General features: G+C 32.1%; 7 protein-coding genes and 1 non-coding gene across 23 annotated transcripts; 4 read left to right on the plus strand and 4 right to left on the minus strand.

Annotated features, from left to right (window-relative positions):
- Window positions 1-4995: 4995 nt before the first annotated feature.
- Window positions 4996-6925, minus strand: LOC121174956 (cyprosin-like). The gene is made up of 3 exons (XM_041015942.1): window positions 6734-6925; window positions 6544-6605; window positions 4996-6433 (listed from the first exon to the last, which is right to left on the minus strand). Exons 1-3 carry the CDS (start codon window positions 6767-6769, stop codon window positions 6277-6279), a joined length of 255 nt encoding a protein of 84 aa, XP_040871876.1. The 5' UTR covers window positions 6770-6925; the 3' UTR covers window positions 4996-6276.
- Window positions 6926-9594: 2669 nt separating this feature from the next.
- Window positions 9595-10573, minus strand: LOC106798709 (uncharacterized). Of its 3 annotated transcripts, none has more exons than XR_005891756.1 (3): window positions 10449-10573; window positions 10138-10330; window positions 9595-10028 (listed from the first exon to the last, which is right to left on the minus strand). XR_005891756.1 is itself a non-coding variant. In XM_026128670.2 (3 exons), the coding sequence occupies exons 1-3, from the start codon at window positions 10548-10550 to the stop codon at window positions 9924-9926; spliced, it is 336 nt and encodes a 111-aa protein (XP_025984455.2). In that variant the 5' UTR covers window positions 10551-10567; the 3' UTR covers window positions 9595-9923. The 3 variants fall into 3 exon arrangements, 2 of the variants coding, with proteins under 2 accessions (XP_025984455.2, XP_025984454.2); XM_026128670.2 differs by having other exon boundaries at window positions 10202-10330; window positions 10449-10567; XM_026128669.2 differs by having other exon boundaries at window positions 10193-10330; window positions 10449-10567.
- Window positions 10574-25651: 15078 nt separating this feature from the next.
- On the minus strand, window positions 25652-27990 carry LOC100787606 (expansin-like B1). The gene is made up of 4 exons (XM_003525536.2): window positions 27879-27990; window positions 27356-27465; window positions 26561-26872; window positions 25652-25843 (listed from the first exon to the last, which is right to left on the minus strand). Exons 1-4 carry the CDS (start codon window positions 27988-27990, stop codon window positions 25652-25654), a joined length of 726 nt encoding a protein of 241 aa, XP_003525584.1.
- Window positions 27991-30495: 2505 nt separating this feature from the next.
- On the plus strand, window positions 30496-32438 carry LOC100813628 (DPBB_1 domain-containing protein). Its single transcript, NM_001255185.3, has 4 exons — window positions 30496-30753; window positions 30890-31002; window positions 31396-31707; window positions 32017-32438. The coding sequence occupies exons 1-4, from the start codon at window positions 30618-30620 to the stop codon at window positions 32188-32190; spliced, it is 735 nt and encodes a 244-aa protein (NP_001242114.2). The 5' UTR covers window positions 30496-30617; the 3' UTR covers window positions 32191-32438.
- Window positions 32439-35170: 2732 nt separating this feature from the next.
- LOC100788137 (uncharacterized) lies at window positions 35171-42522 on the plus strand. The gene is made up of 13 exons (XR_005891664.1): window positions 35171-35311; window positions 35389-35531; window positions 35964-36091; window positions 36168-36258; window positions 36358-36519; window positions 36747-36815; window positions 36887-37007; window positions 37109-37274; window positions 40336-40777; window positions 40871-41232; window positions 41286-41449; window positions 41485-41771; window positions 41950-42522. It is a non-coding gene; the product is annotated as an uncharacterized protein (transcript).
- Window positions 42523-42859: 337 nt separating this feature from the next.
- On the plus strand, window positions 42860-45267 carry LOC113001699 (ATP-dependent DNA helicase pif1). Its single transcript, XM_041015809.1, is given in 8 exon segments — window positions 42860-43071; window positions 43787-43881; window positions 43936-44322; window positions 44325-44543; window positions 44546-44617; window positions 44698-44859; window positions 44862-44966; window positions 44969-45267. Coding segments are annotated over 8 exon segments (1551 nt in total).
- A 5868-nt stretch (window positions 45268-51135) lies between these two features.
- LOC106798710 (fumarate hydratase 1, mitochondrial) lies at window positions 51136-58715 on the plus strand. Of its 14 annotated transcripts, XM_041015944.1 has the most exons (8): window positions 51138-51992; window positions 52290-52761; window positions 52920-53015; window positions 53614-53712; window positions 53809-53838; window positions 53937-53984; window positions 54280-57689; window positions 58025-58715. In XM_041015944.1, the coding sequence occupies exons 2-7, from the start codon at window positions 52666-52668 to the stop codon at window positions 54367-54369; spliced, it is 459 nt and encodes a 152-aa protein (XP_040871878.1). In that variant the 5' UTR covers window positions 51138-51992; window positions 52290-52665; the 3' UTR covers window positions 54370-57689; window positions 58025-58715. The 14 variants fall into 14 exon arrangements, 2 of the variants coding, with proteins under 2 accessions (XP_040871877.1, XP_040871878.1); XM_041015943.1 differs by having other exon boundaries at window positions 51136-52761; XR_005891760.1 differs by having other exon boundaries at window positions 51141-52761; window positions 53272-53712.
- Window positions 58716-60345: 1630 nt separating this feature from the next.
- LOC100777265 (expansin-like B1) lies at window positions 60346-63137 on the minus strand. The gene is made up of 4 exons (XM_003524109.4): window positions 62872-63137; window positions 62064-62176; window positions 61353-61664; window positions 60346-60722 (listed from the first exon to the last, which is right to left on the minus strand). The coding sequence occupies exons 1-4, from the start codon at window positions 63002-63004 to the stop codon at window positions 60537-60539; spliced, it is 744 nt and encodes a 247-aa protein (XP_003524157.1). The 5' UTR covers window positions 63005-63137; the 3' UTR covers window positions 60346-60536.
- Between the last annotated feature and the right edge of the window lie 8213 nt (window positions 63138-71350).

Genomic DNA, 71350 nt, shown 5'->3' on the forward strand with positions numbered 1-71350 from the left:
CCAAAACAATTTCTATCAATTCCATTGCATAAACAACATCAAAAATTTTTACAAATAAGAAATTTTCATCAATATTCATCAAATGATTAAAAATCTCAATTTCAAAACTAAAAAGCTCAAACTTCCACTTTAAACAACATGATTCATTTTCAAGCAACCTTGAAACCAATCCACAACAACCTAAGCATAGAAGAAGGATAAAGCTTTGCCTACCTATTCAAACTTAAAAGATGACTTTGTGAAGAGGAAGAAGAAAAGAACGAAACTTTGGGTCAAAGATGAAAGTTTTCTCCCACTTACACAGTAGTTCCACACCATCCATACTGTCCAAACCCCAAAATCAATAGAAATCACATCAAAACCATGAAAATGAACACTTTTATAAACTCCTAAAAGTGCTCATGGAGGGAAAACTAAAATAGAAGACAAAAGGGGAAGGAGAAAAACTCCTTACCACTAAACTAGCCTCGAAACTCGAAAAGAGCCCTGCTATAAGGTCCCTTGAGTCAAGGAAATTCAAGGTCTCACACTCTCTAATGGTGAGTTGTCTTGAAGAGGAAGAAGAAAGTGAAACGATAGAGTTTGTATTTCGGTTCAGATTTACAAAGGATTTGTGAGGAGTTTATGACTCTTTCACTTCTTTCTCTTTATACCTCACATCTCACTAAACTCACTCACCCCTCTCTCTTGACCCAAGGCCAATCCACTTAGGTCCAAACACTTTAAAACTCATCATAACATACATACAACATGAACTATACATAATATAGACATATATATAACAACCCAACATCTCATAACTAATTAATTAATTATCGACATTTAAATTAAATTTAATTGCTCTTGCAATCTAATTAAAACACTTAATTAAGCATTATAGAAATTACAGTGTTACACATTCTTTTTATTTTATCAAATAAAGAGAAACATCGTGAAAAATCGAAACGTGAAGCATGAATTATTCTCTGTAAGTAAGTAAAGACGTTACTTTTCTTTTTTGATGCTTAACCCTACGAAATCATAAAAAACTTCACTTGCCAACCATGCGTTTAAGAACCTACTTCAAATAAACTCACTATATTTGTTGCAACTAGTGTACTGTATGATAATAACTATTGAGATTACAAGATATTGCAAGAGATGGTGATATCAAATTTCATAAATTGAAAGAATTAAACAAGATTAACGACAATGGTAAACCCATATGACGCCCATAAATGCAACCTCGGAACCCCTTTGTGGGACCTTCAATTTGGGGGAATTAGACACACTATGACAAGGAAACCCAAAAATGCCCTTAATTGCAACATATAAACCTTATTGTGCCTTCAGTTTGGGGGAGTTATAGGTACCATGAAAATTGTTAACTCGTTGGCAAGTGCACCAATTTTGTCGCAAGTAGTAAAATTTACTCAGAAGTTCGAGTGTCGAATCCACGGTACTTTGTTTGTACTTGAGTTGATGTATACCCAATTTGTAAGCAAGAGATAAGGAGTTATAATGGAAAGAATAAAAAAAGACTTAGAAAATAAAGGACAAGAAAAATAAACAGGATTAAATGCAAATGATAACTTCAGAATTTAAATATGTTGGAGCCTAACATGCCTAACTACCCTTGATGCAATGTTAATGTATTTCTTTATTTAATGTTCTTCAAATTTCCTCCCACATCTACTAAGATACTCAACCCTGATCCCTCACGACGAAGAGCCTAATTTATCGATTCTCTCTCCCAAATCCCTTTGCAGAGATAAATCAATAAATTATATGAAGTTTGGAGATGTATGTATAGGCAAAACAAGATCACTCTATCCTTAGCAATGATTTATTTAGATGCTCTTTCCCAATTTTGTAGAAATTACCATTTCTCAATGCCTAATCCCTAAACAAATACATGGATGATCAAACCATAATATACAATGAAGAGTAGAAAAGAGACAATAGAAACAAAAATTGCATTTAATAGATAGTAAAAGAAATTACATTACAAGGGTGTTGGCCGCTAGGCTCCCAATAGAGGGATTTAGCCTCTCATTGCCATGGGAGGCTTTACACTTTAGGGGCTAATGTGGATGGAAGAAGAAGATGGATAGATAGAGGAAGAGAATGGGAGAATGGTTATAGAAAGAGAGTTTCCCCTATTAGAGATGTTTAGGCTTTGGATGTACTCATTAGAAAGCTCTGAGTCTCAGTGTGTCTTTCTCCTTTGTTTCCTACACTTTTTATAGGCCTAAGGTAGCTTAAAATTTACGTGACCTTGCATTAAGCGTGCCCTTATGGGATTTTGCGCTAAGCGTGCCTTTGGACTTCTTCGTGGGCCTTCTTCGCGCTAAGCTTAAGCTTGGCCGCTAAGCGAGGATGTGCGTTGAGCCTACTTGTGCGCTATGCGAGTTGTCCTCATTTTTAATTTTTTCTTCAAGTTTTTGCATCAATTTTCCTTCAAAGCATTTGTAATTTTTTTCTTTTGAATCCTGTTGGTTAAAACTTAACATGATATTAAATTCCTCATTATTTCATTAAAAGAAATATTAAAGTAAAGAAATTCTAATTATTCTTAGTCAAAATTGACTATCAATGAAATCCAAATTTCGTAGTTATCAATAATGAAACCAAAAAGATAACTTCCATCCCTATCGTAAGCCTTTGTTCTGTGGGAAGATATACACTCTTTCATACTTAAGTGAAGGTTAATTTTAGATTTCTTGAAAGTTGTTGATGAACTTTTCTGTAATTGGACTTTAAACGTTAAGATTGACTTAACACTGTTATATTAGGGGTGCCGAAGAAATATCTTCAAATGAAGGGAGTTTAAGTGTAATTAGAACAAACTATAAAAGTTGTTGATACAATTTGCTATTTTTAACTTGTCATTTTAGTCTACTCAAGTGATTTTAAATTGGAACTTGATTATAATAAATATTTCAAAACTTAGTTAAAATAAAAAAATGATAATAATTATAATTAATTACTAATATAATTTTTAAGAAAAAATTTATATACTTTTTGAATAATATTTAATATTTATCCATGCATGACACGAGCCAATATATTTTAGTAATTGTACCAAACAAAATAAGGGGAGATACTAAAGCAAATCAAGGAAAATCAAACAAATGGACTTTTGTCCCTACCCAATCAACCAAACAAATTATCATCCAAATATTGAACCAAAATCCCATTTATCTTATCATAATTCCTAAAAAACTCGTGGGTAAATCTTTTTTAAACAGTGCATCCAAAATAATCTTAATTAAGCATAAAATCCTAATAAAATACTCTTATGAAAAATAAAATCTTGAAAAAGGAAAAGATTTTTCATTAAGAATAAAATCTCCCATGATAAAAAAAAGAAGATATGAATATCCTTAATAACATAATTGTAACGGTAACAACTCAATTCAAATGATCCTAATCTATTGTGCACAATTTTTGCATCGCCAAAAGGTGAATGCCTTGAAAATTAAGCTATCGCATTGTCTTCTCTGTGTTTTCCAAAGGTCCCTCTAAACCCTTGCTGATTGTGAGACCCATCTCTTACACCATTCAGAGGAAAGATTTGATCAGCTACTGATGGAATACGGATATTGCACTTTTGTTGCTCCTCAGCCTATTCAAAGAAAGCGCAAACTTTACGTATTCGTGATTTCCCAGAAGGATGTGGTCGTTTTGCCATAAGGATTGATGATCCCAAGTCCAATCAATCCAAAATACTCCTCCAATGTGTCAAAGCGGGTTACCTAACTTAGAGCTCGAGAATTACTAAATATAGGACTATTGGAATAAATTCCATTTTTAAAAAAGAAGATTTTTTTTTTGGGAAAAATGAAAAAAAAATCTTCTTTTTTAGTTGAATGTCAAGGAGTTAAATAATTTAAGATAAAATACCAAATTAAAGTTGATTAATTTTTTTTATTCCTAAGAAGCGCATATTTTACCAGAATCTTCTTCTATAATGACATGAAACAATAATATCATTGAAGTAGATACACTAATTACTTTAGATATAAGAAGTCGAGTAAGGGGATTGGCCAGGTTGTCTGTGATGGTTCATGTGCTCGTTTGAAGATGGCTAAAACTAGAAGCAATTTCCTAAATGAAGAATTGTTCAATTTGTTACACTTTCTTGACGATATGCTTATCCACAACATAACATGTATGTAGATTGCAAGCCATCGAAAATGATACCGATGCAACAGAAGTGGGTACTAATGTTAAAGTTGATCCTGAAGAGAATGTTTCAACAAAAATATGTTAGAAATGTTATAAATCATTGGTGATTACAATAGCATATGGAATTTTTCCTCTTTTGTCAATGTTTTCCTTGACTATGTCTATCATCCGCTTTAACACTTCACTATTTTAATCTCTAGTTCTTTTCATTGGTGTTATCTATTTTCTTTCTTTCTCATCTCACACTTTTTCAATGAGTTTTATGTATCTAAAATAGTGTCACACAATTTTTTTTTTCCAATAATTATGAATAAAAAAATATTTTTCCAATAATTAATTTTACCCAAAGAAAGATAATGAATACTTAGGCCATAATTGGGTATTGATGTTACATAGCAATGGTTACCAAAAAAAAATGTTACACATTCTTTGTTTTTTCTTTGTTTCTTCTTATCAATACTCGTCAAAATTTTAGAATTGAACGAATCAATGGATTGACTTTGCTGAATCAGCATTCAATTGAGGCTTAGTAGTATAGTAATTTGCAGATTGCCATGTAAGACATGAATCTAATTTTTAGCAAACATAAGGGAATTGTATTGTATTCATATCCCATGTAATTTTAGACGGAAATTAGAGTATACGAACTTCCCATTATTCTCGTTCCTTTAACAATAACCAATAACAGATTGACATCGATAGCAAACAAATTAATGGAATAATTAGTACAAGTACTTAATTATTATTTGTCACAAAGATATGCAATCGGGATAAAGAGAGCGTAAAAAGCTCATAAGAATGATCAACAGAGGCGTGAAGTTATTATTGCAGAAAATGAAGTATATATACAATGTCAACTAAGGGAATAATAGAAAATACAGCTCAACAAAACAGAAAGTATAACAGAAAAACTAATTACTGTTAAGAGCCCCCCTCAAGCTGGGAATTGATATTGAGCATTCCTAGCTTGGAACGAAATCCATGAAAAATAGTAGGAGTCATGACTTTTGTATAGATATCTGCAAGTTGGAGAGAAGAAGCAACAAGTAAAAGCTTGAGAAAACCAGCATACACCTTGTCACGAACGATATGGCAATCGATTTCAATATGCTTTGTTCGTTCGTGGAAAACTTGGTTAGATGCAATTTGCAAAGCCGACTGATTATTGCAATATAAAAGAGCAAGACGAACAAAAGGAACGCCCAGGTCCTCCAAAAGATAAGTAATCCATTGGAGTTCACAAGTCGTAGATGCTAAAGCCCTATATTCTGCTTCAGAAGAGCTCCTAGAAACTGTAGTATGTTTCTTGGAACGCCAAGAAATCAAAGAGGAACCAAGATAGACGGAAAAACTAGTGATGGATCGGCGAGAATCAACACAGCTAGCCTAATCGGAATCACTAAAAGCTTTGATTTATAAAGAGCTATCAGCTGACCAGAAAACACCTAAACCTGGAGTGCCTTTCAAATATCGAAGAACGCAAAAAGCTGCTTAATGATGAGCTGTAGTAGGACTTGAAACAAATTGACGTGTTGAACCACAAAGGCAACACTACTACAGCAAACGCATTTTACATCGGTTAAATTAACCATTCTACATAGATTATGGACCGATGTTGTAGAAGACGACGTAAAAAGGGGGTTGATGTTCTACGACGATCACAAAGACCGATATAGAATGACGTTAATTCTACAACGGTCGCTTGGTTGGACCGATGTAGATCGGTTTCTATTCTACTACGGTCCCTTGACATGGACCGATGTAGAATTTCATAATTTAACATCGGTTGTCTAATTATCCGATGTAGAATGTCAGTCATTCTACATCGGTTTTCCAGCTAACTGATGTAGTATATTCATAATTCAACATTGATCATCCTAATAACCGATGTTGAATCATTATTTTTTTTCGTATTTCTTCATCAACGACAATAAAAATATTATACCTGTAGTCCCAAAACTAACAACTGTATCTTAGACATTCAAAAAGTCTAGAAATAAAAAAGGGAAGTACTTATTATAAAAAAAATACAATCACACCATTATTCTTGCACTTCTATTCAAATTTAAAATGGAAAGAAGAAACATCAATAAACATAGAAATGAATTAATGAAGTTCTTGTGTGTACCACACTGGTGTGACTTTTCCAATTGAAGTATCATGGAATCCAAGTCCAAGTATGCCATCAAATGGAAGTGCTGCAAGTGCCAAAGATCCTTCCCTTGTAATCTCTGCAAATTCCTTGAGGATGGGAAGCAACAAGCTAACAGTGAAACCAAAGAAGCATATAAAATTCAATCACAATTCTGACTGAAAAATAATAGAGGGCAAAATAGACACTTGATCTTTGATGATGATATCCCCAACATGTACATTATCTTGGCTGAAGAATCCAAAAATTGATCCTTGGCCATAAGGGATTTTGCAATGTATTCCTGCATATTTTCCCAAACTCAACTTTATGTACATTGAAACAAATAAGCACAAATGGCAAAGCTAACCAGAAAGAAACAAAAAGATAGAATCTTCAAGACACTGATTAGTTTTAGAAACTCTCTCTCACTTGCTTTGGACTTTTTGTTGGACCAGTGATGTCCATGCCATGGCTTCCTGCATAGTATAGTTCTGCCAATTTTACAAAATTATATACTTGAAAAAAATAAATCAAAAAGAACTCCAATTAAATCTCTCAAGAGAAGAAAAATAAAAAATCATTTAATCACTTCCATGTCACTTTTTGTACTTATTTTTCTTTGAAGAAAATGTACCTTGTCTCTGCACCTTCCGGTCACGATTGCTGTGGGTCTATTTCATCTACTACAAATGAGAGAAATTGAGGTGAAAAAGAAGTTAAGACTTAAAACAATGAACTCCTTTGAATTGGAGTGAGAGAAAAAAAAAAGAGTACCTTTTAAGAGGTATCCGGGTGAAGAAGCAGTGCTAGAAATTATTTTGTGTCTTCTCTAAAGCTTCTCATGTTATAGTTTGACTTTTTTTTTTTAATATTTGGTTAGCCTATACTATATATATATATATATATATATATGGCTTTAGAGTTAATAACAAAAGGAAGATTTATAAAGCTTCTCATGTTTATCTTCGTTTATCTTAGATAAAAATAATTAAAAAAAAAAGTGCATCATTGAACCCAAAGGAAGATTTATAAAACCAAAATTCAAAACGGTGGTGGCAGCATTATCGTGATTTACTTTCCTATTTCCAACTATGTTTTTGCTATGATTGTGTCAACAACTTTTTGGCAATAATTAGTTAGTAACTTCTTTTATTTTCTTCCATCATCTTCGCTTTATAATGTTCGGTAAAAATTAATGTTCAAGTAAACTTTAGAATTTGCATAGTTTTTAAAAATAAATTGAAATTTATTTTTAATAACTTTTACTATCAAATTTATGGTATATTAGTACTTAAATTTCCATGATCAATTTTTTTTATCTAAGTCCATTCTTAATGCAGATATGTATTTAATTTAATTAAAAGCAAGGTGTAGTGTTATGTTATATGCAGATTTGCATCTACCTTTGTGTGCCTAATAATAATTCATTAACAATTTTCATGCTGATTTTACATAGGTTTTTTTATTAATTTATTAAAAAAAATTATATTTATGATTTTAAAACATCAAATATATTTTTTTAACTTGTTATTGAACATTTTTAATAAAACAACAAGAATAATTTATTTAGTATTGTAATTGTATTAAAACTATTTATTACACTTTCATATATTTTACATAAGGAATGGTTTCTTTTTTTGTCACTTGCGAGTTTCAAATAATTGTTTCCAAGACAAGATTCAAATACTTAAATTTGATACCGAAGTTAACATTTTCTTATAATTATAATAAAAATCGCTATTAATTGTGCAAAAATTCTAAACCTAACAGTGTGACGCTTCCAAAGTAACTAAATCTAACTTTAAGGAGATTTTCCTTCCGGTGTTATTTTAAGAAACTCTGTGATTTCCTCCTAACATTGTTTCCCTGGTCTCTTCCATTGGGATCAATATATTGAAAATTGGACAATGTCCGTTGATGTGACATTGACAATATTATCAAGTTGCATTCTAATTTTTAGATCATTTCAATAATATTAGGAACTAGCATGATAAATACTTAACAGTTTTTGGATGCATGTGCAATATCCACAAGAAGTGTAATTTGTGATACAAGCAAAGTAGGAGAAAATTAAAAGTAACATACTTCTACAAACATTTTAGCAGAATTTAAGGAGTTAGAATAAAAGATACCTCTTGTTGGTATTGCTGACTCCAGGGAGGCTTCGCAGTGGCCATCTCAATCACAGTACAACCCACACTTCATATGTCAACAGAGCTGAAAAAGCATAAATATATGAAAACATCTTTATTATATGAATCTCCCAATATAATTTCAAAGGTAGAACCCTTGACCTTGAATTCATACATGTCATTCATCTAAAACATAACAATCTCTACTAGAGAATGCATCTAAGATGCAAGCAACAATCACTCTGCTTCAAATTGCTTAGGACCTGAAACTTTATAAGCATAGTTAACGTATGTGTCTTGCTGAAAATTCCAGCCACTAACTTCTTCGATATACCAAGCAAAGATTTATATTTTCTAATAGAAACCACCATTGTATAATTTAGGCAGGCAGTTCTAACACAACTCTAGATATACAAAGCTTTTTCTTAGAATGGTCAACACCTGGAATCATAATCAGACAATCAAAAGTATGATACCAAGTGATATTTGTCTAGAGGAAACTTCTAGTTTTTAATCATGTCAATGAATATTAGAAACAGAGCAGCATATTATAAAATATGTCTACAGTAGAGGGTCAATGTCCTTACAAGCTATGCCCAGTCTAGAGAATAACTTCTGGAGCCATCCAATATGGAGTACCCTTCATGGACTTGGCACCATAAATGGTTGCCTAGATTAAAAGGAAAAGGCACTGCTTAAACAAATATGCAAACAGAAGAGCCCTTACAAAGGTAAAGCGACATACACAATAGTAGAGCTACATATAAGACTGAGATTATCAGCTCAACAACTTGTTTGGATGCCCCAAAGTCTGCAAGTTTTATGCATCCTTTATTATCTACAAGAATATTGGCCCCTGAAATTAATTAAAACTTGAACATCAGCCGCCAGAAAAGAACAAGATAACATGCATACCAACGAAATAAAAATCCACCTTAATGTCTCTGTGCATGATTCCATTTTTGTGCAAGTACTCGAGTACAAGTAGTAGCTGCTTTGTGTAGGTTCTTATTACCTGTTGAATGAATTAGTGAAAGACTGAAAATGATTTGGCATATGAAATCACCAAAGTATAGTGGCTCAGTAACTAAAACTTACAGCCTCAGGGAATGCCCCAAACTTCCCCAAACTTAATAGCCCAAAATCTGAATCATGCCATGTTTCAAAAAAATAAACAAAGCATTTACATAATTATGTGAAAAGGAATCTGTTTTCTCATCACTCAAAGACAATCCCTAGTTTGAAGCATAAATTAAAGATTTACTTCCCCACTTCAAGTCTTGCAGTAACCTTGAATTTGATATTTCAGATGAAAAAAACATATAACAAAGCAATTGCAATGCCTTTAGCTAAAAATAAGTTGCAACAACTAACAGTAAAAGGCACAATCAAACATATATAAGTTACAACAATCCTGTTAATTATTTAGAACTGTATAGACAACTAACGAACATGTATAATTTATAAGTTACAACAATTGACTGGCATCAAAGTGCTTCAGTAGATGCAATCAGAAGCAGTTGCAAATAGAATTTAATCAAACAACGAACCTGTGCCTTCTCCTTCGTAGCATTACTTGCCGCAATCAAGACCTAAAAACATATACAAGAAAACGAAATCAATTTAAGCAACAAAGCTAAAATCCCAGTCAAGTCAAATAAAAGCGAACCGAAATGACAAACTATAATAAAAGGAGACTACAACAAAGTCAATTCTGAAGAATCATGCGGTTGAGATCGGATGCGTAGCGGCTCACAGATTCGACCTGGGGGAGATGCGCGAGGGTATGAACACGTGGCATATTGTGGAAGCGGAGGAAGAACCAGAGTCCCTGCTGCTGCGACGATGGAGGTGTCGCCCCCACCGCTAGGCTTCCGAGAGGTCGAGAGTAAAGCTAAAAAAAAAAAGGAAGATGAAGAAAGAAAGAAACAAACTGGTTAAACCTTACCTTTGTTAAAAGGGAAAAAAGGCGAATAAAGAAGAAGTGAAGGTATGACCGAAGGGCACCTTACCTGAGAGTGTGAAGGGGGTTTGTGGAAGGTCACAACGGAGATTTGCGGAGATGAAAAGGTAGGGTGAAGGCGAGAGTGAGACGTGCGGAGATGAAAAGGCATGCACGTATGATCGAGTTCCAAAGACTGAAAAACATAAATTAATAAAATAATTATAAATGAGACAAAGGCGATTTCTTAAGAAACCGTAGTAATTGGCTTACAAACAAAGGCGATTTTATAAAACCGTCGTTAATGCTTTATAAAAGTTTGTTAGTAATTTCAAAAATGCCACCGCAGGCTTTATTACGTCGTTTCTTTTATAACTGACTTAGATTCAACGATGTTGAACAAACATTTTTGTAGTAGTGCAATATCAGGACATGTGGTAGTCAGATATATGAGCTGGCCAAGTAGTTGTTGATAAATCAAGGGACCATTAGAGTAGAAACGGGACGTGATGCAAGCATGCCAGTGTCAGAAAGAAGATCAAGAACATATTTACGTTGACACAAGTGAATGCTTGATGTAGAACGAGCCACCTCAAGACCAATAAAAAATTTCAGATCACCCAAATTCTTTATCTTAAAAGTATTATCCAGAAGAGTTGTAATACGAGAAATCTCATGAAGATCATTACCAGCAAGAACAATGTCATCAACGTATACGAAAAGAGCAGTGACATTATTCGTTGAAAACTTGAGGAAAAGAGTGATCAAAAGCTGATTGCTTATACCCAAGAGATGTAAGGAAAGAAGAAAGCTTAGCATACCATTGACGGCTAGCTTGCTTAAGGCCATAAAGAGAATGCTATAAACGACAAACCTGGCCAGGTTTGGAAACATGTAGACCAAGAGGTGGCTGTATATAAACTTCTTCAAGAAGCTCACCATGCAAGAAGGCATTGTTGACATCAAGTTGCTTAAGGTGCCATTTATGAATGGCAGCAAGAGCAAGAAGCAGCCGAACAATAGTTAACTTAGCAACGAGAGAGAATGTATCAAGAAAATCGACACCCTCCAGTTGAGTATAATCCTTCGCAACTAATCGAGCTTTGTAAAGCTCAATAGAACCATCAGCATTGTATTTAATCTTGCAAACCCAGTGACAACCGATTGCAGTTTTATCAGAAGGAAGATCCGTAAGAAACCAAGTATGATTCGTTTCAAGTGCAGTAATCTCATCTTGCATAGCTTTAAGCCAACAATCAAACTTGGACGCCTCAACATAAGACTTAGGTTCAATAGAAGAAGAAATAGAGAATATGAAATTTTTAAAAGAAAAAGAAAGACGATCATAAGAAAGAAAATTATGAAGAGGATATCTGTTAGATCAGCAAGTTAACCAACCCTAGAATCAAGGAATGCCATACATATCTCAGTTTGTTATCAATTTCAATTATGTTTGCTTTGAATTGTAGATAACATATCTGGTTGTTATTATACCAGGTTGTTACGAATCTAAACAGTTTTATCTCATTCATGTGATCCTTATGTATAAATACACTTCCAAAGCAATAGAAAATGTGTGTCAATATTATTTCAATTCTCTACATGGTATCATACTTTTCTTAGCTTAACAGCACCTCGATCCTCCCTCGAATCAGCCGCCATGGCCACCACTAACCCCACCTCTTCCAAATCATCCCTCCTCCTTAATGCTTCCATCACTTTCAAATTGTCTCGTGCTAATTACCGGGCTTGGAAATGTCAAGTCACCACCCTCCTCTCTGGTATCCAAGTCATGGGCCACATTGACGGAACTATATCGTCTCAATCACCCACTATTATCCAAGATGGATCTTCTACTCCCAATCCTCAATACACCAATTGGTTCACTATTGATCAATTGATCATTAATCTCCTTCTCTCAGCCATGACAGAGGCAAACAATCTCTCTTTTGCCTCGTATGATACGGCTCGATCTCTATGGGTCGCAATTGAAGCACAATATGCAAACACGTCTCGTTCCCACGTTATGTCCATCAAGAACCAACTGCAGTGTTGCACAAAGGGAGACAAATCAATAACCGATTACTTGTTCTCAGTTAAAAGCCTTGCTGATGAACTTGCTGTGATTGATAAATCTCTGTCTGATGATGATGTTACTCTTTATGTTCTCAATGGACTTGGCGCTGAATACCGTGACATCGCTGCTTCCATTCGTACACGTGAACATCCTTTCACCTTTGAGGAACTTCATAGTCATTTACTTGCTCATGATGACTACATTCGTCGTGAAGAGGCTCAGATTAACGTTCAGGTACCCACTACTAATTTTGCCCAACATCAGCGCAATTCAAAACAAGCTGGTCTTTTACCATTGCCATCCGATGGCCGTGGTCATGTCTCCTCTAAACCATCCCAAAACATGCATCCTTCTCTTCTCACGGATAGAGTTATCATCCACGCAAGACTCGTGGCTTTAATTCCCGTGGTAATAGACCTCCACCACGATGCCAGTACTGCTCCTTCCTCGGTCATATTGCCAAATATTGCCCCCAACTTCTGCAACGCAACAACACACCAGTTGTGAATTATGCCTCCACTCCTAATGCAGCGACACCTAGTTGGGTGTTTGACACAGGTGCCAGTAATCATGTGACAACCAATCTCAACAATATGCATCTTTACTCCGAGTATAATGGACTGGAAGAAGTTCAAATTGGTGATGGTACAGGTTTGAAAATCTCACATGTTGGTTCCACTACACTTCCCACACCCACTACTATGTTTAATCTTCGTGATGTTCTTTCTGTCCCACATGCTAAACACAATCTCATTTCAGTTTCAAAATTTTGCAAATCTAACAAAGCTTACATTGAATTTCATCCTTCCTTTTTCTGTGTCAAGGACCAAGGAACGGGGGCGACATTGATGCACGGTCCAAGTAATGGTGATCTCTACACTTATCGTCTAGCCTCCCCACCATCTCCTATTGCCTTGTCAACCACATGCACTTCCTCCCCTCTTTGGCATTCTCGCTTTGGTCATCCATCATCAAGAGTTCTTGCTCAAGGAATGCCATACATATCTCAGTCTGCTATCAGTTTCAATTATGTTTGCTTTGAATTGTAGATAACATATCTGGTTGTTATTATACCAGGTCGTTACGAATCTAAATAGTTTTATCTCATTCATGTGATCCTTATGTATAAATACACTTCCAAAGCAATAGAAAATGTGTGTCATTATTGTTTCATTTCTCTACAATATCAAATACCTTCCAAGGAAGTGGTACTAGTTAATGTAAAAGCAGTATGAAAATCTTTAAGATAAGTGGGAGGATGACGAGTGCGAATAGGACGACTATGAATAGGTAGGTTGGAGGTAGGTGTAGAAGTGACAGAGGGGATAGCTGGAACAATTAGAGAAGGAGAGTTGGTAACAATAGGGTCAAAAGAAGTAGGATGCGTAGGTGAAAAAGAAGTAGAAGAAGGTAATGATGGGTCTGAGGACAATGTTTGGTGAGAATTTGATAAGTAAAGAAATTGATCCTCATATAATACCACATTACGAGATACAACTAGTTCACAAGTGTGCAAATTAAAAACTAAGTAACCCTTAGTATGGCTTTTAAAACCAAGAAAAATAGATGAATGAGCCCTAGAAGCAAGTTTAGTGCAGTGTGCAGTGATAGTACTAATATAACATAAACAACCAAACACACGAAGAAGATTGATATCATAAGGTTGAGAATAAAGCATTTCATATGGAGATTTATTATGCAAAAATGGTGTGGCAATGCAATTTATAAGAAGAGTAGCATGTAAAAGAGCAAAAGACCAAAAACATAAAGGAAAAGATGATTGAAACAACAATGCACGAGTAACATTGAGAAGATGCTGATGCTTTCTTTCAACGATGCAATTTTGTTGTGGAGTTTCAATGCAAGTGGTTTGATGAATGATTCCTTTTGAAGAAAAATATTGAGACATTGAGAATTCAATTCCATTATCAGTCCGGATAGTTTTAACTAATGTAGAAAACTGATTCTCAATTTCAGCAATGAAATTAGTTATGTGAGAGCGAGTTTCAACCTTAGAAACCATAAGAAAAACCCAACTATATCATGTGTTATCATCTACAATGGTTAAAAAATATCTATGTCCATTCATAGAAGTAGTAGAGCATGGTCCCCAAATATCCATATGTAAAAGTTCAAAAGGTTTAAAAGCATGGGAATGACTTAAAGGAAAAGGAAGTTTTCGTTGTTTAGCAAAATGACATGTGTTACATATAAAAGTACTATCACTGGACAGGCATGGATAACATTGCTTCATGATGCGCATACATTGATGAGAAGGATGACCCAAACGAAAGTGCCATAAATCAATTGGCAACTTATTACATTGAGGATGGACTATAACAGACTGTATAAAGTGGTTAACAACTGGTTGAAGAACAAGAGTGTAAAGACCATCATGAACATCAATTGTACCAATCTTCCTCGTGGTTTTCGAGTCCTGAATGACACATGAAGAATGAGAAAAAATTAGTTCACATTTAAGGGAGGAAGCTAATTTGGAAACAAAAATAAGATTGAAGTTGAAATTAGGAATGTAAAGAACATCAACAAGAAAAAGAGACTCAGAGAATTTTACTACACCAAAATGAGTGGTTGCAACTTGTTGACCATTTGGAAGTTTGACAACTATAGGACTAATTGAAATATAAGAAGAAAAATTATGTAATGAAGAAGAAACATGATCTGTGGCTCCTGAATCTAATATCCAAGGAACCAAAGAGTTTGTGGCAGAACAAATTAAAGAATTACCATATGTACCTACAGTAATAGAAGAGGACATTAAACCAATTTGATTGACACAAGAAGTAGAAGATGTTGAAGTGCCATTGTTTGGTTGTTGTATTAAAGACAAGGCTTGAAACTGTTGAGGATCATTCTCCATGACTCTACCATGACCTATCACGATGTTGTTTACAACATTGTTTTTGTTATTGTAGAATTTGTGTCTAGATGGAAATCCATGCTTTCTGTAACAAACTTCAACGGTATGGCCAGTCCTACCACAATGTGTACAAATTTTTCCACCACGATTAGTGATAGATTTTCCACTTTTATTGTCAGTGTTGGAAGAGAATCCATGTTTTCTATAGCAAACAACTTCAGTGTGACCTGCACGTCCATAATGAGTACAATAACTATTGTTCACAACATTAATCAATGTTTCCTTTGTATCATAAGTAACATTTCCAAGTAATTGATGTTCCTGCTGAGCTACATATGAAAAAATCTTAGAAATAGGAGGCAAAGGATCCATAAGTAAAACATGTGACCGAACATTGCTATACTGATAATTTAAACCACATAAAAATTGCATACCTCAGTCTTCTAATTTTTGTTGAGCTATAATAGAAGAAACCTTGCATGAGCACTTGATAGAGAAGATACAAATCGGATCTGGACAAAAATTCTCAAGTTCATCCTAAACAACCCTTAGTTTGGTGAAATATTCAATGACAATAAGTTTTCCTTGTTGCACTGAAGAAGCTTCAAATTGAAAATCAGAGACACGAAGAAGATCACCTTGTTGCGAGTGTCGAGACTTTAAATCCTTCCAAATTTCATCAGCACGATCCATCCATAAAATGCTATGACGAATAGAAATGAAGACTGAATGTACAAGCCAAGAAACCACCATATTGTTGCACGGTCGCCAAACATTGAACAAAGGATCAGAAGAAGAAGGTTGTGGTGCACTTCCATCAACAAATTCTACCTTGTTCTTAGCACTAAGAGCAGTTAACATTGAACGACTCCAAGAATCATAATTATTCGCATCAAGTAAAAGGAGACACAAGAGGAGTAGCAGGATTCTCACTCGGATGAAGGTAAAGATGGCTATGAATGCCATGTGCTTGATCTCCATCCCCATGATGATAGAAAGAAGAAGATAATAGAGTGCATAGCAAGCCCTTCAGACGACGTGCTTTGATACCATCACAAAGATATGTAATCGTGATAAAGAGAGCATAAAAAGCTTATAAGAATGATCAACAAAGGCGTGATGTTATTATTACAGAAAATGAAGTATATATACAATGTCAAATAAGGGAATAACAGAAAATACAACTCAACAAAACAAAAAATACAGTTCAACAAAACAGAAAGTATAACAGAAAAACTAATTACTGTTAAGAATTTGTATCAAAAGTGCATTTTTCTTTCTAATAACAAAGGTCATAAATATCTCCAGGCTTCCAATTAGGAGGGATGGTAGCTTTCCTCGGTAGCATCCAACGTGGAAAGCCATCACCACTAGTCACTTAAAATCCAAAGCGGATACCAGTTGGTGGGTTAGCAAAGTCAAACATTGCCCCATAAGCCCTGTGCAGGGCTCCCATTGTTCATGCTCTTTCTACACATTCAACAACCAAATTCAATTTAATTCCATTCATGTTTTAATCTAAAAAAATAAATAAAATATACTTAATTCAACCACTGGGAGGGAGACAAGTAATTAAACAGAAAAACACTCAAGTTTAAGGGTAAATGGAACACTTTCAAAAGTAAAAATACATAAAAGAATGTCAAATTAATCTTTGAATTTTATAATTTAATGTCAAATTAATCTTTTAACATTACATAAATGATCCACCAGAATTTAACAAGTGAATGTAATTATCACACATTTTTACAATTTTTTAAACTAATTCTGAATGTTTGTTTTTTGAACTAAATTGTCATCACGCTATACTTTGAGCAGTAAAACTATGAAATATGGACTTTGACACCGATAATTTGACACGACTAATGTCTAAAATATAAAACACAATAAAATTGCATAAAAAACAATTAACAATTCTAATGAAATAATACAAGTAAACATGTAACAAATTAAAATATTTAAATTAATAGTATATTCATCTTTTAAACGAATTTTTTATGTTTGTTCAACTGTATTATTTATGTAAGATGACGACTTAATACAATATAATTTTTAAATCAAACACTTAATAAAAAAATGTTAAAAATATCCAAGTGTCTTAATTTAAAAAAACATGTCTGATATAACAACACTTCAAACAAAAAGAGATATTTATATTTCCTAAAAGATAAGCAAATATTTACCTTAAAATTAAACTAACTAATCCACAATTAAAGCCAATATACATACCAAATATTGCAATAGTGCTATCCAATCATTTAGAAATTGTTAAGTTGAAAATTGTATTTACGAGCACAACATGGGCATACCTGCCAAAGCTGAAGTGAAGTTATGTCGCATATTCCATTTACGTTGAAAACGAGGGCAGCAAAGTAGCCAGGGTTTTTGCTGCTTTGCTGGACACGAAGTTTGATGCAACGGCCAGGGTAATTACAGGGAACCCTTGTGAATGCAATATCCACCAACCGCCCTACGTTTGAAAACTCCTTAGCATCTTCGATAAGAGTTTTCTTTTTAGAATTTCTTAAATGAATAAATTATTTCTTACGTTTTTTTATTGGAGTTAATTTACGTAAGAAGAATTTCTTAAAAATAAAATTTATATTTTCGATAAGTAATTATTTGTTAGAAATAAAAAATAATATTTATCTGACTCATAATAATATTATAATTAAATTATAATTAAATAAAAATAAAAGCACGAGTTGTTTTTTGAAGTTTATAGAATTTCTTATTATTAAAATAAGATTGTATATTTTTACAATAATACCACACAAAATAACTTAAGAATCTCCCTCAACAACTTTTCATTAGAGATGCTCATAGAAGCAGCTTCGTAGCGTGCCAATCCTGAGAATCCACGTTTGCTTATTATGAAGTCAGTCTGTTCTGTCCCCCTCGCCATAGTCTGTGGCCGCCACGTATACTCCTTCATCATTGCAGTATTGTGACATTTTGCACCATACCTATCTCATCATTTATATTTGATACATTAACAATGTACATATACTGGGCAATTCAAGTTTTTTCTTCTTCTATCATATAAAATTATAAATACTTTGTTTCAACGATGATGAAGCCTTGTGTTACTATGGATTATTATAAATATTTGTTTTCGAAAGGTGAATGCTAGTTATTAATAGAAAGAATTCGAACACACGTCTTCTTCGCCCCCTAGAAATGTTGATTACAGAAAAGAAAGGAAAGAAATTAAAATACCTGATAGCATGTACCACAGCCAGCTCCATTCCTCCATAGCCTAGATACAGTTGCAACACAGCCATTATTCATCTTCCTTCCATATTCTCCAAACCCACGAGCTCCCCCTGAAATATAATAGTACCATCATATTAATTAATTATGTTTACGTAATGATAAGGACTATCTCTGACAATGGGAAAGTTGTGTTTGTGCCTTTGATGATCGGTTGGTCATAGATTCAAATTCAGAAACAGTCTCTTTACAGATAAGATTGTCTCCAATGACCAACCATATAATGACACAACAGTAAAGTTGTGCCTTGATGAGGCAGGTTGTTCGTGAGTTCAAATTTAGAAATATTCTCTTTGCACATATAAGGATAAGATTGCCTCCAATGACCAACCATCTAATGCCACAGTATCTAGTTTCAAAATATAATGCCATATAATGTGCTTCCGTCCCCTTCCCAAAATTAGCAAGACACACAACCTAATTCCTAGTCTGCAAACAAATGCATGCTTGGTACGTACAAACAACTTATTTGTACAGGCACATGATATGGGCATGTAACTAGCAATGATCTATATATAGCTAGAAGAGGAAGAGGAAGCTTCCTTACTTGGGTTCGTAACATATTAATATTCCTTGCAGCTACACAGTGCAAGGAAAAGTTGTATGACGCAAACAAGGCCAAGTTGGTGCTTAAAACATAGTTCCATGCCTAAGTGACAAATTCACAGGCACAAAGAGGAGAAAAATATAGCAGGCAATAAAGAGTGACCAATGCGACAAGCTCAAGTATATGAAAATTGAGAGAAGGCTTTATGAGATAGGAAGCAAAGATATAATGCAGTCATATTTATAGCACAGCTTCAGCTTTTGATTCACATACCTGTGATCGATGCAATGATGGTATAGTACTATTTCCCTTGTTATTTCTGTAGTCGTTTTATGAGTTAAAAATTTGGGGTTCTGTGAACCGTTCACTGGTTTTGAATACAAAAATCTATGGATGAAAACACTTCTGGACAAGCACACAATTTCAGGACACCATTTTGCATTTGATGCATACTTTAGAAATTTGGGCATCTTTTATGTTTGAATTTTCTTTTCGTCATCTATTTTCTAACTTACTTTTTACTCTACGCGATATTGCACAATCTGTAAATCTCCCTCCACCCTTATGTCATTCTTGAGTCTGGTAAATTTTGTAAGCAATCTACCATGTGCGCTTAGAATGAGAGGATTATGCACAAAATATTGAGCTATGTTGACATATCTACAACATTTAGTTCTGGATAAGCACACAATTGTCAATCTTTTATATGATGAACATAAGTTTTCTTCATTGGGTAAAGAAAAACATAATTAGTCTTTAATCTATCAAATTAATATAACCAACAAATCAATATAAAGAGAAAACTTATAATTTCATTTGAATGCATCAAAATCATTTATCAATAAATTGTTGGTTTGAGTGGTCTTGGATCCCGTCTTTTTAAGTAAGATCTTAAATTGAGTCTAGTGAATAAAAAAAACACGATTGAAAGAAAAGACTCTACTGATCAATCAGATTTTTCGACAGAGATTAATCATTAACAAAATTGTAGATATTTTGTATTAATGCCATGATGATAAAAAATGTAATATATTCATTTATAACTTTTACAATGGTATTAACAAATTATAAAAGAAAAAAATTAAAAAGAAAAACAAACAATACTAAAATACTCTAAAAAGAGAAAATAAAATATTTGTGTAAACAAAATTACTGTTATTATTTTCACAAGGAAGATTATAATAGACAGATTTTAATCCTTGCGATTTTTTGTTCTTTTTAAATTTTTAACATTTTTTAGTCCATACCATCAATTAGTGCCAAAAAGACTAACAAAATATATAGAAAATATTGATTAAGATAATTAAGGTAATAAAGAATATTTTAAATGAATATAATTAGGTAAATTTTAGGTGTGTAATTATTTTTAATATATTAAGATCAATGATTTTATTGTTTTTACTTTTTAATAGTATTCTTACTTTCCATTCAATAATTTACTTTTAATATTGTACTCTTTTAATTTTTTTAGAATTTACTTAGGCATTTATAATTTACTTTTAATATATCACTTTTGATATTACTTTTACATTTCAATTCACTAATATTTTATTGATTGTAATACAATGTGTTTTTTTTAATATATCACAAACAATGATTTTGTCTTTAAAGACAAAAATTAATGAAATTATTAAATACTTGTACGTTTTATGTAATTACAAGAGACTACTAGAAACTCATGCAACAATTAATAACCAATATGCAAATATAAATTGCTAATGTTTCATTTCCTGTTATTTATATATACTTTTTCTTACTCATATACGGGAATTTTGACTTGAGAATTTTATTTCATTTTTTATAAAATTGTCACTTAAAAAGATTTCAAAAATTGGTTTACAAACTAATCGGAGAATTTCATGTTTTCTTACTCAAATTTTCTTTCACCTCAAGCCAAACTAATCCATTGCACATGGGTCTTTATTAATTAGATTTAAAACTTGTTATATTTATAATCAAAATTAGCCGACCCCACCTAGTGGGATAAGGCGTTGTTGTTGTATATTTATAATCAAAATTATTTTTTATGTATTTAAATAATTTGAGCTATAAACACAGTATGACCCATCATTTTTATTGAAAATGAAATAAATTAAAATACACTTCCCATTAACATTTTATTTACAAGGTATTCTTATCAAAATTTAGAGCTGATTGACTTCAGAGTCGATGTACATGGATTGCAGTCTATCTTGCTAAGACTTTGAAGTTATGCATGAAGTTTGCAAGGATCTCTCTTAATTTTTTTAAAACGCAAGTTTGCAACAAATAAATGACAAGAAATAAAAACTCAACAACTTGAGTGATCTAGTGTTTAATTGGAATACCATTTTCCCAAATCACCATCCACTAAAATGGGTGGTGCAATCCTCTCCTTAGGTCACATAGAAACATATGGTAATTAATTAGACTTTGGGAGTTGGAGGAGGAAGTAGTCATTTGGAACCTTCACTCATGTCTAGTGTTATGAAAGGGTTGACTTCCTATTCACTTAGTTGCTTCGTCATAGGAGCACACCCTTTAGGATCTGCACCAGGTCCCGTGTTTTGGTACTCTCCGAAAGATGCGGTTCCATAGATAGTCATATATTGTATTGATCAATATGACACCAAATCTAGTTTTAAAGTTTATAAAATAGAAAGATATATGACAATTATTATGTGTAATGCAACATAATTTTTCACATATATGCATTACTTTTCGGAGCTACACGTTTAGTATATAGTTATAGATGTAAGGATGTAAAATAATCACTGGTCATGAAGAGTTTAGTATATAGTTATAGATGTAAGGATGTAAAATAATCACTGGTCATGAAGAGTTAAATTAAAAAGTTACGTGTCATATTCTGGGTGATTGTTGTTATCCACCCTTCTTTATTAACAATAATGTTACTCATGATGTTGTAAGTAAATATTACTTTGAGATGTAACATCCATGTTCTATCCACAATATTAAAAATGGAGCCTTCTACGACACATGTTCAATGAAGGCTGTTTCAAAATTGTCGTCATTTTGAATGCGGTGACAGTTTTGTAAATACTATCCAAATTTTAAAAATGATTTTCGCGAAATCGTCTTTGAAATTTGGGCAATTTTTATTTGTGTCGGCCCTAGCTAGCTGTCTCACTCTTTTTTTTCTTCTTCCTCCTCTATTCTCTCGATTTCCACCCACCTCGTTCCCTTCTCCTGCACGCTCCTTTGAGGTCTCCTTGACACTTAACCTGCGTCGACGATGATGACGGCCATAACCACTATAAGATGAATGAGTACAAAATGGAAGAGCTTGACAACAAGAACGACTTTGACATCGAGTACAACCCCCTTGTCCCCGCTGGCGCCACTATCATCGTCGGTAATGAAAACATCGCCGTCATTGAGAGAAAGAGCTTCGTGTTCACACAGGGTTGGGACTTCGACCCCAACAACGATGTCTACCATTTTAGAGAGGTTCCTAACCCTAATAATACCACACTTTGAATCCATGCATACCTTTTCATTTTTTTTTTGTTCAACTTTTCATCGTTAAGCATTGATGGATTATTCACTCATGTGCTAATTCAAGATTTACATAGAAAAAAAATGTAATAGAAATTAGTTAGTGGACTTTTAAGTGTATTATTATTTTCATGGACTTTGTTTGAACAACTTCTTTCATTCTTGCATCTAAAATATGCAATTTCTTCATTTAGGTGGCTAGCTTCCCATTTGATGACCACAATTGCCCTTCCCATTTAGGCTGGAATGGCAAGGACAGGATTGATGATTTATAGTCTTCTAGTATTCTTAAAGGTGAAGAGTTTCTAAGCATTTTCTAACGTGCCTGGTATTTGCATTTTCTAATGTGCTTGGTACTTGTTCTGCTTGGTATTCTTAAAGGTGAAGAGTTTCTAAGCATTTTTCTAAGCATATATTTTATAGGTGCATGCTTAGGGGATTTCGGCTTCACAAATGCCCTTACTGAATTAGGTCCTCTATAACCGTCTCATATCATAGTGGTATGCTTGCCATTCTTGTACTAAAATTTCTCCTACTGCTTATAGTCCATGACCATTCTGTTAGTAGATTTATAATGTCATGTTATTGTTGTTCCTTTTCTTGATTAGGTTCTTGATATTTTCATTGTTTATTGTATTCTCTTTTTTCCTAGTCAATATTTTCATTGTCCTTATTTCTATTGTGGTGAATTTTATATAATGTTTAGCTATATGATATGCACCCAGATCTTTTAGTATCAACTGAGAAGGCATATCCTTGTTAGGATTTTCTTCCAAAGCCATTAGCTGAGTTTTAACTTGGATGTTTCTAGGGGAGAGTGATGAGTGAGAGAAAAGCAGGGAGAATGTCTACCTCTTTTGCTTGTTCTTTCTTGCTACAATATGAAAGAATTGTATGCTTTACTAGTTATTAGTAGTGATAATTGGATATATATTTTCTATATGATCTAGGTATAACTTCCGATTCAATTCTATTATAAATACATGAATTATACTATTAAATTCCTTTCTATAAATATGTTTGTATGATTGTAAACTTTATTATCCTATAATTTTGTTTGGGTTTGTTACACAGAAATTACAGGTTTGGTTAGAGGAAAAATAAAATAAATATTTAAAAAAAAAAACATCGATTTTCATTGAAAATTATCTTAGAATATCAAGATTTGATAGAAGCCATCAAATTTAAGATGGTGTTCAACGAAAACCGTCTTAAATTTGATAGATTCTAAGATGATTTTTGAATCGTCTTAGAATCCGTCAAATCTAAGACTATTGAAAAATTGGCGTGAAAAATGAATACTTTTTACGACGATTTTGAAATTGTCATCAAATGTTTTTAGAACTGATGCTGAAAGTCTTTATTCTAATAGTGCTAGTGTCAATCCCAATTTCACTAAAGTCATGATGTACAAATGAACAGTATCCTCTGTCTCACTTTTTTTTACTTGTGCCACTATAATTGTGATCACGGTGTCGCCAAGAGTTCTTAGTTCAGTGCTCATGAGCATCATAAAAAAATCCCCAATACTTATTAATATTACATTTAATGTATCGCAAAATTAATTAAAATATACAAACATTACAGTTCAAGAAAATTGATATGCTACAGATAGTCACTTCCTACTTCCAAAAATATAATGAACTATCTTTGAAAAAATGTTTATTCCTTTCGTTGCACACTAGGTCTTGGAATCCAAACAACTTGCAATTATAAAATGTTACTTTGTTACTGGAAATTCACAACGCAACTGCTTGAGCTCGTGCCCTTTTTACATAAGGTCTAGGCACTGCATTCTATACCTTCAAATCCACGAACGACAAACACAAATAGTGATAAGAAAAATGTGAACCCAAAAGATATTTGGATCTTTTGATTGAAGGAATTTTTAAGAAAAACATATTAGCATATATATATATATATATATATATATTTGTATACATAACTATTAACATATATATTTTTATAAAATTTTAAAAAAATATAAAAATACATTAAAATTATAATAATATAACAAATTTAAACTTAATGTAACTAATACACAACTTATTATAATAGTATACAAACACTAACAATCAATGATAGCTATAAAGATAGAATATAGAGACAGATCATTTTATGTGATAGGCAATAATAGAGACAGAGCTTAGTAACTAGAGATGTAACAAAAAAATATGTATTTCAATTACCACATCTAGAGACGGAAATATTTGTCATTATTTTTTTGGTTCAATGTCCATCTTTGTTTTATACTAAAAAGATGAAGCACAAATCTTGGCCCTAGAAACAAAGAGTGTGATATAAAAAGATGAATTTATATGATCCCATTATTGAAGCAAACAAAATAATATGCAAGCTAAAGCTTTTTTTTTCTTACACTCAGAGACGAAGCAATATTGTTTATAGACAGAATAAACTAGTCTCGATTAGAGATGTATTTTATATCAGGTTTTAGAGACTATCTTTTTAAAAAACAGAGACCAAATAATTTCGTATCTAAACATACACCGAAAATAATATTCCATCTCAGAAAAATAAAAGATGCACAAAAACGATGAAACTAATTCAAAGACGGAAAAACTTTCTTTTAGAGATAGAAAGGGTCCGTCTCTATATAAATTGTTTCTGTTAATTACACTTGACTGAATATAAATCATGACATTCAATATGAAATGAGGCTTATAAGTACAGTACGTAATTTGCGGATTTCCATATGCAAATATATCAATTTAAATTTAACAACATCAAGGCATATGTATTTTATTCATATTCATATTCCATGCAGTCTTAGATGGAAACTATGTAAGTACATGAACCCCATTATTCTAGTCCATTAATTTGACAGAAGTGCATTACAACAACATCGAGTACTGATAACAAACAAATTAACAGAATTAATACAAGTACTTATTATTTGTAATAGTTTCATCGGGTCTGAAAGTGCATGCGTATTTTTCATAAATAATTATTATTAGAATACATACACATCTGTAATTATTATTTGTAATATGTTCCTGGGATCTGAACTTTGGTGTCATAAGTTGCTCCAGGCTTCCAATTAGCAGGGATTTTCGCCTGCTTCCAAAAGCCCGCTTTAAACCTCAAGAGGATTTCACCACTGGGTGGGTTAGCAAAGTCAAACACTGCCCCATAGGACCTGCGCAGTGGTTCCCATCTTTGTTGACTCTTCTGCACAACATTCCAATAACCAAATTCAATGCAACTAAACAAGGAGACAAGTAATATTGAACTTGAACTATCAAGTAAAATTTAATAAACGAATCTGTAAATATAGCCAATATATATACATACCGAAATTGCTATTTCAATCTAATAATTCAGAAATTTAGAAATTGTTACGTTAAAAATTGCAGGTATGACTATGAGGTCAATCAAATATACATAATGCTTAGGAAAAGTATACTTAGACACGCTCAGACTCCAAATTCTATTCTAGCACGTAGTGAGAAAAAAAAAAGGAGAGTAATTGGTTTTAGTGATGCGCTAAGAAATCAGTTGATAAAAGATAAAAAAATATAAATTTAATTTTTAAATATAAAAGTGTGATAAATTAATTTAGTAATTAAATTTATAAGATCATTTAGTGATTAAGTTATAATGTTTAAAGATATTTTCATAATAAATTATGTTTTTTTAAAGATTTTGACATCCAGAAATAATTTATCTAATATTTTTACATATTAAAAAAGATTAAATTAAAAAATTTTATTTTTAAAAAATTAATTTATTAACATGTGACACCTTCATAAATAAATTTGATTATTTATCCGTAAGAAAAAGATAGGTGCAACGTTAGATGATAATATGCTATTGATGTGACCGATAAGAGAAAAAAATATGAATGAAATATTAAAGATAATGAAGAGTTAAACTATGTTTATATACCAGCCACATCTCAACTGCAGTGATGTCGCGTATTCCATTTACGTCGAGAATGACAACTGCAAAGTAGCCTGGGTTTTTGCTGCTCTCCTGGACACGGAGCTTGATGTTGCCAGGGTATCTACAGGGCACCCTTTTGATTACAATATCGCCCATGTCATGTTTGATCCGATTTGCACATCCAGGTTTGTTGTGTACTAATATTGACAAGGCTCCAGGGCTCAAGGTCAAGCTGGAGTTTCTTCTGTCTCCCTGTGCATCACTTACTACCACGTATACTCCCTTCTCATCGCAGCATTGCAGTTTGCAGCATACCTAATTCATCATCATTATCATTAATTATATTATATATATTTGATAAATTAAAATACATAATTCTCACCAAGCCATCATTAGAAACATGGACCTATATCAAAATAAATTATTAGAAATATTGATACTATTGAATACTTCCTCCGTTTTTTCTAATTAACTGTCAGATTTTTGCAGAATTTTTATTATGGTAAATGTTAATTAAAATCCTAAGATATTGACTAAAGAATTTAAAAAAATATTTTTATTAGGAGGTAAAAAATTATATTATTCATAATTTTTTTTATCTCTTATAATTTATATAATAAATATATTTTTTTAATTTCTTAATTAATTTACATGTGCATTCATTCACTGTGTAGTAAACCTCCACCATTATTTTATTAAAATAAAAAAAATTATGGCATTTCTTAATTTTTACATCATTATCTTAAAACACATAAAAAAAAGAGAGGTAGGAGAAATTAAGGAAAGAAAAGTGTGTACCTGATAGCATGTACCACAGCCAGCTCCATCCCTCCATAGCGGCTCAGACACTGCTGCGACAATGCCATTATTCACCGTCTTTCCATATTCGCCGAACCCACAAGCTCCAACTAAAATATAATAAATATTTGTTATGTGTGATTAACTGTCACGGTGAGCACTTTGTTTCTATGAAGCACGCCACATCTTAAAATATTTGGGTTTGAGACTAATTCAATATCACAAAATCAACTTATAAAATGAGTGTTACATAGAAGTATAATTAATTTGATTGTAATATCACTAGTGGATATGAGATTCCAAGTGAGGGACTAAATTTCTCAAATGTTTATGAAAGAAGTTAAGGGAAAATAGTCTCAAAATATAATAGCCATTAGTGAATGGATGTGAATTTGCTCCCCCTTCCCAAAACATGGCCACACATCCTAATTCCTAGCCTGCAGACAAATGTAATTAAGCCTGGTACAAACAACTACAGGAATATAGATTGATAGATAGATGGCTAAAGAGGGGGCTCACATACTTGGATTCCAGTAATCATCAACAGGGCCAATATATTCCTGACAGTTACACAGTGCAGGGAAGAACAATATGACACAAACTAGCCCAAGTTGGTGCTTAAAACTGAGTTCCATATGCCTAAATTATAATTAAGTGGCCAATGCTACAAGGCAAAAGTATAAGAAAATGAGAAAAAGGCTTTATGAGAGATAGGAAAAGTAGAGATACAGAGTCATATATTTATATTTCAGCCGCAGTCTTTGCTAGGTACGCATATGATCTATGCTTAAGAAATAATAATAAGAAAATTTTAAACCCTAAATCTTAAAAGATTTTTTTATAAAAATATTAAAAATAATTAAAAGATATTAGGATTCCAAAGTTATCTTTAATCATATTTTTTTAATTAAGAAAATTTACAATTTAAAAAAAAATAGAGGATTAATATGAAAAAAATAATAATAATAAAAATTAATAAAAAATATAATTTGATTAATTAAAAAAATTAATAATATCAAAACTCCCTTATATTATTAGGGACATCGTAGAAACTCTCCACATGACATAACAGTGGCGGTATAGTCATATTTCCAATATTTTTTACTAGATGTTTTTATTACGAGTTATATATTTCGCGTTCCGTGAACCGTTCACTGATTTTGAGCAGTAGAATCTAGCTTCGGATGAAAACAATTTTGGATAAGCACACATGATTTGAACACCATTTTGCGTTTAATATATAATTTGGAAATTTGGGCATATATATTTTAAGTTTGAATATATGCAACTTTGATTGATTTTTTTAAATCTATTTTCTAACTTCTATGTACTTATGCGATAGTGCACATATATACTCCCTCTATCTATACCATGATGTTCTCTAGTCATGTAAATTTTGACCGCAATCATCTGCCGGTACCTTGTACGATAAGAAATTAAAGAGGGAATTATACACTAAATGTTGAGCTATGTGTTGGCATATCTAAGCATTTAGTTTTGTTAGAATGACGAGGTAGACTTTCCAATTGGATAAAATCATGATAATAGGGTCACTACTAATTATGTATTAACCATATATAACATAATCAATTCGACTACCGAACTAATATCAGACGAGAATACTAATTCTACGGGTGCTCATGGTTTTTTAATGAAGCTTAATTTTTTATACGTGCATGGAACAAAATAATAGATAAGACCTTATATATAAATATATTATAATGTAAACACATATTTTGGGATATTTATAAATTGATCCAGTTCAATAAAACCAAAAAGATTAATCCAAAAAATTAAAATCTAAAAAATCTGAAAATTTATGGGATTGAATCAGATTTCTTATTTGATTTTAAATATAGATTCAATTCAAAATAAACTTATATATAAATATATTTTATATATAAATTCACGATATCGCTCATGTTTACAGTTTTATATCTTATATATTTATAAAATTATCATAAAATTTATACTTTTTGTTAAAAATATATTTAATTGAAGATATTTTTTTTATAACTATTTGATTTAAGTTATATAAATAGAAGAGAGATCAAGTTTTGCTTGGCTGCCACACTCACATGCAACTCTTCTTGGCTTTGCCTTTCAAAATTAAAAAAAGTTACTCAAAGAATAACTCTGAGGAAGATACTTTCAATCTTTATCTTTCATTTGTTTAATATAATGACTAAATGTAAGTTACTTAGAACAATTAGATTAAAAAAAAATAAGAATGATGGATAATTATTTTAAAATTACTCTTGAAGTATCTTTCATATCCCTTCTCATGTAAATATAATTACCAAGTTAAATTTATTTTTAATCGTATGTACATATTTGAAGAATTACACTATTAGTATTAACTATATTTTATTTTGTATAATCAGTATTCATGATAAGAATATTTCATTTTAATATTATTGACTATAAATATATTTGAAGAATTAATTATTAATATGAAAAAATTACTTTCCATCCTCATATTTTCGTTTTCTTTTAACCCAGTTAATAGTGGGTATTACTTTGATGTAGATTGTAAATAACTCACCGCGGTGTCCTCATTCATTCTTTTAATGACATGTGACGGTCTTTCTTTGCCAATTGCCACATCATATAATAATTTTTTTTTTCATTTTGCAATTAAAGTCTAAGCATTATTCTACAAATTTGATATTTTTTCTTTTTATTTTTTATTTGTAATTTAATTTTTTAAAAGACTGTATAAATTCGATGTTGTTTCCCACTCCCACCCACCGTGCGACTTTGTGTGTCGTGATACTTGGAATTATTGTCATACAACTTAATTACATATATATAAAGGCAGATTAAATTAATAATCAAGTTAGATTAGAAGTTTACATATATAGGACCTGCGTAAAGTGTTTTTTTTTTTTTTTTTGGATCAAGTTGGATTAATTCTAAATTATGCACCAAACGCATAAAAGGGTTCTGCTGATCTTGCGTGTTTATCCAAAAATGTTTTAAACCGGTAGACTTTACTATTCAAAATCAGTTCACAGTTCACAGAACCCGAACGAAATATTCAACTTTAGAAAAGAAACCCATACCAAAACAAAGGAAATAGGACTATATAGTATATACCACCGGCGGTATGCGTGTGTAGTAAGACCAAAGGCTGCATTATAAATACTACTCCAAATCTATGCTTCCAATCCAATCTCATAAAGCCTTCTCTTTATCTCATTGTTCACTATCCCGATCGTAATTACTTCCTAACTTTGCGTTTTGCGGCATATAATTTGCCATGGAACTCAGTTTTAGGCCACAACTTGGGCTTGTTTGTGTGATATTGCTGTTCCCTGCACTGTGTAACTGCCAGGAATATTTCACCAAATCAAGAGCAACCTATTATGGTACCCCTGATGGCTACGGGACTCCAAGTATGTGCTTGTTTTGAAAATTGAAACTAAATAAGTTTACTTTAAAGATGCAGGCTTTTTCATTTAGAATGCTTTTTATTAGAAGTAAAATGTGCAGTATCACATAACAAATTGCTATTATTTATATATATTTCAGCGGGAGCTTGTGGCTATGGCGAATTTGGACGCTTGATGGATGGGTATGGTGGAAGAGTCACTGGGGTGTCTGGGCTGTGGAGGAATGGAGCTGGCTGTGGTACATGTTATCAGGTACCTACTTTTCTTTCCTTTAATTCTTTTCAACAATTTTTGTACTATTTAGGAAAATGTTTGATGATCCAAAAACCTATTTAACACCTAGAGAAAGAGAAAGAGAAAAAAATAGATATAATAGGATTATGATATGATAGAAAAAAAAAAGATTTTTTATGAAATATTTAAAATAAATAATAATTCTTATATCATTACTAATTAATTAATTACATGTATCACATTTATTATTGTATCGATCAAGATTGTTTCCCATTAAAAGATATTTGTGGTGTAGATCACAAAATTTGCCAATCGAAACAAAATATTTATGCACATTGCAAGTAATTTGCACTAATTATGTATTAATAATTAATTAATTTATAAAAAAAAATGATGATGATGGTGATTCAGGTAAGGTGCAAAATACCAAAATTGTGCGATGTGAATGGAGTAACCCTAGTGGTAACAGACTATGGTCAGGGAGACGGAACAGACTTCATCATGAGCCCACGTGCCTTCTCAAAATTGGGAGTGAATAAAATAGCATCTGAAGAGATTAAGAAAAAAGGCACAGTGGATATTGAATTCAAAAGGGTTCCCTGTAAATACACCGGCAATGTCTTGTTTCATGTCCAGGAAACTAGCAGCAACCCTGGTTACTTCGCTGTTGTCATTCTCTTTGTAAACGGAAAATACGACCTCACTGATGTTGAAATGTGGCAGGTATGTAAAAATAAGACACCCTGGTTACTATCTCCGGTTCTTTTTGTAAGAAATAATCAATGATATACGTATAACTTATTTCTTATAAATGGGACAAGAGTAGTATCTTGCTGGGCTCATGCATCAATTTTCAACGTAACAATTTCTAAATTATTAGATAGAAACTTGCAACTTTGTTATGTATATGTTGGCTTAATTTACTTATAGATAAGTTTGTTTTATTTTACTTGAGAGCGTTTTCGTTCAATTATTCATTTATTTGTCTCCTTGTTTAGTTGCATTGAATTTGGTTATTGAAATGTTGTGCAGAAGAGTCAACAACGATGGGAACCACTACGCAGGTCCTATGGGGCAGTGTTTGACTTTGCTAACCCACCAAGTGGTGAAATCCTCTTGAGGTTTAAAGCGGGTTCTTGGAAGCTGGCGAAAATCCCTGCTAATTGGAAGCCTGGAGCTACTTATGACACCAAGGTTCAGTTTTAATAGAAAGAAAAATGCAATCTGCATGGGATCCCAACAAGAGATTACAAATAAGCTCTAGTATTACTCTGTTTGTAATTAGTGTCAATGTTATTGGTCATGTTTCTATTTTCTAAAGGGTTGGAATAATGGGGAATATTCATCTAATTCCCCCTCTAAAATTACATGTAATATGAATAAAATAAAAGTGTTTGAAGTTGTTAATCAAATTGATAGTGACGCCGGCATATGGCAATCGGCAAATGACCACATTTCTAAGAGACATCTATGTTTGAATAGGAATTGAAATGGGAAGGAAAAAAAATAAAAATGAAACAAATAGAGAAGATAGAAACCGAGGCAATTTTCAATTAAAGTAAAATTTAAACTTAGTTGGAATGATAATTTTTTTTATCAGCAAACTATTTCGAATGATAAAATAATGAAATGAAATATTTCTTTTATATTTGTTCGATTGGGTATTGAAGAAAAAGGGGAAAAAAGAAGAAGTGCACATTCTCGCTATAAAATAAAAAATGTTTAATTTCTCTATGAGTTTACTGATTCATGATTTAATGAGATTGATATCTATCATGGAGCATATGCCATATGCAGCTTCCGTGTCAGTATCTTTAGAACTTAGAAGGTGTGTAAGTTATAGTTTAGAGATGGAAGAAAAAGTTTCGATCCATGATAGTTTTTTATGGGATACATAAAAAGCTTCGATCACTACTATAAAAGAGACTTTCTACATTGATTAAAATATGCATTATACATCGGTTATTAATCGTTATTGTAGGAGATGTCGTAGAAAGTTTTCACTTTCTACAATAGTTCAATAAACAATCGTCTTAAAAAATGATATTTTTTAAAGACAGTTTTTAGCTAAAAATCATCTTAGAATGATATATTTTCTAAGACGGTTCTTTAAAAAATCGTCTTAGCTAGAATATATTTTTTGTTAAAAAAAATTAAAAATATATAAAGGATTCTAAGACGATTTTTAAAAAATCATCTTATAATATAAACATTCTAAGACGATTTTTTAGAGAACCGTTTTAAAATGTGTTTTTTTTTTAAAAAAATAAAAATTAAACTCCAGCATAAGACTCTCCTCCAACAATATAAAATGGATTAGCCTTGAATTCCAAAAATTGTTGAAACCACTGCCAATTAAAAAAAAAACTTAAAAAAGTATAATTATTACATATGCTTCGGGTATCATTGTGACGGCAAACAAACAATTAATGAAGTTTGGTGTATATATCAATAAATATCTATATACTAAAATTGAAGTATGTGGAAAATACTAAAATACCCATGGTTGAGAGTTTGACAGCTGTCCAATTTTTTGGTTTTTTGGTCAAAATACCCATAGCTGAGAGCTTGACACCTGTCCAATTTTTTATTTTTTGGTCATTTATGCCCTTCTAGGTTGGGTTGGTTTTCTGCCACCTTGCTGCCAAGTGTTATTTTATGGTTATATGGTTATGGTGTTAAGCCACGTAGCTTGGTGTGTTGTTGAGTGATTAGATTGTCGTTTCCAGTTTTGGTGGTTGGTGGTGTACGTGGCTTCTTTTCTAGCGTTTTTGAGTCCTTTTCACTAGCAAGTTCCAAGCTGCTAATTTATGCTGGATCTGCATTTGTTTCACTTTTTTCATTTGTTTTTAGTTGGCTTCCGTCTTCAATATACCTGTTCTGTTGTTTAGCATTTTGGCGTGAGGCTGTGGTTTCCAGTTCGTGATTTCCGTTCTTCTGTGGTTGAAGGTTCGAGTCAGTTTTTTGTTGTTTGATGGTTTTGGTCTGTGCATGTTTATGTTCTTCTAGCACGTGTTCTGTTCTATTCTTTATTGTTCACAAATTCTTGCTTTTCTTTTCGTTGGCTTGCATTTGTAGTTGTTTTTTGGATTGCATTTACATGGTTTTTGAGTGATCATATTATTCCTTTAGAGCTATAATAATTGTTTGGTTCTGTTTTTTTGCTTTTTGCTGAGTTGACTATTTTGTTTTTTGTCTCTTTTCACTGGCTTCGATGGTTGGATTGTATTTACATGGTTTTTGATTAATCATATCATTGTTCGTCTGCTGTGCATGTGTGTTTTTTGATTAACCATATTATTGTTTGTCTGTTGTGCATGTGTGATTTTGTCAGGTTTTTGTTGTTTGGTGATTTTGGTTTCTGCATGTTTATGTTCCTTTAGCACGTGTTCTGTTCTGTTTTTTATTATTTACAAACTCTTGGTTTTCTTTTTTTTGGCTTCCATTTGTCTGTTGTTCATTGGATTGCATTTGCATGGTTTTGGATTGATCATATTATTCCTTTAGAACTATAATTGTTTGGTTCTGTTTTTTATGTTTGCTGAGTTGGGTATTTTGTTTTTAGTCTCTTTTCACTGATTTCGATGGTTGGATTGCATTTGCATGGTTTTTGATTAACCATATTATTGTTTTAGAGATGTAGTATTTCGGCTTTGCTTTTCTGCTGTTTGCTGACTTGCCTATTTTGTTTTTGAGTTGAGGTTGTTGCATGTATTGGCTGACTAGATTAATTGATAGTCTAATACTTTTTGTGGTATGTTGGCATTGATGGAAATCTTATTGCATGTGTGGTTTAAGGATGGGTTGGCATTCTGTTTTTCAAAAGTTAAACTTTGTTGTGTTTGTTTTCGGCCCTTCTATTTGTTTGTTGATGGTTGCAATATTATTTGTTCGGAGATATAATTTTTGTTTCTGCTTCTCTGCTATTTGCTGATTTGGCTTTTCTTTTTTGGTTCAGGTTGTTGCATGTATTGCCTTAGTAGTTCAACGAATAGTATCATAGTTTTTATGATATTTTTTCATTGATTGAAATATTATTGCATGTGTCATTTAAGTCTGTGTTGTTATTCTATTTTTTGTTAGCATAATTTTCTATTCTAAATTGACCATCATTCTTTACATAGCATTTGCATCATTTTGGATTTATTACATTTTTCATTTAGAATTGGCAGGTCTATGTAATTTTATGGCGAGGATTCCTGACAAGATTAGGTCTATTGATGGATCAAAAGAGACGCTTAAGCTTGTTGTTAGAATCACTGATCTGTGGTTCGTTGGGACTCCCAACAAGTCTGAGCAAGCGGAAAAGGTTTTTGTTGATTCTGAGGTATATTTTGTGCTCTCTATTTGATTGTTGAATTGTTGTTCATATCATTTATTGATTATATAGTTTTCATATTTCAGGGTGATCAAATTCATGATATTTGTAAATCGGACCACCTCAAGTCTTGGAAGGTTGATTTGAAAGAGAATTGCACTTATGTTATGCATAATTTCAAAGTTGTCAAGAATGATGGTCAATTTAGAGTGTGCGAACATAAGTACAAGTTTGTTTTTTATTGGAGTGACGGTTGTTAGAGAAACTGATTTGCATGAACTGCCTGTGAATTTGCAAATGTTGTTGCTGGCAATTTTGTGTCTGGTCTGTTGGTTGGTGAGTACAGTCACAATTTGTGTTTTCATTTTGATCATAACTTCTTTGGGTTTTTTTCAATGACCTGTTTTCATTTCTGGTGGTTTAAGATATTATTGGGGTCGTTGATCAGGTGGTCTTTCGGCATGTTTCATCAAAAAATACCAGGGTTGTTTTTAGAATTAAGGATTTGAGGTTATGGTTAATCACAATTTTTGCTATCTCCTATGTATATTTGGTTATTTAGAGTTTATATTGTCGATGATTTTATTTGTCATTTTGCATGGTGCTTATGTCTATTTTATCCTTATGAGGTGATAGATGTAATGTTGATTTTTTGGTGTAGTGGTGAAATTTTGTCTTGCACACTTTGGGAGAATTACTGTATTCAGTTCCTATCCTATTTGAATGAACATGGGGATGATGGGCCGATGGTTATTATATTGACACATGCCAGAATAAAAGATGCGCAGGGTAAGTATGATATTCTATTTACTGATTTGGATACTCAACCGATGAGTTTTGTCGTTGCTGTTCTTGGCATTTACAGGAAGTTATCCAGCTTCAGTGAGCAATTCTTTCAAGGCATCAAAACTATTGATTAATGATCCTATATTGGAAATTCAGGAATTTAAAGAGAGGTATTTTGCTTATCATCTTTGCTTTGTGGCTGTTAAATTCATGTGTCAATCGTCTTGACTGTTTTCTGTTGCTTTATTCTATTGATTCGATTGCCTTAGGCTTTTAGATTTAGGTGTTGAGGTGAGTCCAGTTTTAATACCTGGCGATCAAGCAAGTTCACAAGTTTCAGGGGGAAGCCAGCTATCATCAAAGGATTCGTTTCTTTCAAAAGCTGAAATCAAAACTATTTTTGAAATCAATGGCATTTCTGAGGTGGACCTGTTATATGTGTTTATTTTATATTCATTGCAATTGGAAGTCGAATTTGCCTAGATTTGTTTGCATCCATATATTATAGCTAATGTGTCTAACAATGGCATTTTATTGTTGCCAATTTAATTGTTATGGTTTTTTTTAAGGACGTTGTTTGTGTTACAGTGGGGACTATTAGCAAAATAGTCATGGATAACCATTCATGATGTTATCCAGCTTGTGTTCAATGTCATAGGAGAACTGACATCCAAACAGGACCATTCACATGCGGATGTGGCAAGGATAATGATCAACCTGTTCTGAGGTAATTGGAGTTTTAGTCCATTAGCATGTTTTATTCAGCATTTTGTATTTGACTAGCATCTAAATTGGTAGGTATAGAGTTGAAATCATGGTTACCCAAAACAATGAGAGTAGCAAGTTTTTGCTCTGGGATCGTGAATGTGTTGAATTGATTGGTGAGACAGCTGATGATGTGAATAGGGTCAAGATTGAAGTATGTTCATGCCTTATCATATGTTGCTTCTCATCTTATGTATTATATTTTGTTCTTTGAATTGTAACTGGTAGCTGGTGGATTTGTGTTGTTTCTGGCAGGATGGTGATCTTGATTTGAATGCTTCCCCTCAAGCACTTGACAAATTTTTGGGTCATGTGCTTGCTTTTAAGGTCAGGATTCAATCAAAATTCAAAAATGCAGTTGTTCTTAGATACTCAAATGACCTAGATTTGATCAATGTTGTTCTTGAGATGATGTCTGATAGTGAGGTGTTCTTTTCTGATATCTATTTTAGCCGTTGTTGTCATAATGATATGATTCATGAGTTTGACTATCATCAACTTATATATGGTGCATGCATGTTCCAAAAATAGATCCTTCCAATGTTGATTGCAATAATGCTACGCATGCTGAATGTGTAAGTTAATGTTGCTGTCATGAACATCGATATCTTATATTGTTTTTTATTTACCAATTTATGCTTTATGCAACAATCTCCGTCTGTCACAGCTGACCATGATCCGGTTGCCGAATTGCCTTTAACGCCCAAAAAGCGGATGTCATCTGATGAAGTTGATGATGAGTTAGGAAGCTCGCAAATTTCCCCAGCCCAACTATCGTCTAACAAATTAACAAGACATTCTCATAAGAGCCAATTTAGCTGATTCTAGATTCTTATTGTTGTGTTTTCACGGTGCTATTAAAATATTGTCATATTGGACAGACAATTATGTAGTTTTTGTTATCACTGCATTTGCCAATTCCCCTGGCGTTTTTTCCCAGTATGCTTATGCTTTGAACATTTGAAAACCCTTTTTTTGGATTCATGCTTTTAGACGTTCTAAATTGAGATGTGTCCATATTATGTGTTCGTGCTATAGTATTGCAAGTTTTCTTATATTAAATATGACACTAAAAACAATTGATTTTCCCAGTATTCATTGTTTGGTTGTCCTCGATACAATTGAACTGCTGTTTATCATACCTTTGATGGTCTATATGGTTCTAACAAATTAATGGAGGAGTTAGCCTAAATAAAAAAAACAGTGAAGGAGATAAATTGATGCTCAAATAACATCAAATATTAAAAAACAACCAAGGAGGAAAATTTTTAGCTACATTGGCGATCATGTTGTTACTCGATATTCTCGCGTTCTTAATCTGTTTCTTGGTTAACTGCTTAATGAATTCCATTCCCATCTGAATTGCGAGAAAATAACAACAAAAAAACCAGATTAAGAAAAAAATAGAATGCAGAGGATTGTGTTAAATTTTTAGTTTCAATTTTCCTTCTCAATCGAGGTGCTCTTTAAATTAATCAAAGTTTTTATCCTGACATCATATTTCCTCATTTGGAATGTGTTTGCCATGAATGTTATCACTCCATTTTTTTAGCTATCACTGCTTTGCTAAAATCATGTGTTCGATATTTCAATTGCAATTTTTCACTTCGTTGATGGCTTAAGAAACTGTAATCTTGATTTTAACTACAGCAAAGTAGAACTATATAAAACAGGTCTAATCTATGACCAAGAGAAATCAAAGAAAAATTTGTGATGTGCCGGACAAGGTTACATAATGCCAAATAAAAGATGTAAAATAGAAATTTCATATTTCAAGTTGAACACATGAGCTAATAGATTTGAGCGTACAAATTAAACAAATTTGTGTTAGTGAATGCAAAATTCATCAATATATATACAATGTCTTCCATTGCAAGCTTAGTAGCAGTTACAGAAGTCAATATTTCCACCAATGACTATGATCATTTCTACCTTACCTATTTTCCATTATGGCCTTGGTTTATGTGTCTAGATTGACACCAGAGTCCTAAAAAGACAATATCTTTCATTGCAAGCTTAGCAACAGTCCCAAAACCCATTTTTTCCCGAAACCAAGTGTCATGATTTCTATATTACCAATTTTACTAGTTGTTAATGTTGCATCATAGTTTTGCTATGTCATCTACCTTTGGTCTCATCTCTTTACCTTACAATTCAGTCAATTCTATCATTACCGTTTTTCAATATACAGAATTAGCAACATGCAAACATATCTAATCCAGGAAATTCCACCACTAATAGTCAGCCTATAATCCATAACCAATGAAATGCCTCATCTCCGATTTATTCCATCTTCTAATTTTATTGTAGTTTCTGCAGATTTAAAATAAGCATTTGGTTCTTCGTTTGAACATAAATCTATTGTTTAGTTTATAATTCACTCAATTCTGCCTTTGGTCATTATCAACATGCAAAACTATCAACATGCAAAGAGATCTGATTATGCAAAAGCCAGGATCAACAGAAAACGTATTATGCAGCAAAAGCGACATGGTCATGCTCAGTCATCTTCACAACCAAGAGTTAACTGCACTTCAGAATATAATAGTGAGACATCTCATATAGCATGTTCTGCAAGAAATCAATTTACTTAGTTGTCTTAATCACATTTTCTTTTGTTTTTCCTCTATTTTTTAGTGATTGCGTCTGATTCATCAGAAAGTGAAGATTTTGAATCTACACAAGGTACTGAAAAAAAATGTTTCATGCTCTTTTTTGCTATGGTTCAAACATTGCTATTATATGTATTTCAAATTTATGTCACCACTAATAGTCAGCCTATAATCAAGAAGCAATGAAATCCTTCATGTCCGATTTTTTCCATCTTCTAATTTTATTGCAGTTTCTGCACATTTAAAACAAGCATTTGGATCTTTGTTTGAATGTAAATCTATTGTTTAGTTTACAACTAACTCAATTCTGCCTTTAGTCATTTTCAACATGCAAAGAGATGTGATTCTACAAAAGCGATGATCAACAGAAAATGTATTATGCAGCAGAAGCGACATGGTCATGCTCAGTCATCTTCACAACCAACGGTTAATTGCACTTCAGAATATAATAGTGAGACATCTGATACAGCATGTTCTGCAAGAAATCAATTTACTTAGCTGCCTTAATAACATTTTCTTTTGTTTCCTCTCTATTTTTTAGTGATTGTTTCTGATTCATCAGAAAGTGAAAATTCTGAATCCACACAAGGTACTGAAAAAAAAAATGTTTCGTGCTTTTTTTTGCTATGTTTCTAATATTGCTATTATATGTATTTCTAATTTATGCAGGTTCAGACTCTAATTTTATGACTCCCTTCGAGGATTGACTCCCTTCGAGGATTGTCAATCTCCAACTAATCAGCCTGTAATCAACACTGAAGGTAATGATTATAATTCTAATTTCCAGTTTCAGATGCTACTGTACATGCTCTTAAATTAATATTCAAAATTCTTATCATGATATTGTACTATGATCTTGAACAATTTCAGGATATTTTGATCTTGGTGATCAACTCATCCAATGTAGATATTGTAATGCACAAATGTGGTATGGTGAAAGAATATCAAAAAATAAGAATTGTCAGAATCCAAGGTTCAGTTTATGTTGTGGAGATGACAAAGTTGAATTGCCATTATTACAAAATCCACCCCAATATCTCCAACAACTTCTATTTCATGATGATACAATTGATAGTAAAAATTATCAACATAACTTACGAGCATACAACATGATGTTTGCCTTTACTTCTGCTAGAATTAAGCTAGATAAAACAATTAATAATTCAAGAGGACCTCTTGCAATCAGAATACAGGGCCAACCATGCCATAGAATAGGCAGTCTATTACCAATGCCTGGGAAAAACCCCAAATTTGCACAGCTATATATCTTTGACACAGAAAATGAAGTGCAAAATAGAATTAATGTCATGAGGTAGAAGTTCTTTTATTTCTGTCAGTGAGAAAATTATTCATTCACTTACAATAGTTTGTGCAATTATGAATATTTTAAATATTGTTTTTTCAGTCAATATTCCGGAATTCAGAATCATATTGTTTCAGCTTTAAGTCACATGCTAGATCAACACAATTCTCATGCTAAAAGTTTTAGAATGCCAGAGATAGATTGGCAGCTGATCAAGCCAATAATATCAAATTGCAACTCATAGCTGCTCGGGAAAAGATGGTCGTGTATATAATATGCCTAATGTTCCAGAAATTGCTGCACTTATTTTGGGATTTTCATCCAGGCTCAAAAAGAGACATTATTGTTGAAACTCAAAATGGAGAATTACAAAGAATCCATGAACTTCATCCTAGCTATCTACCACTCAGTATCCTCTACTCTTTCCTTATGGAGAAGACGATATAGAGCTGACATACTTCATCGTTGTACTTCATCCAGCAAAAAAAGAAAGCGAAACCGTCTGACAATGAGAGAGTGGTTTGCTTATAGACTTCAGTCCAGGTCAAATGAAGCACAGACTTTATTGCATTCTCGAAAATTATTTCAACAATTCATTGTTGAAGGTTATACCATGGTGGAATCTGAAAGACTTAGCTATATCAGAAACAACCAAAAGAAGCTTAGAGTTGATAAGTATTCTAGCTTACAAACTTCATTGGATACTGGAACAGCTAAAGGCTTAACCAAGGGAAAAAGGTCATCTTACCCTCAACGTTTGTTGGGAGCCCACGTTATATGGATCAACTTTACTTTGACGGTATGCAATATGCAGTCATGTTGGTTTTCCAAATCTTTTTACTCTAACCTGTAATCCAAATTGGCCTGAAATTCGTAGATTACTTTCACCTTTGAATCTCAAACCGACAGACAGGCCAGATATTGTATCACGAATTTTCAGATTAAAATATGAACACATGCTGTCAGACTTAACAAAGGGTCAATTACTGGGAAAAGTGGTTGCATGTAAGTTGACCATCATTTTTATACTTAAATACAAATATAACTTGGTCATTTGGCCATTTTTCTTTGTTGTATAACACAAATATTAATGGCTAAAATATTACAATTTAACCAACACTTTTACAGATATGAAATACAGAATTATACTTACCATCGTAACTTTATCTTTTGTGGATCACAAATATGCATACTATAGAGTTTCAAAAGCGAGGACTCCCTCACGTGCATTTATTACTATTTCTACATCCAGACAATAAATATCCATCTTCAACTGACATTGATCAGATAATATCAGCTGAAATACCTTCCCATGAAGATGACCCATAACTCTACAGATTGGTGGAGAACCATATGATACATGGCCCATGCGGAATTTTACAACCCAACTCTCCATGTATGAAAGAAGGCAAATGCAGTCGTTTTTATCCTAAACAATTTCAGCCTCAGACTCTTTTGGATTCAAACGGTTATCCAATCTATCGTAGAAGAAACAATGGTCATTCAATTTCAAAGAATGGTGTTATCATTGATAACAATATGTAGTACCTTACAATCCAAAATTACTGAAAAAATATCGGGCTCATATAAATATTGAATGGTGTAATCAAAGTACTTCAATCAAATATTTATTTAAATACATAAACAAAGGCTATGACAGGGTGACTGCTGTTATGCTTTCTGATAGCGATAATGCAGCTCAAAATGTAAATATTCATAATGATGAACTTAAAGAATATCTAGATTGCAGGTAATTTCATCTTAACCTGCATAATTTATTATCTCACTATTATTTTTACTAACCAAGCTATATCACAGATACATTTCTCCCTGTGAAGCTGCTTGGAGAATATTTGCTTTTCCAATCCATGGCAGAAAGCCTGCTGTTGAGAGATTGTATTTTCATCTTCCAGATCAACACAACATTATTTATGAAGATCATGATGATATAGATGATGTACTATCGAAACCAACTATTTCAGATTCAAAATTCCTAGCTTGGATGAACACTAATAAAGATTTTGATGAGGCCAGAAATCTAACTTATTCCCAATTTGTGTCAAAGTTTGTATATAATAAAAGAAACAGATCATGGCAACCCAGAAAAAAGGATATACCATTGGAAGACTCATATGGGTACCACCAACCACAGGAGAATTGTTTTATTTAAGAATGATGCTTGGCAGCTGCAAAGGACCTACTTCATTTGAGGATATCAGGACTGTTGCAATATCCAATATCCAACATATAGAGAAGCATGTTTTGCAATGGGCTTTCTACAAGATGACAGAGAATATGTTGAGGCAATCAAAGAGGCCAAGGATTGGGGCACAACTAATTATCTAAGGAAATTGTTTGTATTAATTCTGTTAACAGGTGCCATGAGCAAACCTGAAGAAGTTTGGAATCAATGTTGGCATTGGCTAGCTGATGACATTGCATATCAATATACTAAATCAACAACCAACTCAGGTAGGTTGTAACAGTTTTTATGTTCCACAGCAATGGTCACAATCATTCACTACAACTTCATTTTTCTTTTTTATTGACTAACAACTTGCTTTTTTTTCTTAGAAATACAGATCAATGATGATACTCTTAGAAATTTGACATTGATTGAAATTGAACAACTATTGCACATAAACCAAAGATCACTAAAAGACTATCCTACAATGCCATATCCTCAGGATATCAATCTCACATCCTACCTACAAAACAACTTGGTATTATCAAAACTCGACTACAACCATGATGAAACGAGATCAGAATTTGAACATCTTTTTGCATCCATGACAGGCAATATACCTATTCATACATTATAAATTCTATTAATGACAGTTAACATCTTATAAAAAATGGTCATTGCGAATTATAAATTATATTGATGCTTTTAATATTCTATTAATAACAGACAATCTACCCTCACTTAATTTTTCCATCAATGACTAAATTAATCTTCATTTCAATATAACATCAGCTTACCTATCAATGCAGATGAACAAAAACAATTTATCACAGAATTATCCAAACTGTCAACAACAATGAAGGTGGAATGTTTTTTCTATACGGATTTGGAGGCACAGGAAAAACATTCATATGGAGAACATTAGCAAGTTCATTGAGAGCAGAAAATCAAATTGTAATTATTGTTGCTTCTAGCGGAATAGCCTCTCTATTATTACCAGGAGGCAGAACTGCACATTCCAGATTTAAAATTCCTGTACCAATTTTTGAAGACTCAACATGTAATATCCATCAAGGCACCGAATTAGCAGAATTATTGAACCAGACAAGCCTAATAATTTGGGATGAAGCACCAATGGCCCACAAATTCTGTTTTGAAGCACTTGATCAAAGTTTAAGAGATATTATCACAGATAAATCAAAGTCAAATCAAATATTTGGAGGCAAAGTTATAGTATTTGGTGGAGATTTTCGCCAAATACTACCAGTCATCCCAAGAGGAACGCGCTCAGACATTGTAAATGTAGCAATCAATTCATCCTATCTATGGGATTCATGTGAAATATTGACCTTGACAAAAAACATGCGCTTACACACAATCTAGAATCAGTTGATGAACAAGAAACTGCCACATTTGCTAAATGGATTCTAGACATTGGAGATGGAATTATAGATGATGAAAATGATGGTTATGCTACAATTCAAATTCCTGCTCATCTACTCATTACTCAATATGATGATCCAATGAGTGCTATAGTCAAATCAACATTCCCAGACTTAGATCAGCACCATAATAATCCTGAATTCTTTAAATCAAGGCAATACTGGCTTCAACAAATGAAACGGTAGAACAAATCAATGATTACGTGCTATCCTTCATTCCAGGTAATTATATCATTACTTATTTAATTGTCACTTGCTCAACAAAAATATAACCACTGAAATTGAAATTTTGCAAATCATAGGTGACCACATGGAATATCTAAGCTCTGATTCCATTGATAAATCAGAAACCAGTGAGAATTCGTATTTCCAATCAATTACTACTGAATTCCTTAATTCATTGAAAACATCCGGTTTGCCAACTCATTCTATCAAACTTAAAATTGGAAGTCCTATAATGTTGTTAAGAACCTCGACCAAAATCAAGGTCTATGTAACGGTACTAGATTAGTGGTAACAAAGATGGCAAAACATGTAATTGCAGCTGAAATTATCTCAGGTAAAAACATTGGCCTGCTGTTTATATTCCAAGAATGTCAATGTCTCCTTCACAATCACCCTGGCCGTTTAAACTATTAAGAAGACAATTTCCGATTATGCTATCTTATGCAATGACAATAAACAAGTCACAGGGACAATCACTATCCATGGTTGGACTTTATTTGCCGAAACCGGTATTCACTCATGGCCAATTATATGTTGCATTGTCAAGGGTCAACTCAGCAAAAGGATTAAAAATTCTGATTCATGATGATGAGCAGAAAAGCATGAATTCCACACCATGTATACAAAGAAGTGTTCAGAAACATTAAAACTTAAATTTCAGTTGTTTAATATCAGATTCAATTCTATTGTCATGCTTTTTCAAACAGTTCTATTCTTTAATAATCAATTGTTCAATATTATATTATCACTGCATTATATAATTTAAGTTATTACAACCTTCAATACAATTCAATTGATATTAAATATTGAGAATTGACTCTCAATTTCAATTCTTTTCTGATGCTTTCTGAGCAAGACAGCCTGAACAACGAACAAGTTTAGAACTTAGTTGCACAGTAACATGTTATATTTATATATAAATACAAACATTGGAGCAAAAATTGTTTCTTCTTTCTTTTAGCTACTTCTGTTTCAAGAAAAAAAAATCAATTAAAACCAACCAAAAAAGGAAGAAGGGCTAACCCATAAAGTTTCTTTACATATAGGGTAGACCCCAAGAAAAAATAAAATAAAATAAATCCATTCAAATAAAACATAGAAAGAATTGACCAAAACAAGCGTAAAATAAAGAGATTTATGGAGAATTCCGATAATTTGTTGCGTTTGATCAAAGTACCTGGAGTCACAAACTCCAATAAATAAATAAAAAGAAGGAAACCAGAAACAAGGATGGAAACGCACAAGTTGAATTAGCGAAATATTATTACTAAGTACCCAAATATGTTGAATTTCATCACTATCGTAAAATCGAAGCTAATTAAGGAAGAAAAAGATTGAAGTAGAAAATATTATATTGAACTGCAGTGAATTGCAAAGGAAGGGAGGAGAAAAAAAATTCCAATTCAACTTTCAACGTTCTAAATTTGCTGAAATATGCTAAACTGTGAATCTTCAATCAAAATCAAAATTTTGTTTCCATAGAGTCGAGAAGGAGAATAAAAACATCAATTCATTGGCACGCCCGTCCTTTGAATACAAATCCAGATGCCAAAGAAATAAAGTCAAAATGGAAAACGAAAGGGCATGCAAATGATGATGATTCCCTTAGCTCGTAGCTGAAGAGGTTCAATGAAAATTAGATTGGAGCGATAAATAGAACATGAATTGAAATTGGATATCAAAGATCTAAGGAAGAGTGAGTTACCTAGCACGTCGATTGGATTCAATTTGATTTTATTTGATTTGGGGTTCAAGAAACGTTTCTAGGGTTTTGAAATTCGGCGAGAGAACGAACAACGAAGGCCAACAAGAAACGGCGAAGAGAGAGTGAGAGCAATGAGGATGAATGAATGAATAGCAGATTTGTTTGCGTACCTGATTGAGTGAAGAAGAAGAAAAAGCAGATAGAGAGAGAGAACGAGAAAAGCTGGAAACAAGGACGAACCAATTGACCAAACCCTAAAACAGTGAGTCACAGATGCGTTGTCGCCACAACTTCGCACATTGGAGTTCGGCACGCCGATGGTACCGTCAGGTGGAGTCCCGAAGCTTCCACAGCCAGCGTGACCTGAACTCCAAAGGTCACCTTTGGTTGTTCTTATGAAAGTAGTTTAAGGTCAGCTAGGTTTATAGATGACAAGCGAAAAGTCTTTCATCCAATTACGAAGATTTTCGCAAAACCGCCTTAGAAAACTACCATTCTAAGACAGTTTTTGTAAAATCGCCTTCGTTGAAAACCTTATATTTACAAAACTACCACCGCCTTATATACTAAGACGGTTTTGCTGGAATCGACATAGAAAGTGCGTCGTAAAAAAGTGTTTTTTTAGTAGTGAATATATAGTCTTCTGTGGATTTCTTTAAATAAAAAAAATCAACTACCACCATTATGTTGAGACAATATAGTTCATATAATGATTATTTTGTGGGCCATGTGGCTAGTTTGAGGTGGGAAGGAAGAAATTTAGTCGCCTTTACCTACCATAACCGATAAGATCACTAATTTGACCAAAAAATTTGAAAGACTTGGGTGAATGTTGTCCATTAATGGCCTGTGGTGATAAAAGTGAAAATGCATTGGTTCTTCCTCATTAAAAGGGAATGGGACTATGGCTTCTTCCAATGGAGCAATAGTGTCACAATCATTATCTACACAAAGGAGAAAATGACCTGAGGTGCATTTGTGAACAATGATGAATTTCTCATTGCAATAATAACACAAACCTTGTGCCCTGCGTTCATGCATGTATGCAATAGAAAAATGTTTAAGTAGGATGGTGGTGGAAGAGGGAGAGACAATAGTAACTAGGGCTGGGGTAGCAACAAGTTTGGTGAAAGAGTCGGGGTTTATATTAGAAGACCAAAATTGTTTAGGCCTAACATCTCTAATTTTGTCTTCCATGAGTTTAACCATACCTATAGCTTGTGTGATAAAGTAGGGGTGAAGGATATCCAATTCTCTTCGAATCTCAAACAGTAAACCAAATATAAAATAGTTTAAAAGCATTTCAACAGATAGCCCATTCACACAATTATAGAGTTTTTCAAAAACAGCTTGATAATCATGCACAAGACCTATTTGACGTAATTTAAACAACTTAGCTTGGTGATTCGCATGAGTAAAAGGGCCAAACCTTAGTTCTAGGGCACGAGTAAAGGATATCCAATCATTGAGTTGATAATTTTAAGACATCTTCTTGTACCAACTGAATACCTCACCCTCCATATAAAAAGCTGCCAAGGGTAATTAAACTTTGTTCAAGAGGGATCTGATAGTACAGGAAATACTGGTCATCTTGAAACAACCAACCAAGTGGATCAGACCCATCAAAAGAGGGTAAATGGATTTTTGGGTAACGAAGAGGGGAAGAAGGTTTGGGGTAATGTTTATGAAAATAGGTAGGAATAGGTGTGAAATGAGTGTTGGTATTCATGCATAGGTTTGGCTTACAAACCCTGTTGGTGTATGCGGTGGGGGTTGATTTGACAGTGTAGAGTGTATGGGGGTACTTGTTGAAGAAGTAACGTAAATAGGTGAAGTAGTAGATGTAGATAAACCTATTGTAGGCAACTGGTCCTTGAGTCCCATGAGCAGACGGCGGAGAGTCTTGCTGAGAATCCATTGATTGTTGCATATGAGTGAAACAATTATCTTGGAGTTGTTGTTGATTTTCCAGCTATATGTCCATAGAGTGTGCATCTACTATGTGAGAGCTACTAGCTAGTGCATCATCAACATCCTTATTCATTCTTGCACTTTATCAGTGACTTTTTCATGTTTGGGCATTGCTTTGCGCATCCAGCAAATTGCTGGTACACTCAGCACAAGATGGGCAATTCTAATATTATCCTTCTGTAAAGCTGATATGGATTGGAATTCTTAAGTCCAATACGGATTGGCAATCCGTAAACCCAATATAGATTGACAATCCGTATGATTAACTTTCACGTTATTAACACGACGCTCTAACCAACTAAGTTAATAGGTCAATTATGTTATAAAATAATTAATGTCATTATATATAACAATAAAATTTTTAATGTATATTTAATGTACATGTAAATTTGGATAATAAATTTTGTAACAATTAATTTTGATCTAATAATTAATTTGTTTACATATATAAATTTTTATAAAACCTATGATTTTTATTTAAAATTTATATATGTAAAAAATACATTATTAACATAAATCTACTAATGTATTTTTTTGATAAAAATTTATATATGTAAACAAATTAATTATTAGATTAAAATTAATTGTCACAAAATTTATTATGTAAATTTACATGTGCATTTAATATACATTAGAAATTTTAGTGTTATATATAACAACATTAATTATTTTATAATCTAATTGGCCTATTAGCTTAGTTGATTAGAATGTCGTGCTAATAACGCGAAACTCACGGGTTCGATTTTTGCCTGAGACATTAATCTGTATTAGGCTTACGGATTCACAATCTGTATCAACTTTAAAAAAGGATAATATTGAAATTGTCCATCTTGTGTTAGGTGTACCAGCAATTTGCTTATTCTTTAGAGTAGATTGAATTGGATTAGTGTTCATTCTTCAAAGTATTGAATTGTAGTACAGTAATTAGCTTTTGTGTTTGCTTGATCCTTTGTGATGATTGTGATAGCATATGATTGGCTTGACCTTTGGAGCATTTTCTATTAGATTTTTTTGGAATCACAAAGTGGATTTTGTTTCCTACAATTGGCCCCTTATATACCTACTGAATTAAGCTGGCAGTAGTCATTTAGATGCTTCTATTGTATAAAATTGAAATTCAATTATACATTCATTGTGATTGTGATTATACATAAAAGTTTAAACTTAAATTTTTCACTGTAGATTATCTAATTCCAGCTCTGTTAGATTAGAATTTAGAAGTAGTGTTGGATTGAATTTAACCAGTTATGATTCTTATTATATGTTTGACCCATGGTTTTAAATAGCATTTCGTAACTGCAATTGCAGCTGCATCAACCGTATTTTCTCGCAATATAAAGGTTTTCTGACTTACCGTAACTCAACCGTGACTGCGACCTCAATTTAAAACCATGGTTTAACCCTAACTATATATTTGATATTAAATGTTAACTATTTTTTTCCTCTTTTGAATAGGTCACTAGAATAAAATATGTGCATTCTAGAGGATATTAAATAAGGATATTAAACCTGGTAACTTTCTCATGGGACTTGGTTAGAAGAACAAACAGGTAACTATCTTGTTATTGCTCTTTCCCTTTGTAGTTTGTCAAACTTGCTCTTGGACTGTTTGTTGCTATTTATTAATGTTCCATATGTGCAATTGCGTTGTTCTTGTCAGGTTTATATAATTGATTTTAGGCTTGCAAAACAACATCAGGATTCCACTACTAATTGCCAATATCAGGATTTCGACTTTCATATCCTGTAATTTTCCCTCATTTGATTTTGAATTATTTCCATATTACAACTTACATTAAGTGTAATTAGTTGTAAGCTGCTTAAACTATCTTAATTTCTACAATAATTTTCCTAGCGAAGTGATAAAACTTCATGCTGAAAGTGGCAGCTTCAAGGAAAATTTAGAACATATTGGCTGCATAATTAAATGTGCTTGTTCCCTGTTTCCTATGTATGTTCATGAGAGATTATGGCAAGATGTTTGTCCTCTGTTGAATAACTATAATAGGATTTTTCATGTTCTTTTGTCGGGTCATATTTTACTACCGTTTGGTACTTGGTGTAAAATCATCTTGTGGTTTATGTGTGAAGCTAATTCTAATGTAGATTTTCTTGTCTCTTTTTATGGTCTTAGGTGAATTGATCAAGAGTTTCTTGAGAAATAACACCATCCAGTTGACATTTTATGGGTATGTTGAACTCTTGTCTTTGAATTATCTTTCAGTAAGTTTGAATTGACAACATGTTTATAATTCTTTCCCCCCTTTATATTTTCCCATCAATTTTGCAGCTAGAAAAATATGTTGTTTGGTCACATAAGTCTCCTTACCTCCTAATCTAACCTATTTTAACTTAGATAATTGAAAAATAAAATGAGCTTGTACATTTGGGGTCTTTCTCCACATTGGCACAAAGCTTTTTAGAGTTGAGAGCACATCTGGTGATGCAAACTTGATGCAACTATTAATAAAATGGGAGCCTTGTAAAGCTTGTTTGTCATGAGAATTGACCTTGCTTAAGTTTCTCCATATTTTTAGGACCTGCTAGATATATATAATATAAACTCAATTAAATAAATTATGCACTTGTTTCTATAAATAGTTTTCAATTCTTAATGTTTTACAAGTAGAATTCATGATAAGTTATAAAGGTTCCATTAATCTCTTACAATTATATAGATTACTTCCAACACATTTCCCTACCAATCAATTCAACATAAAAAAATGTATAAGTTTAGAGTTCAAAATACACACTATATATCAATACACTACTAGAAAACATTGCTTTTACGACGTGTCATCTACGGTAGTTCTGTATAACCGATTTAGAATATGACACGGTGACAATTTTGTAAATAAAGAAATAAAAATTTTCTTTTACGTCGTACATTCTAAGACGGTTATAAATAATCGTCTTAGAATGTAACACAATGGCATTTCGGTAATTATGAAAAGCTTAAACAACGACAGGTTTCAACAAAAACCGCCTTTGTATCCTTTACTAATTACGTACAAACCTTAATGCATTGCTCATCCTCCCCATTCACGGCAGCTCATCCTCCACACCCTAATTTCTAATCCCACTCCCTCCACCGCCACGTCTCGTATCGGACACCCAACCCCTCCGAATCTCCATCCCGGACACACCCAGCCAATCCCAAAAAACCACCCACCCCATCTCCTTCTCGCTCCTCTAAAAAGAAAACTCCAGAAACCCCTCCGCTTCTCTTTGATGCCTCTCTCAACAACCCGAATCTCGGCCCATTCCTCCTTAAATTGGCTCGCGACACCATTGCCTCGGGCGATGGGCCCTCCAAGGCCCTCGACTTCGCCATCCGGGCCTCCAAGTCCTTCGAGCGTTGCGTCGGCAAGGGAGAGCCCAGCCTCGACCTCGCCATGAGCCTCCACATCCTCGCCGCCATCTACTGCAGCCTCGGACACTTTGAAGAAGTCGTCCCCGTCCTCGAACGCGCTATTGAAGTCCCTAACGTCGAATGCGGCGCCGATGACGCCCTCGCCGCCTTTTCAGGCAACATGCAGCTTGACGAAACCTTCTCCATGCTCGGCCAGGTCAATAGATCCATCTCCTGCTACAACCAAGGCCTCCAGATCCAGATCCAAGCCCTCTGCAACTCCTTTGTGCTGTGCTCGATGGTATAGAGCACACGTATTCAGTTTCTTCTCCTACCCAAAAAGGGTAATTTATATTGTTTACTTTCACACCCTCCCTGCTCTAATTATCTGTCTCTATCTTTGTCTATTTGTTTGTCACTTTGTGAAGTATGTTTTCATTTGTGTTTGTCCATGTATATGTGTGTTGTTCAGTGTTGAGTGTGATATTTTAGATTTTACTGTACCTCAATGTGATTTTCATATATCATATAATTTTTGTAGTTTGTAGCATTTTTTATTTAATATTATCTTTGCATTTCTTATCTTTATTTGGATTTTCTTCTTCTTTCTAAACTTACATTTGGTCTTCTGTGCTAATCAGTTGAAGTTAGATGACAAAGAAATTAACACTAGTGATTTTTGGAAGAGACAAATAATTATTGCCAGTATGCATAAGCGACCTGCCAGTTTTGGGATTTATGTGTCTGCAAAGGAGCTGTCATTGAAGGTGGCAATATCAGAAGGGTACATAATTAGTGAATTCATGGCTTGTGCAATTTCAAGTCAAAGTTCGGTCAATTTATCAGAGTTGTGCTGTGTTGTGCATGCATTTTGGTCCTCTTTGTAAGCTGTAACTCTGCCACTGTGCCACTTTGGTGGGAGCCTTCAAACTTTTATTAATTAAAAAATTAATATTCCAACCAGTTTATTTAAATGTCACTACTCACTTCTGTTATTTTCTGTACCACAAATGGTATATGCTATCAAAGTCCTTCTCCATAAGGACCATAACCTCTCCAGTTTATTTAAATGTCATTATCCAATGTGAGGCTTTGACAATGGTGTGTGCCCAGGTAGATATCAATTCACTTCATTTTATTAAAATACTTTAATGTTATGACTTTTGGAATACTGATTGGCAAACCGTTTCTATGACTTGTAATAAAATCACAATTTGAATTTTATGGTGACTGGAAATTTCTGAATTGGTGTCATGATTCATGTATTTCAGGTCATTGGAAACCATGTTGTAGTTACAGTGGGTGGATCAAATGGTCATTTTGAGCTTAATGTGTTCAAGCCAATGATTGTTGGTTGTCTCCTGCATGTATGTTTTATATACTTTTGTGGTGTTATGTTATTTCTTAATTATCAAGTACATAAAGGGGAACTACTGACTAGCCGTTTAGTCTGGTTCAATTTTCTTATATGAAATTAGAACAACTAAAATCTTGGCTATAGATTACTTTGGCTCTTAGAACTGGTTCAAAGCACACATGGTGCAGAGAAACCAAGATTGTTCAAGCATCACTAAGCTTGGTATATGGGAGCTGAAGTTAATTTCTTTATTGTTCCTTTGTCAGTTTGGCATCAAAAAATTATGATACAAGTTAGGTGGACTTGGCTCGAAAGTTAGATGCTCTTTGCTATGTAAGTAAAATAGGGATGGGGATGGAAGATACTTTAGATACCATTATGTTTTATGATTCATTTATTTTTTCTACGCTGCTTATGTGTCTGTTGTGATGACGTGGTATATGGTGATGCCCCAGAAAAAATAAAGATAAAAGGCTGAGGTGTGTGCAATATAAGGACACCACGTTGGCTTTTATGTTATTCCAAAATTTGCAATATGAAATCATATTTCCTACTGCATTACCTGAAAGATGTACGGAAATGCTCAATCTTTATCTTTATTCTGATAGTCGTTGAGATTGCTTGGAGATTCAACTGCTTCCTTTGAAAAGAATTGTGTGAGAGGCATTCAAGCTAATAGGGAAAGAATTTCAAAATTACTGCATGAGGTGAGTTGTTCACTTATTTGAAACAAATCTCAAATGATGACAAATAGGTTTAAATCCCTACGCTAATCACTGTTTCACTTTTAATTCACCTTGCAGTCACTGATGCTCGTCACATCCTTAAACCCAGTAAGTGTCCTCTTGTCTACTTTTGTAAGTTGCTAATTTTCACATTTTTTTTAAAACTGAATTTAATTTGTCTGTTCCGGAAAATTGGTTATGACAAGGCTGCAACAGTTGCCAAGACAGCCCACAAAGAGGGGTGTACTCTTAAGGTGATGATGCCATGTTATACTTGTTTTTCCGTTTGTCTTGCTTATTTTGACCTCTTTCTGAATATTAAATAAAAAATCATGTTTGACATGCATTAATTCTTAACAAATTAAGTTTAAGAAGCTTATTCTTTATGTAAGTATATCCGTGCATAAGCATTTCAACTCTTGTATTCTCTTTCTTCCATTAATAGTTGTGATTTTTATATGAATGAATTGATCCCTTCTTAATAATTTATGTTTTTCGTGGATGTCCAAAAAATCTTGGCTAAATATCGAAATTGAAATGATTGTTTAGGAAGGTGCATTGAAACTCGGAGTGCTCAGCTCTGAAGATTTCGACAAGCTTGTTCTAATAATTCCTTGTTTCATCATCGGCTACATTTGAGGTAGTATTTTTTTAGCTACACCCGTTGATTGGTTTGAGAAATGGCAACCCAATGAACAATAATTTGGCTTCCTAAGTTGATATTCACGAGGGAAGAGTTCTTCCAAATTTGTAACGAGACAATGTATTGCAGAAATTTACTGACCCAAATAAATGGAAATTTTTTATTCATTGTCCTTGCATTATATTTCCAAGGATTTCTGGATTGTAAATTTGTCATAATAGAGTTATTAGTTTTTAGATAGTGTTCTGTCTTGCTTAGGCGATGAATTCGTGTCTGTGATAAAGAAGTAAACTAGTGAAGGAGATTTAAAACGGGTGTCTAATAATTTTACTATTAAATATATCTTTTTTTTATAGAAAATATAGTTAAATAAATTTTAGGTATGGAGTTTGCATCATGCATGGCAACCATTAAAATTAATGTTATCTTATTGTCAAAATGTCTTTCCTACTCTACGAAAGATCAGAAATCTTATAAGGAACATAAGTATGGATTCAATTTTTACCTTGGTCAAATTGGAATCTCATATTTCGATGTAAGATTTGAATTAAATTCTGATTTGAATTAAATCTTATTGTCCAATGTATGATTATGTTATATTGCCTTTGTGTTCTTTTCTCTCCTGTGTGTTTCTTCATAATTATTTTCTATTCCATCATCACTAAATGTTTTATTGTTGACCAAGTTTTTTCATTTCTTGTGAGTCATGTTATAATTAACACTTGGCCTGAGGTAGTTATACTTGACGTTGAATTTGCACATCACGTGTACACTTTTGTGGTTTATGCAGGATTTTTAAAATAAAAAATTTAAAGTATGAATTGGCTCTCATGTTTTTTTTTTCACTTAGGTGTGGGAATATCAATTGGACAAAGCGGACTAAATGCAATATCTGCGATACAAATAAGCCTGGCATAATGAGGGTGGTGTAAGGTATTGGATTGAATTCTTTTATATACCTTCATGATGACTATTTTGCATGCTAGGAAGTGTATAAATATTAAAATTAATTTTATTTAAACATAATTAAACTTTAAAACATTTTTATAAAATTATAAGTGAATATCATTAACCTCATGACTTAAACATGCTTTATTTTTTAAAATCTATTAGATATTTATTACAATTTTTTAAAATTGAATTTAATTATTTTTTTTTAAATTTATTTTCATGCATGACTAAAGGTATCTTTAGATATTTAAACATAATTAATTAATATTTTTTTTAAAAAAGTAAACTTTTTAGCCGTAAAAAAGTAAGCTTTTTAGACACTACGTACCATTAGTTATTTATTTTTAATCAAACACTACCATTATTAATATATATTGATTTTGGCATATATAGAAGCATTTAGGGATGACGTAAAAGTATTTCTTTTTAAATAATTATTTGAAAATTATTTGATTTTTATGCACATATTATATATTGAAACTATTTGAAAAAATTCTATTTATTTATTTTTAACTTATTTGTTTTTAGTTTTTTTTATCATTGGGGAAGACTTATTTGTCATTATGGATTGTTTAAAATTAGGCTTTTTTACTTTTTCAATTACCCACACATCAATTACTCTCTTGATTCTCTGTTGTACTTCCTGCACTAAACATCTAATTATATATAAAAAATTCATACTCATCATTTATTTCAAATATTAATTATGTGGAGTGGACGTGCTTCCATTCCTTGAAATCCCTATGCACACGTAGTTCAATAATAATAAAAATGATTTGCTACAACTACATACATTGAAATATGTTAAAAGAATGCACTAATATAGAATTTGTGCACCTAACTTGGGGTAACAAATTAAAAGAAACACGTAGTTCAAGAGATAATATAATAATTATGTCATAATCACACCTAATGAAGTTTCAAATAACCTACGTAAGCTATCTTTGGCAGAATTCACATTAGTTTAAACCATTTCATTGAATTTTCATGTGTTTCTAATTCATGCAAGTAGTTTAGTAGATTTTGCTTCATTTTTTATGGGCTTGTAGCTATAGTTTCATTGTTGTTATCCTCTTTGGTCCCCAAAGTGGTGGATCTTGCGGTTGATCCTCAGGAATATCGTCTTTACCGTTACCTTATTTGTTGGAATCTTTCAAGCTGCATTTGGTATTTCCAGGTAGTTTCCTCATCTACTAAAATTCTGCAGGTTGAGGTTTCTTGTGGATTTTCTTTCACATGCTACACTTGTTGGATTCATGGTAGGCACAACCATCATGATAAAGATACAATAGAAAAAAATAACAAAAAAAAATGTCAAAAAAAATAGCATATACTATGACGGTTATAATATAACCGTCTTAGTATATCGGATTTATTACGCCAATTATACAATAACCGTCGTACAAAGCCGTTGAATATGGACAAATACAAAGACGGTTTCTAATACGGTTGAACTCATAACCGCTGTAGATTGAGATGACATATTACGACAATTCCAATAACTGTCTTTATAACTTTTTCACCTTTTACGACGCCTCATTTTACGACGGTTCATAACCGTTGTAAAAGGTACGATATAACCGACTTAAAAAGTGATATTTCTAGTAGTGATAGAACGCCTATGTATATGATTTCGTTATCCTTTATATCACTCACAGATCACTTATAGGCGCTTGCTTTGTGAATTCTAATTATTGTCTAAAGGCATCTTCTGATAATTTTAAATTTGACAATTTCTCTTGCTGTCAAAGGTTACATTTGATGGACTTGTGATATGCACAATGTTCATTCAGACAAAATTTCATGCTAAGGATGAGGTAACAAATATTGATGTCTTTGTTTTTAAATAGTTTTCATTTTCTCCTCAAGAATAGTTTCTGTAACTTAACCACTAAGTGAATTTTAATCCTATGTAATGCAACATAAGCCTTATGTCTTTTGCAGGGGTTAGTCAAGATACAACTTGTTTCAAATTTTAATGATTAATTAATAACCTCACTTGGTATCATTGGAACTATCTTTCATTAGTAGCTTGATCTTATACTCTAACTTGAATCTTGAGAGTAGGACTCTATATGTAGTTTTCCTTGCTAGTATCTTTATGTATTTTGTGAACTGGAAATTGACCTTCAAAAATACATTTACAAAGAAATGTATTTCATGTAGTTAATACTAGTAAAGAGGCAAAGAGAATGGCTTTGCCATCTAAAGTTCCTCCGGTGTTAAAGAGTTGCTAAGCCTCGTTTTACTGAAATAAATAGATCAAGGTTCAACTTTTTTCCTAGCTATATTTAACTTGTACAAGTTTCTGTTATCAATACAGGGTGACAATAAAAGCAAGCAGGTTCTTGAAGAAATTTACAAGGTCTGCATCATTGGAAACCTTATTACTAATTCCTCAAGATAATACTTTTAAATTGTACTAGCAACTTATAAAGATATAACCCCTTTTTTTTGTAGTGCCACTGGTAGTAGAGAGGCGAAGTAAATATTTAGCAGCTCTATTAAACATAATCTTTTAAATTATACTAGTAAAGATATAACCCCTTTAAGAAATGATTCTTGTATTTTTCACATTTAGCACGTAGCATTTGAACTGAATTTCTGATTATTTTATTTTTATGATTATTATTTAGGCTGTAAAAATGATTAATTAAATTTGTAAGGTTTTTTAATTGTGAATTTTCACCAATCTTGTAGGTGGAGCTTTTCGGATGCAATGGAGAAGAATTTGATTTGCTGAATTAATCTAATTATTAATTTGTTAGTTGCTAAGGTAATGTTTGTGACGCATTTCTATTTTGTCCAGAGGCTCTAGAGAGTAAACAAGAAATTGCAACCACTTCTAGAAGTAATGTTTCAATAAACCTTATAAACCCTTTGATCAATCAATCTCCTCTGAATTTGGTGTGGTAATGCTTCAGTCGTTCATTCCTTGTGGTTTACTAATTCTGTTTTTTCAGATCGGTGGTGTTAATTACATTTTTGGCCATTTTGAATTAAGTATTCAATGTGTTGCTAATTATTGCATATCAACTTTGGATTACTCTCTAAGTAGCAGTGTTGTTTATGTTTGGTTTTCTCTGGAAACTTTTTGTATCATAAACACTACTATTGGTGAATACTGTTTTTATCTCTACTTGACAGTACTAATCCAGGTCTCATGATATATCTTGGTTTTCCTCTTCTTTATGCATGTGGAGATTCACCATTCTGGGATTATAAGCAAGCATATGAAGACGCAGTAGCTACCAATAAGACCATATTGGTGTTTTTCGGATGTAGTATGACTTTGTTGGTACTTTAGCATTTTTTTTAATTTTGTATTTTGTTTATGTGTGTGTGCGCGTATTTGTAATTTTTGGATATATATAATTTATTTCTATGGCTAGATGGCTTTTTACTCAGTACCACATTAAATATATGAATCAATCACCTTTAGTTTATATGTCTGTTATATGATACAATATTTAATTTTGGGAAAAGGATAGCATTTGTTATTTGCTCCAATTTTATTTTTTATATGCATGGATTTTTTAAAAATAAAATACATGGAATTTTTTGGGAATGATTCACTTCCAGCAGAACCCAGATTTAGTAGTTTCCTAATTCCTTCCATTTATTGAGTTTCAATGATAATAATAAAGCTCATTTTAAGTTCTTAATTCTTAACTTTTTTTAATATCTTTTAATTATTTATCTTTTAAATTTTTATATAATATTAAATGGATTAAAACTATTATCCAAAATTTAAGTATGGACTCTAGTGACACACAAGTTGACATGTTAGTATATTTATTCCCACACTAGCTAAAATTTAAGTATAGGCTACAATGACACAATTCATGTTAAATTTCATTCAAAATCTATACGAAAATTGTGTGTGAATATATGTCAAATGAGTTTATACCTACATATTCTATATCTAATAATAGTGACAATTTTTGTTTGTCATTATAGGTAATTTTTCTTGTGGCAATGAATTTTCATCTTCAATATTATTACCAATTAAGGAAGATTATAATTTTAAACCTATTGTTTAAATCTAAGAACAGGGTTCAAGATGCTAATTATAACAATTATTCTTCGTTACATAACTAGATATAACAAAAAAAACATTATTTAATTTTTATTCAAAGCTTTACATTTAATTTGTTTGCGAAAGAAAACAAACTTGTAATTTTTTTTTCCAGACCCAAAAGCTAAACTTATTACTAAAATAAACCATATAAGGCATTCATTCACTTAAAGTCAGATAAATGTAAAATGATGCCTCATATGACCCTTTGGCATGTTACAAATAAATACAACATCAATTACAATCATTAAACAAAAGGAACTGAATACCTAAGTTGGTCGACACTATAAAAAAGACTAAACACAAAAGGAAAGGAAATGAGAGCACGTCTTCATGTCCTTGCAGGTCCATCTACGTTGTTCATAAGAGAAGAGTACGTCTCTTAATTATTTGCTAATCTAACACAATGTTCAAGATCACATCACAATTATATGTGCAATAATACAAGGATAAGCACAAAAACAAGGGAGAAGGTGGGAGTGGCATTTGTTTCTCGCTCAGACAAAATAAGTTTCGTCCTAGCCTACTCTAATAATAAAATATATTTCACTCTTTGAAAATTGAAAACCAAAATAGAAGCTAGAATGTTACTTTTTCCCCCACAAAAATAAGCGTCAGCCTTGTCAACTCTATTTTTAAAATGAGTTATCATCGGCCGAGCCAACGACATGAATAATTCTTTTTCTTTCTTTTTTTGAAAATGTGTAGTGTGGGTTAAATCGACGCTATTTAGCATCCGTGTCGAGTTAGCTAATTAGTCGTTTTCTTGTAACATCTTTAACCAAGCATTTTTTTTATTAACTTATAAAGTTTCTAATAGTGTGTTTGTGTCCCCCATTAGAACACGTTCTAAAGCCATAATTACGAAGAAGTACTACTAACTAATTTGTTGCTTTGATCTTAATAAAAACATGTTATAATTATCCCAAGCACATACCTGATGTTAACAACAACAAACAAGACAATTTTATTTCATTCATAGTACATGTAATCTTAAAATGGGAAGTACATGAATATCCATCTCCCTTTATTCTAGTCCCTTTCCACAATAGAACATTGAGTGACACCATATATCAGAAACAAACTGAATACTAGGGCCTATTATTTGAAATATATATGTTCCTGAAGTTCTTTCTATTTAAGCTGAACCTTGGTGGCATAAGTATTTCCAGGTTGCCAGTTACTAGGTATGACAATCATGGGATCCACCCAATCAGACATGCCACTCACCCTAAACCTCAACCGGATTTCGCCACTCGGTGGGTTAGGAAAGTCAAACACTGCTCCAGAGTTCCTGTTAAGTGACTTCCATTGTCCCATCTGCACCATTAACAACATTCAAAGAATCAAATATATATATATATATATATATATATATATATATATATATATATATATATAGTCATATTTTTTTTAAAGATCATATATTGTCTAAAAATATTAATTATACATGTTTCTATGATAAAATAATATCTTTAATAAATTATTCTTATTAAAAATTAGAATTATAAATTCATTTATATTTTTAGATAAGATGCTAATGGGTAAAAATAAAAACTAACGTAGCATTCCTTGTACAAAGGTGGGGGAATTATCATTGTACGCAATCTTATCCAAAGCGATTGTTTTTGAATTCAAACTATGAGGACAGACGCAACTAATTGAACAGCAGCACTCGAATAAAAGAGAGGACACTATGCCAAAAACAGCTTATAAATAATGCTTATTTTTGCATTACATAACGCTTTTGAAGCGCTGTTTAAGCATGCGATATCTATTCGAAGATAGCGCTTCAGAAAAAGTGCTATCTAAATATATCATTTATTTGTGCGTTTACTTTGTCTTATTTTATAGAAAAAGCTATAGTACTTTTATCATTGTTTTAGGAAATTTTAAAACCTATATAAATAGTTAATTTAATTAGCGATTTCAAAGGTGATATAAATATACCTGATACAATTCAACAGCAGTGACATCGTGTATGCCATTAACATTGAGAATGACCAAAGCAAAGTAACCAGGGTTGGTGCTAGTTTCCTTGATGTGGAACAAGACATTGCCGGTGTATGTACATGGAACCCTTTTGTATTCAATATCCACTGTACCGTATTTCTTAAGCTCTTCAGATGAATATTCATTGCGTCCCAATTTCAAGAAGGCGCGTGGGCTCATGACGAAGTCTGTTCTGTCTCCATAACCTTGGTCTGTTGCCACCAGGTATGCTCCATTGGTATCACATAATTCTGGTACTAGGCATCTCACCTGAGTACACAAATCACCTTTTATTTTAGCATTTCAGTAAAAAATTTCATTTTTTTTTATCTTTCTTCATAATTATAATTTTTCTCTTTTTTAACTCTTTCTAGATAACACATTTTGGTGTTTATCAAATATTTTCTTTAAGTGATACATCATCATCATTCATATTTGACAAATTAGTAATACATAATTAGTGCAAATACTAGGCAACTTTTTTCTTTCTTTCTTTCATATATTTAAATATTTTGTTTAGTTGAGAGAAGTTTTGTTTTTTTTTTTTTAGATCATAAATATTTTTTATTAGAAACAATTTTATTCGAACTAGCTAGCACTTGTTTTACTAGTTTTATTAGAAACAATGATTGGTTATTGAAAAGAAAATAAGAAAAGAAAAGTAGGTACCTGATAACATGTGCCACAGCCAGCTCCATTCCTCCACAGCCCAGACACCCCAGCCACTCTTCCACCATACCAATTCATTTTCCTTCCATATTCACCAAAGCCACAAGCTCCGGCTAAAATGTAATACCAAATTGTTATGTGATCAACTATCATAGTGCACACTTTGCATCGAAAATATTGTAGAAGGCATCTTAAAAGAGAAGGATGCATATTTAACAGTAACTTCTTTAAATATTTTTGCAAGCTAGAATCAAAACAATATATTTAGTTTCAAAATCTTAAGGTCACTAGTGAAGCATGCAAATGTTCATCCTTCCCCCTCCCAAAACATGGTCCTACTTCGTAATTCGTAGCTTGCAAACGAATATTGTGATGTAGAATAATTAACATTCCCCCATTTTGGAGAAATTATTATGTAATACAGGATCCCCACGATATTTAAGTTTTCAATTTATGGAAGAAAAATAATAACACTCAACTCGATGTGATGTAAAGAATAGTAAGGACTATAATAGTTGTTTATGTTCACTAAATAATTTCTTCCTATTTTGGAATAGATTAGGGTAAAAGAAAAAAAGAAAAGGAAAAAAGATAGATATAATTAATAAGCCATGTATATATAGTGATATAAGAAGGATCAAAAGAAAATAAGTAAAAATGAAACGATGAAAAAGTATATGTATATTTATAAAAAAAAAAACTATTGTGTTTTGTATAAAATAACTTATTTTACCGGCACATATGATGGATATTTACTATCTAGAATTAGATAGACAGATAGATACACGAGGAGAGTCAGGTCACATACTTGGAGTCCCATAGCCATCAGAGGTACTATAAAAGGTTGCCCTGGATTTAGTATATTCCTGGCAATAACACAGTGCAGGAAAGAGCAGTATGACACAAACAAGGCCAAGTTGGTGCTTAAAACTAAGCTCCATGTCTAAATGACAAATTAAATTCTCAGGTGCAAAGACAAGAAAGAAACGAATAAAAGTATATATAAAAATGAGATGAAAGAAGGCTTTATGAGATAGGAAACAAAGAGAGGGTCATGTATTTATAGTACAACCCGAGGTCTAGATACATATAACAGCGTGATATATAGCCCATGCCACTTTAATTTTTTCCACCTTGGCGTCCATAGTATATGCTGGAGGATTAGAATGATGATGATATCACCGGTCAAGGAGATAAAGATCTTTATTACATATGAAAAAAATAAATTGGCACTACATATTTTATATAATTTTATTATTAATTAGATTTATTTACTTTTTCCACTTGTTAATTGAGAGATATTCATAGATAAAAATGAGACCTATCAAAGTTTATGATATGCCTAGCCTCTTTAAACTGTTACATTTTAATGGGAAGATCAATCCATGCATGTTCCATGAACTTGTTGCTCCACTAGGTTCAGAATCTGGATAGAATCGAAGTTTCTAATCAAAGCGCGTGAGCATACAGAAACAAATATTGTAATAATTTGAAAGGGTAATAAATAATAATTATTATTACCCCACTTTCCCTTAATTTTATTTTATTCTTTTTGCTGGGTGTTGTTATTAAATTTAATATTTTCTCGTCACCAAAAAAATAATGATATATTTACTGATTCCGAAAATATTCTTTTTTTACTGATTCCGAAAATATTCTTAATAGCAAATTCTACGTATCGTTTATTTAACCTGCAGAAAAAATAATTATGTGGTGTATCATTTATTTAACCTTTAAATAATGAAATTGTTTCTAAATAAAACAGGATCGTGACACTAATTTGTATTTGATGTATATATAAATATTTGGGCATGTTTTAAGTAAATTTGGATGGTTGAAAATGATTTTGACTTCATCATTTGTTTTCTATATATAACTTGCTCCTTCTTAATTCTTAATTACTCTATGTGAGAGTGCAGGTATTGCCTCCTCCAGACCAGGACTATTTCATTCTGAGTTAGGTAAATTTTATATTATACACAAATACACAATATCCTACCCGGTACGTATTGAGAAAAAAATATAATTGACCAGCCATGAGATATCTACAGCACGACGTGGTTCTGGTTGAATGATGTGAGGTTGATTTTTCGATTGTCTAAAGTTGATCGGACTAAGATGGGTCTTGTGGATAACCTTGAAGAATGGAAAACAATACTCTTTAATATTTAAAAATGCCCCTTATAATAATATGGGTAAATATATATTTTTTCCTTTTAAATTTATTATTTTAATTTTGGTCCTGTAAAAAATTTTGTTTAATTTTAGTCCGATAAATTTGAATTTTTTTAATTTTCATCTTTATAAGATATTTTACTTATTTTTTATTTTTCAAAGTTTGTATTTTATCAATTTTAATCTCTAAAAATATGATCTTATGAGACTATAAATGAAAAAATTAAAATTTTAAAGAGACTAAAATTATATAAAAAAATTATAAAAACTAAAGATAAAAAAAATTTTACAGTAATCAAAATGAGAAAAAATATCAACTTATTGAACTAAAATTAGAAAAATAAATTTACATTTTCACCCAAATAAAAAAAAACTAATTTAAGGCTAATGTATTTTTTTGTAAAATTCTACTAAATCACCTGAGTGCACTCTTAATTAATGAATCCGTAAAAAGTTGAAAAGAAAATATAAAAAGTAAACAATTAGTATTACTTTCATAACCTTTGAACTAACCCACTACGCGCAGTAGTATTTTGCGTGTATTTTGTTAAACCAGTGGTCCAATGCAATTAATATCGTCAAAGGTTCGTTTGTTGGGTCAAAATGAAGATAAAGGGACAAACTAAGCAATACTCTTTTTTTATACTTTCTCTCTTATTCGGCCAAATTTATGTGAAATTTATCTATTAAATATGTCAGTTTCGTTCTTTTATTCGGTGAATCTCATTTTTAAACTAATGAGACACACATAAGCGCTTTAATTAATATAAGAGATAATTCAAAAGAATTCACACAGTATAAGTGAAAGAATATATGTTTAATTTTAATTATGTATAAAATTTTCTTGAGTTAATAACAACCACGTATTAAAAGTGAAATTTGTCTTTGACCAAATGAATCTTTAACCTAAGAAAAAAAATATAAGAGATGATGTATTTGTTGATTACCAAAAACATAATAATAAGAGATAATATGATCAAATTAGAAAGTATATTGCTTACTGTGTATGTTTGTATAATTATATGTATCATATCAAAGCCTCATTGTTTTATTATTTAAATAACAGAATTTAAATTTGTATGATTTTAAAATGGTTATTATATATAATTATTGATTTTTTAAATTCTTGTAGTTATAAATAAATTTAATTTTTTTGTCTTCATAAATTTTAAAATCTTTTAAAACTGTTCATGGTACTACGTAATGATGATGTGTAAGAATTTAAATATGCTACATTAGTGATTATCTTGAAGTGACACATATATTTAAAAAAATAATATAAAATTTAAATAACAAAACATCAAATAATAAATTAATTTTGTACCGAAAACTAATAAAATTAGTTTAAATACTAGTCATATAATATAAATAGATAAATGAGAACATACACGCAACTACGGTTGTTTTTTCTTTTTTATACAACTACGGTTGATTATTATGCAAGGTTCCACACGCACGAAAATATCTAACGAGCAAATTTAATTTCGTTGTAATGAACCCACAGATTCATTCATTTGAACGAACTGATCAACAAATTGTATTCGCTTGGGTCTTGATCAGGTCAAATAGAATCATCTAATTACTGATCAAAAGAAATCATCTAATTTTTATAAAAAGTAGAAACAGCCGGTGAAGATAATGACAAAATGTTAACAAGTAAGGCAATAATAATAATAATAATAATAATAATAATAATAATAATAATAATAATGATGATGATTATAATTAAGAAGGCTACCCAGGCAAGATTTTGGTAAGGGTTTCCAAAACCTTCGTTTTAGATTTTAACAACTATTTTATTTAATAATAATAATTTTGCCTCTACCTGTAAAAAGTCTATTTACATTTTAAAATATTTGAAAGATAAATTTTAGTTAATTATAATAATTTAATAAATTATTTTAGTTTTTTTACTAATTTTAAAAAAAAAATACCTTGCGCTTAATCTTGAATGTTAAATAAACGCTGAGTCCCTGATTTATGCTAGCGCTCTGTCAATGTGTTGATTTTGGAAGCTTGGTTTGAATGTCTGATTTCCATTCAACTAACGTAAAGACGGATTATTTAATCTTTTCTTTTTACACTGAGGCAGATTATTTAATCTGACACCATTTGCTTTGGACTTTGGTAGGTTGAAGCAGGATCGACCTGTTAAAAAAAATAACTATTGAATTTTGTGACAATTTATTAATATTTTACTAATTTTAATTATTTTATATGTTTATACTGGCGCATATATACTATCAGCTTGCTTAATTTGCATTGATATGACACTTTGACTTTTTTTATAGTTTTGGTTAACTATATATTTTATTTGAGTTACCTTTACAAAATTATTCTTTTGGGGTTGATCATGTAGCCTCTATAACTTTTTAATCAATGTTTATGCTTAATTACAATGCTCTAATTCTATGCTTCATGTTTATGTATGGTTGATTATCCATGCGTTATTTTGATTTGATTTGTGGTTGAAAAATGCTCTTTAAATCTTTAACTGAAGTAAGGTAGCTAATAAACCTTGTTGTTAGGAATAGGATTTGGTTTATTATTAGTCATCTTAAGCACATTTTTAGTTAACCAAGGAACTAGGGCTTAATAAGGACTCCACCTAAAGAATTAGGATTTGAGTAAAACTATGGATTGATATGTCTTTTAAATTATAAATGTGATTAACAGTCTTGAAATGCATGTTAAGAAGGTTTCATGAAGTTCAACTCTTACATTTTTTGTTATCCTGTTAAACCTTTTTTTTTTTTGCATTATGAGTGTTTGCTAAAAATACTAAAAATAAAATAAAATTCATCACTTGTTTAGTTTTGTCATTGTTTAATTCAAACTCATATCATTTATATTTTTGTTATTCAACTCAATTATTGTTTCTAATAGTTTAGATAATCAAAAGCGTGATTTTAGTTAAATATTGTACAAGTCGATCTCTTGAGAAATAATACCCTACTCACACTTTGCAGTCTTTGCTACTAATGCAATTTGATACACCTCTGGTAATAGGGACCATATTCATACTCATTTGAAGGCGAGGGCTCTTCCTTTTACTTGTTTATTGTTGTAACCTACTTTTTCTTTCTCTCAATCTTGTTCCCAAATAAATATGCTTTTTTTAGAAGAAATAAATATGCTACTACACTTTCTTAATTCAATTTTGTGCAGTAATAAATATGCTAGAATATGGATTCTTAATTAAATTCCATGAATGATAAATAACACAGGGGAGATGGATTATATTTTCTATTATGACTCTATAAAAGCAATTTACATTAGTGGCTTAAAATGAGCAATTCCTTATGAAATTGCTATCTTTGTGTGACGAGTGACTCAAAAATTGGGGTTTCTTAGGGAACCATGGTTAAAAGTCCCCTACTTCTTAAGTCATTGATATTTATTTTAAGGGGTGTATTTAATTTAAAATTTTAAAAGATTTTTTTTATAAAAAAAATTGCGGTAAACAATCAAAATTTTTAAATAATAAGAATAAGTGTTATGATATTCAATTAAAATAATTAGAATTTTTTAAAAAATCCAATAAAATTAATTGATATTTAAATAAGATTATTTACCACTTAATTTTAGTATTTTTTATAATGAATTTTATATAATCTTTTAATAAGATGCTAAATATCACATTTATCGAACAATCTCATCAAAATTCTTCAATGTCTTCTTCCTTCGTCAAAAGCGGTATACACATGGAAGGAAACTCAGTGACAGGTAACGCAGAGGTGGGTGATTTCTTCATATGAATCCATGCAGTGCTAATTATTAATGCCGTGAATTGCTTTTGTGTAGTGGTGAATGCTAGAATTCTCGTGGTTGCTTATGGATTGATTTGAAGCTTAGGAGGTAGGAGTTAACTCTAACCAGCGGAAGGAGATCAAGAAACAATTGTGGTTATGAAAATTGGTGTTAAATTGATGCACAGTAACTTTGCTAGTGTTTTCGTTGGATACAATGTAAGCACTCCTTATAACGGAATTGTAATTTTAGAGTTTTAGGATTTAAGATTTATTATTATTACCATAAAAAAATATAATTTTGAATTAAAAAAATATCCTGAAATGCTTTCAAATCTTATTAATCTATAAAATTATTTAAATTCTTATAATATAAATTCATTAAAATCTAAATTATAAAATGTTAATCTTAAAAATCTTTTAAGAAAATCTGATTAATCCTACGCAATCTTTTAAAATTCTCGAGATTTTTTTATGTCAAAATAAACTATTAAAACCCCAAACCAATACATCCCCTGAAAACAATTCCATAGGAAAGTGCTATTAAAAGGCCTTTCTTTTAAGTCATCGATTCTGCTATTAAAAGGCTATTTTTCGGAACATGTTAAAACAAGCCATGGATCATAAACACGAGCCTAATCTTGAGGGAACGACCAAGATCAAATAGTGATAAGATTTTATCAATTTGAATCTTGACCATTTGAATCCCCTCCAACACCGGTTGGGGTTTGCATCTGAATCAAACCATAATAATGTGAAGCATTATATTAAAACAAAAAATTATGCTGATATTATAAAAAATATATATATATAACATCGTCAATCTTACTCTTTACATAATAATACATCATATTTACAATGTTTATATGAAGGGGTTTCATTTAAGTTATATATATATATATATATATATATATATATATATATATATATATATATATATATATATATATATATACCTATGGGCACAAATCAATTGACTATTCGTTAGTATTTGACTCTCTTTTTTGTGGTGGTACATGCCCTATCCAAAATAAATCAGCAGAGGCGTATCCAAATAAGCAAGTACAATTTATTCATTTTTGGTAGTGGCAGACAAAACAAGTATAAGTTATTCACAAAGTAAATAGGAATAAATTATAAATGGGGTGCGTCCCTTTATAATTACCCACTAAATAACCCCTAACCTTTTACACATATCCAATATTTTGACTATCCTTCTTGCCATCATTTTGATCGCGGCTAGGTGCCTATGGGGTAATAGTTGCTACTCGGATATGCGCATCATCATCACTTTTGAGAGCTTCTTATGTTCGGTGAAACATGGAACGGAAGCGATAATTAATGTACTTCATGTTGCTCCTTTTCTTGTCTAACAACTGTGATGTGGTCAAGGTGATCACTTGGCTGCAATATGCAGTAGATAAGTCAAATAAATTGACGGGAAAAATAAAGAAATAACATGAAAATATGGTTAGCGCTTTTCACGATGATGTACATTTATATTACATATAGCACGTATCTTGGTGTGGAGTGTGGTTACTACCTTTTGTTTTACACTTTTACTTGTGGAAAGAAAGGTCTATGGTCCATCATTTGAATTGTGTGGAGTGTGATTACTACCTTTTGTCTTACACTATTACTCGTGTGTTTGCCTTCATCCTTTTTGCAAACTCCATTCCATGCGGTCATGCTGGAACGGAAGCCTGCCACTATGTATTGTTTCCGGGAGATATAAGATGGATCGAATAGTTAAGGGAGAAAGATTGTGGATTTAATCTCCTATGCTAATAAAATTAACAATTAACATTTACCAATGAAAAATATTTGCTCCAAATTACTTTTGTCAAAAACAAAGAAGAGCAAAGTTTCTCCTTTTCCATTTTAGTCACTATAGGTAACAAGGATTAGGCATAATATATTTCTCTCATTTATTTGATTTCTCTTTGTATGGTCTCAAGTCGCAATCAAAAGAGATATGGTGAAAATTGAAGACCAGAGTTAAGATGGAGACTCTCCATTATGTAGCATATTTGTGTACTGCTAGAGAGATCTAAGTTGCCAACTATGTAACCAAATTGCCTTACAATCCTTATTTCATTAATAATTTTTCTGCAGTTAACTACAAACCTACAAGGCATTCCTGCTACACTTATGTGTCATCAACCCTTTTCTTTAACCTACATGGCATCACGTGATATCCTTTGTTGCAACTTGCAAGCCATTATGCTCAACTTCACTTTGACTTGTTTTTGCTGTTTGTATTACCCTGCATTTCTAAACCGTCAAGCTTTTTAGGGTACAGATTGGGGCGTAATACCCAGTGTTTCCTATAGCTAAAGTGTTAGTCGAAAGACCATTGTCTGATTTGGACCATGTTTTAAATCACAATTATAGTTACATTTTGGTCATTCAAATTGTGAAAAAAAAAAATGTAACACATACACTTGCGGTGGTATCAAAAACCGAAGTATTAATGCTGCAATTGCGGTCACATAAGGAGGTTTTTAATGGCGGGGATGAAGAAAGAAAACGTAGATAAACATAAAAGACTAAGACTGATTAATTTTTTTGTTTAAGGACAAAAAGTAAAAACTTGAAAAGTACTGAAAACATAATTAACTATTAAAATAACGATTCCGGACAAAAACAAGTATTAATTAAGCCAGAATTATGATTTTTATTTTCTTCTCTGTAACATTGCTGTAAGGTTCCATGCCGAAGTTGTAAGGAATTAAACTATGAGCATGCTTGTTTTAACGTTCAAAACCCTCCAAGCGGACGTTCAGTTAAAAGTTGGAATTTGTAGTTTCTCACAAAACATAGCTTTGGAACGTGTGCCCACATGGTAAAAGTTAAACAAACACACACTAATTAATGATGGCTTTACTTGGCTGGATGAAGGCAATTGGGGTACGGTATTTTGCAAATTGTCATGTACGTCAATATCAGATTAAGTTTAACAATATAAAGGCAATTACCGACCGGGACATGGTAAGGACTAAGGAGAAGGAATCTTTAGAAGGATTTGGAGTACCTATGATAAGGGCTAGAATAAAGAAGATCAAGGAAGTTTTTCAATAAGTGTTAACCATGCTATTTGAATTTAGGCTCAGGTTACAAGTAGAGAAGTTTCGGATTGTCAATTGTACCATTTTCCAAGAAGAGTAGAGGGCGTCACGTTTGTTGAGTGATTTTATTAGCATTTTGTTAGTTGAAATAAAGATTCAAACTTGTGTTAAAGTAGTTATCAATTCTCTTTGAATTTGCACCACCTATGAGCTTGTTTTAATTTGAAGAAATTAAGGTTTAATAAGGTAGAAACTTTAGGCTTGTGTCTGCCTTTTGACTGACCAGGAGTTGCGC

Source organism: Glycine max, chromosome 5, assembly GCF_000004515.6.
Source record: "Glycine max cultivar Williams 82 chromosome 5, Glycine_max_v4.0, whole genome shotgun sequence".
NCBI lineage: Eukaryota > Viridiplantae > Streptophyta > Magnoliopsida > Fabales > Fabaceae > Glycine > Glycine max.

What these genes read in the sequence shown, in the direction of transcription:
- LOC100777265 (XM_003524109.4), bottom strand. Translation starts at nt 63,004, where the DNA reads ATGGAGCTTAGTTTTAAGCACCAACTTGGCCTTGTTTGTGTCATACTG. An exon ending in GCTGTGGCACATGTTATCAG is followed by an intron (nt 61,665 to 62,063) that starts GTACCTACTTTT and finishes TTGTGTACTCAG; the next exon opens with GTGAGATGCCTAGTACCAGA. An exon ending in CTGCTGTTGAATTGTATCAG is followed by an intron (nt 60,723 to 61,352) that starts GTATATTTATAT and finishes TTAATGGTGCAG; the next exon opens with ATGGGACAATGGAAGTCACT.
- LOC106798710 (XM_041015943.1), top strand. Translation starts at nt 52,666, where the DNA reads ATGCTATCAAAGTCCTTCTCCATAAGGACCATAACCTCTCCAGTTTAT. An exon ending in TGACAATGGTGTGTGCCCAG is followed by an intron (nt 52,762 to 52,919) that starts GTAGATATCAAT and finishes CATGTATTTCAG; the next exon opens with GTCATTGGAAACCATGTTGT. An exon ending in AAGAGGGGTGTACTCTTAAG is followed by an intron (nt 53,985 to 54,279) that starts GTGATGATGCCA and finishes ATGATTGTTTAG; the next exon opens with GAAGGTGCATTGAAACTCGG.
- LOC106798709 (XM_026128669.2), bottom strand. Translation starts at nt 10,550, where the DNA reads ATGCCTTTTCATCTCCGCACGTCTCACTCTCGCCTTCACCCTACCTTT. An exon ending in AACCCCCTTCACACTCTCAG is followed by an intron (nt 10,331 to 10,448) that starts GTAAGGTGCCCT and finishes TTTTTTTTTTAG; the next exon opens with CTTTACTCTCGACCTCTCGG. An exon ending in ATCTCCCCCAGGTCGAATCT is followed by an intron (nt 10,029 to 10,192) that starts GTGAGCCGCTAC and finishes ATATGTTTTTAG; the next exon opens with GTCTTGATTGCGGCAAGTAA.
- LOC121174956 (XM_041015942.1), bottom strand. Translation starts at nt 6,769, where the DNA reads ATGGACATCACTGGTCCAACAAAAAGTCCAAAGCAA. An exon ending in CAACAAAAAGTCCAAAGCAA is followed by an intron (nt 6,606 to 6,733) that starts GTGAGAGAGAGT and finishes GAAAATATGCAG; the next exon opens with GAATACATTGCAAAATCCCT. An exon ending in GATTCTTCAGCCAAGATAAT is followed by an intron (nt 6,434 to 6,543) that starts GTACATGTTGGG and finishes TTTCACTGTTAG; the next exon opens with CTTGTTGCTTCCCATCCTCA.
- LOC100813628 (NM_001255185.3), top strand. Translation starts at nt 30,618, where the DNA reads ATGGAACTCAGTTTTAGGCCACAACTTGGGCTTGTTTGTGTGATATTG. An exon ending in TGATGGCTACGGGACTCCAA is followed by an intron (nt 30,754 to 30,889) that starts GTATGTGCTTGT and finishes TATATATTTCAG; the next exon opens with CGGGAGCTTGTGGCTATGGC. An exon ending in GCTGTGGTACATGTTATCAG is followed by an intron (nt 31,003 to 31,395) that starts GTACCTACTTTT and finishes ATGGTGATTCAG; the next exon opens with GTAAGGTGCAAAATACCAAA.
- LOC100787606 (XM_003525536.2), bottom strand. Translation starts at nt 27,990, where the DNA reads ATGGAACTCAGTTTTAAGCACCAACTTGGGCTAGTTTGTGTCATATTG. An exon ending in TGATGATTACTGGAATCCAA is followed by an intron (nt 27,466 to 27,878) that starts GTATGTGAGCCC and finishes ATTATATTTTAG; the next exon opens with TTGGAGCTTGTGGGTTCGGC. An exon ending in CTGCAGTTGAGATGTGGCTG is followed by an intron (nt 25,844 to 26,560) that starts GTATATAAACAT and finishes AATGTTGTGCAG; the next exon opens with AAGAGTCAACAAAGATGGGA.